The following is a 59,382-nucleotide window of genomic DNA, read 5'->3' on the forward strand; positions in this document are numbered from 1 at the left end:
GCAGTTAAGTGTATCATTGATTTTGTTCCAATTTTAGTATGTGTGTTGCAGAAGCGAGCAGCATTACCGATTTCGGGATAACAGATCCATGTGTGTGTCTCTCTTTGCCCCATTCTCCTTTTAAGAACGTGGAGATATTACACGTGCAATTATTTATTTCAAGTATTTGTTTAGAGCATCACATGCATTTATGTCTGTGTGAGATGATGTAGGAGAGGTCAAAAAAAAAAAAAAAAAAAGGAAAAAACCGTCCCTTCCTAAACGTAGGAGGGTAACAGTAGACTCCTCGGCTTAGTGGACGGCACCTCATGAAGGGTCAGTGAGAGTCCAATCCTTTCCCGCCCACCTTTCCTCCTTAGAAGAGAAAACACGCTCCCGAGGGAGGTGTGGGAGGTGGTATTCTGAGGAACACAGCTGATGGTGTGCCCGCAGAAGGGCCAAAGCTTAAAGCCCCAGTCAGAAGCTGTGAGGAAACCTACTTTTTTCCCTGCCTCCTGGGTGACCCATAAAATGAGAATAAAACCTGTCTTCTGTACAGTAAGCTAGAGACTTTTTATGCTCTAAGAATAAAAAAAGCTACAGAAATGCAAAGCTTTATTTATTACTAATACTCAGCAGCGACTAATTCCCATATGGACATTTTGGGGCCTGAACAACTTGGCAAGGGCTCTTCTGCCTCCCTCCAAGATTAAGCTCCTCATCTCTGGGAACATCAAAATCTGCTATGGTAGCTTGAAGAGTCCTTATCCATCAGGCCCTAAACAATCTACTATCTCTCTTCAGAGGCAAAGAAAAAGCTTTAAAATCTTCTGTGACCTTCCTCTCGTCATGTTTTGCTGAAAATGACAAAATGTTCATTGGGAAGCACAGGCAGGCATATATTCTGCTGGTTGGGTCCAAAAGGAAAAACAGGAGCTGGGATAAATGAAATGTTACAGGAAATCTGGGCCACTTGTGGACTCCTAGAACTATCCTCTAGAAAGTAGCTATAAATACCTTTAGAAATAATTTCCCTTCAAAGGCCCGGGGAAAACAAGCCAACTGAATTTTTACAAATGAAAGGTTGACTTTGTCTGGTAAGAGAAAACCTTTACTTCCAAAGGCTGAAAGGCCTAGGCAGGGCTGGGTAGGTTAGTCTGTGGGCTGACACTGCCACCTGGTGGCTGGCATCCACGATGGCACGAGGCGCTCAGCAACTGGGAAACCACTGTTCAAAGAATAACCAGAGCTATTAATAAAAAAGAAACCGAGTTTCCAGAACAGCCCTTCCTACTGAGAGGCTAATTTTTGTAGAAGTGGCCCCACACATGCAAGGAAAAAATAATTTAAGCTTGGAATTTACTGTGTGATATGAGCAAAAGACTTTGTCTCTCTACTGGATTCTTAGTACCAACTATACTGAAAGATATGATTAAAAAAAACAACACACATTTCGACTGAAGAAAATTCTGAAACATTTTACTTCATATTATATATACTTTTTTTTTTTAAAGGCAGAAACATTTAGAGTAACACCATTGATGCGAAAAAAACCTTGAGCCACAGGATCTTGAAAATCAGTCTTAAAATGTTTTGCTTTACATTGTCTTTTTCATGGCTGCTTGAGTCATGCTGAAGAGATAAGCTTCATAGATGATATTTAAGAAGTTGTCATCATTCTGGAAAACAAAATCAAAAGACCCAAGGGAATGTGATTTGCTTGGCAGAAACCAAAGGAGCTGAACTGTTGTGCTGACACTAGGATGCTCATCTCTACCAGTCTGCTCCAACAGCTGGTAGTTCTTCACTGCATATGGGATTTTTTTTTTTTTTTTTTAAGATTTTATCTTTTCATTTGAACGAGAGAGAGAGAATGAGTGGAGGAGAGCGGCAGAGGGAGATGGAGAAGCAGACTCCCTGCTGAGCCAGGAGCGTGACCTGGGGCTCGATCCCATGAGATCATGAGCTGAAGGCAGACGCTTAACCATCTGAGCCACTGAGGCGCCCTGCATATGTGAGTGTTAACTGCAAATGGAGGCAAGGGCCAGAGTCAGCCGCTGGTTTCCAACGATCAATCTGGGAAGTAGCAAGGGCTCATTACATACAGTCCAGATGGGCGGCCCAGCCACATGGCAGAATGGAATGAGGTTCACTCAAGAAAAGCCTGGGTCTGTTGTGTGAAAAGAAGGCTGGATTAGGAGGCAATGATCCAGATCAAGCATTCTCGAAGTTTGGTTAGGAGATTGCTGGTGCTTCTTAAAGGTCCTCCGAAGTCTCCCACAAAAGTGTATACTTTGCTCTTGGCATTAGTTAAGATTTACTTGCAATATGCCACATTTATCTCATCAAAACCTGCATAATTCTCCCATCAGTTACAGAAAGTTTTCGGTCTTGGCAAGTGGGCAGCCGTGAGACTGGTAGGCTCTGGGTTCCTCTGCCTGGCTAAGGGCTGAGGGAGAATCATGGGTCTAAACAGTGGGGCTCTTGGTTTTTAATTCTAGAGACTTCTCCCTCCCACTCAAATCCTTTAAAGCTTTAGCAATTCACCCACATTTCACATTCCCCCTTCATTCCCTCTTGGCACCCCACGCACAGAGCTAGCATTATTCTCATGCAATGAAACAGAGCAATGTTATCCCAGTTTTTCCTTATCCCACCAAGTCCCTGTGCGTGAGACTGTGTCCTATCGACAGGCGAAAGCTAAAAACAGACTGCGTGAGTGACTTCCAAGAGTTCATCAGGAAGACGATGTCTACAACACGGGGAAAAGTAAAGTGTATGCAGAGAGCGGAGGAAACATAAATGTAATTTTCCACCTAGCAATAGACAGGGCCTGCTCTAGAATTTCAGAGTCTTGGCTCCTGTACAAAGATCTATGGAACCATGTTTTTTAAATGGAATGAACCAGAAAAATGTGAAACTTTTCAATTCAAATTTAAGGTTTTTTTCTTTATTGCTCATGAGAAAAGAAGAAGAAGAAGAAGAAGAAGAAGAAGGAGAAGGAGAAGGAGAAGGAGAAGAAGAAGGAGAAGAAGAAGGGCGCCTGGAAGGAGAAGGAGAAGGAGGAGAAGGAGAAGGAGAAGGAGAAGGAGAAGGAGAAGAAGGAGAAGGGCGCCTGGGTGGCTCAGTGGATTAAGCCGCTGCCTTCAGCTCGGGTCATGATCTCAGGGTCCTGGGATCGAGTCCCGCATCGGGCTCTCTGCTCAGCAGGGAGCCTGCTTCCTCCTCTCTCTCTGCCTGCTTGTGATCTCTCTCTCTGTCAAATAAATAAATAAAATCTTAAAAAAAAAAAAATCCGGTTTAAAAAAAAAAAGAAGAAGAAGCAGCAGCTTAAAGATGTCCTAAGTCCTTACAAACTTAGCAGGAGTGGGCTGACTAGGTGGGAAATACTTTTATCCCAATATTTGTTCGTGGATTAGTATGGCCATTCATGTGTGGTTGATCTTTATCAGACTGCTAGTCTGCTTTCACACTCAGACGCTCGTTTCTAGCCCCCGCACCTTCCCTTCTCTCTAAAATACGTGACCTTTAAATAGTTTTTTAATAACAGAGACCAGTCTTTTCAACTAGAATGAGACAACTGCGAAGTGCTAGGCAGTCCTCCGAAAGTCTGCTAAAGCGTAAGCAAAGTACCACAAAAGGTTTCTTAAAGACTATATCAAAAAGACACCTAACTGTTCACCAAGGGGCCTGAAGTCTGTCTGGGTAAAGGTGCCCCACTTTTCAAGGCCTCGCGTATATTTTCCGGGCATGCTTCACTAGGTGGATGGCTGACCGGCCTCCTCCTGGGGGCCCGCCCCTTCCACCCCTGTCACTACCGCAGCCCCCAGGTTCTGTGCCAGGGAAGGAATATTCTGCAGCCAGACTGGGGTTGAATCCTAGCTCTGCTGTTTACTAGCTGTGACCTCAGGTCCGTCCCTTAGCCTCAGTTTCCTTGTCTCTAAAACAGAAAAAAAAAAAAAAATAGGGTTGTTGTATAAGGATTAAATGCATTAATGTAGGTGAAGCCTGGCACAGAGCTCTCCGAAAGTGTCAGCGGTTACGTGGTGAAGACCTCACCGGGCCGAGCTAGGCACATGGCTCACAGAGAAGTCCCGGCCCTCCATCCTGTCCTCATTAGTAGGTTTTAGAATTATTTGTAAAATATGCCCTTTGGAATCCCAGTCACAACTTGCTGTCCCCCGCCCCCGCACCCTCCTCCTGCAGCAGTCTGTGGGAGCTTGCTCCCGCCCCCTGAAATGCCCACTGCTTGCCCCACATGAATCTGACCTCTACTGCCTGCCTGCTGGCGAGCTGTCTGCGCACCGTGGGTCACCTTGCTCATGACACAGCATGAACTTCTTTCTTTTCTGGCAGGTGACAGTTTGGAGGACTCAGTCAATCCTCCATCCTATGAAATCCTTGATGTTGGGAGATGCCCAAAGCCACGGCCAGTTAACCGGGCACAGAAGCCATGCGGTTTAGGTTGAACTGTCACGTGGTCTCTTTATTCTCAGGGAGGACTAAGCAGGCATTAGCTAACTGACACTTTCTCTCCCAGTGGCAGCCCCCCAATGGGCAGTGCTGGTAACGGAAAGAAGGGAGAGAACGTGGCCCTCCTACCTGAACGAGGTACAGCAGGGCTTCCTGGAGCTGGAGCTTGGTGAGTGGGCTGCTGGTGACCATGGGGGGCTCCGGGGCCGGCAGAGGCAGGAGGAGGCTGGTGGAAGCGGCAGCAGTTTCTTGGCTTCCCAGGGGCAAGAGCCCTGTGTCTCTTTCCTTCGGTGGGGCGCAGGTGGGTTGTGTGAACACCACGGGGGACATGAGCAGAGAAGGAGCCCGTGTGGCGGGGACGCGCGGAGGCGAGGTGGCCTGCTCATGGCAAATAAACACAGAGGGCAGCGGTAAGTAGCTGCTCATCGAGATCAAAGGGAGAGGGAGAGTGCGGTCCCTGGCTGGCAAGCGTGGAGATAAGTGGGTCTCAAGAGTAATCGTTGCCACTCCATCGGGGGCGGGGGGGGGGGCGGTGTGGGCAAAGCCTGCAGGAGCCTGATTCCTGGTCGGGCTCCTTTGTCATCATTACAAAGCAGCTCAGGTGGTCTGTGCTGTGACTGTCGCCCCCGTAACACAGGAATCTCGCCCCCTGAGTGAGATTTTATCTTTCTGGTTTCTTACCATCGCTTGACAGCCTGCATTGAAGTCTGCTGGCCTTTTCCCTGGTTGTCCCTAGTCTGACCTCAAGCTCCGGCAAACCCCGGGGAGTTGCTGCACTGCTGGGGGCACACACACATTTCCTCCACGTGGAGGATGCTTCCCAGCCTCTCCGCCTGCTGGCTGCCTTCTCCCTGGGAGGCAGGCACGCTGACCAGTGTTCACCACTCCTGCGTCCCTTCCTGAGAGGACGTCCCCGCTTGTGGACAGCATACACTACTGGTGTCTCCAGCTCAAGTTTTGGGGACTGGGAGGGCTGGTTGCGCTCGGCACTGCCAGTGACTTGTCTGTCCCTGAGAGCATGTCTACCTCACTTGGCTAAAGATCTAAAACCAAATTTTCCAGTAGCTTTTCCCGTTATGCAAGTGACATTTTGCTCTTCATCTGACTCCTACCGCTAGCTCTCATTTGCTTCTAATGCAGGTGAGAAAAAAGAATGTTACTTATCAGCCTTCTAATGCCCCCAAAAGAACTCACGAGAAGGGGGCCATAAAGGCCCGCAGTCTAGAAGCTGCTGTGATTTCAGCTCCTCGGTATCTTTGTGGGCAGAAAGAAGCTTGGAGGAAGGTAGGTTGCTTGTTTCCTTTAACTGTCCCTATCTGCCATCTGTGCCAGGGAGCTAGAACGGATGCCGCCCCAGCAGGGTCCAGGCACCCACCCTGAGGAAGAGCACATGGTTCACACCTGGGTACTCAAGAGAAATGAGAACTGTGTCCGCAGAAGCCGATGTCAAAGTACTGACCCCAGCTTCCCAGTGTCCCAACTAGTGTCCTAGTTTTCCTAGTGTCCCATCCCGCCAAGAGAAAAAAAGCAGGTATGAAAGAGAGGGGACACCATGCAGCGAAACGAAGATGTGGGCAGCTAACAACTGTTCCTTTGTGACTGTAATAAATAAAGAACAAAAACACTTTGACTTGGGCTCTCACATACACAAAGACTTATGCTACGTGCCCATCATCTTTTTTTTCAAAAAAGTGAAGGCTTGTTGAAGAACTGTTGTAAGCTACTTGCCAAAACATGACAAAAGGACCAAGGACGACATCTGTAATAAGCAGGGAGAATGTCTTAATTATTAAACCCAATGCCTTTTCAATGAATTTGTACCAATCCAAATGGGAAAAAAAAATCAGTCAGATCTCCAAATGTTCCTCACAGGCCATCAAATAGCTGTGGTTTCATTGCTGTTTCAAGTTACTGATACATAGAGAGCCACCTTCCTTGAAGGACAGGGTGTTTCTAGAACTCACTGTATTTCCCCTGACTGGCACTCTGTGTGTTTGTGGTGGTGGTGGGAGGGGGCGGGGGATGAGTTAGATGGCATACTTACTTACCCCTCTCTTGATCTTCATTAAGCTACAGTGGTGATAGAAATAAAAACAACCTGTACCTTTGAGGAGGTGATATGTTTTTCCTGTTGACTTCAAGCACCCCCACCCAGGACCACGTGCCTGCAGAGGGGGTGAGTACGTCAGCCTCATCACAAACGATGAGGTACGTGCCCTCAGGTAGCACAATGCCTGGCATGTAGTAAGTGCTCAGAAATATTTACTGACTAAATAAATAGTAATGATTTTAAAATAATAAGAAGAGGTCAGATGTCTGGCATCTCAAATGATTTCAATGCAGATGGGAAATGTTCACAGTCAAAGATTCGGGCATTTTCTACACGTCTCTGTTGTTTTCCGTGTCTATGTGTTTGTCTCAGACCTTGTAACACTGTGAAGATTTAACTTGACAAAGAAAGTACCTCTTAAGGGAGAGAAGCCCCCAGATGGCTAAGCAAAGAAAGGACTGTCTCTCCAGGAGGAACGTTATGGGGATAATAAGGTGCCAGATGTGGCTTGTGGTGTCCTGTCCTACGCCGAAGCATCCCCAGAGCACTGAGGCTGATTCTAAGTCTCATCGTGTATTTACGAAGCACTAGAGCAGTACAACCCCTGCTCCTCCCCCCGCACCCTCCTGAAGAGATCTACCTGAAAGAGAGGAGTCTGCTTTTCTGTGCCAGCTGTCTTGTCCATCCAGGACTCCAGAGCTTTCCGTGTCCTGGAGCCCTGAGTTACCACAGGAAACTTGGCTGCCAAGGCTGGTCGGTTAGACGTGTGCAGCTGCTGCTCCTGCTGGACAATCTGAAGCTTCTTCAGTAACTCCTGAGGGGAGATCACTCCAGAACTGCTAGTCTGATTGCCAGAGTGGGGAAGCATGGGTCTTGGGTGTGTGGACGGCTCTTTGCCATGAACCTGGTGTCCTAGTGGCTGAGCTGGAAGGGAGCCATTGAAATACCCTGCCTGTGCCTGAGCCTGCCCCTTTATTGGGGCGCCAGGAGCAGCAGTGGGGAGGGTGGTGCTGAGGTTTGGGACAGCTGAGCTGGCAGGGGCTGCTGTGCTAGGCTCATACTTAGTTGCTGGCCTTGGGCCACTCTGAAGCTTCTCCAACAGGCTCTGAGTTCCGGAAGCACTTTGTACCCGCTGAGAAGTTCCAACACTATGTGGAGACCCACGCTGCACAGGTCCCAGAAAAACTTCCCCAGTGGAATGGGTATTGCCATTTCTGCAGGGCCGGTTCTCAGGCAGCTCCGACAACGGGTGGAGGTCTGCACTCCGGACCATGAGTTTCTGAATGGCGGGACACAGCTGCTTCTCGAGGGTGGGCGAGTGTCTTCTGGGTTCCTCGTAGGAGAGGGAGCGTATGACCCCCTGCCTAACGGGAAGTGGCTCCTGTTGCTGCTGCTGCTGGTGGATGGTCGGTGGGGACCCCACGGTTTCCTGGCAGGTGGATTTGTCCTGCTTCCCAAAGAGAGCTGTCAAGGACAAGTGTTGGGGCTCGGGGTCGAAGGTCTGGAAAAAATAAAAATGTCTGAAAATGGGTCTACATACAATTTGTTATGTGGTGGGCTAGGAAACATTACTAACCTGACTGAGGATATCTTTATTTACATAGGATCATTATGGAGAAGGAAAAACTTTATAATTCTAATCAATTTTACAAACGTAAGACCACCTTTCCAGGTAAAAAAATTTTCACAGTCTTCTTCGCTCCCACTCCCCAGAGAGCAGTTGTTTTTAGCACCTGCTCATGGATGAAATAGCCCTTGATGGGCCTGGGGTTCACAGACAGGGGACCATGGTGGTGCAAAGTTCTAGATACTAAAATGGAAATAATCTCTTCAACAGGAAGTCTGCCTAACTCTGCAGAGTATAAGAAGATGTTGAGAACATACAGGAATATGGGGAAGTTAGTAGCCTTTCCAAGAATTAGAGAAATTAAGGATAAGTCGTTTAAACTAACTTTATCCTTTCAGCCATATATCAGTAGCTTTAAAAAAATCATCTTATGCATACATACAACCCTCCCTGGTCTGAGTCAGTCACAAAGCTACCTCCTTCCTGCCCTATAGTCCTTCCTGCTCCTTCTGTTGCTCTCCATGTTGTTGGGCTAAGAAAACATGAGCTTCCTTCTAACATCAACATATTCCAGTTTATTAAAATAAAAAACTTCCATGGAAGGCAAACAATAAAAGCAAGCTAAGAGATAATTAGAAAAGACTTATCTTTTCAAAAATTCAATACAAGACTTTCATTAGCCAGTCTTTATGTCTTTCGGCTCTATGCTCATTTTCAAAATTGATTTAAACGAATTCCTTTAAAAAAAACCCCCAAACCCTCAATGAGGAATAACTATGGGAAGTGGAAATAGCTGTACTACATTGACAATCAATAATAGGACTTGCAGATTAACAATTTTGTTAATGCTGCGCTATTCTGCAAACTATCATAGACTCATACCAAAAAATGCTATCATTTTCATATATTGAGATGCAAATACAATGATAACTCAGCAAGTCTACAGGGGAATTTTATATCACTCCTTAGAACCGGAGTCCCATTCTATACACACAGTGCCCAGCACTGTAGCCAGGACAGAGGAAGTGCTCAGAAATGTGTAACTGACTGTTGTTGCTTTGGCTGTCCTCCTCTCAGTGACCTTGGGAAACCAACCTACCTAGGAAGAATGCAGGTCTGGCAGGTAATACTCCTGTCAGCTCTGACAGTGTTATGAGTTCAATGTTTTTAAAAAATACATTTCCTCTAAGAAGTTCAAGTCCACAAGAGATGAGCACGGAATATGGCAGATGCCAACGTTACAAATATCAACCCCCTTCTAGGAAGAATACATTATTAAAATGAAAACAATCTCCAAGTTGAAATCTCTCTTTCTTGGATTTGCCCTGAAGCACCCCTGGACAGCACCAGGCTCTCCCTTGACTATACTCTGGGGAAAAGTTCTTTTACAATTCAGTAGGGAAACTGCAAATGGAAAGCAGAGGACTTCTTACCTGGCTGGGCCGAGGTATGCGCTGTTGTTGGTTTTCACTGGGCTTCACTGGAATTGGTTTGATGAGATTGGGGTTGTCATAGATGGCGGATGAACTGGTTATCTGTTTTGGCTCAGAACAGGTTTTACACTGAAATGGAAAAAAGCACCTCATTTTTGGTATAAAAGAAGCTCTCATCTTTTTAAAAGAACATAACTTCTTGCTCTTTATTTTATCTAGTTGGTAGCTATTTTTTGATAGACTTTCATGCGAAAAGGAAAATAACAATCTCCTCTGATAGGAGGGATATAAATCAAATTGCAATTTAATTTTTCTTAGTTGCACAATTTTGGTGCCCTAAAACACTACCGACGGCATTAGCCTTAAGACTGAGAGGCTCAGAGATACTTGGATATTTGAAAGGCTAAAGATATGCTTCAGGAGCAATAGTTAAAAAATATCTAGTCTAATGCTTTTCAATGACAAACAGTGATAGAAACAATTCTTTAAATGCCATGTCTGGATTACAGTATGGTTTTATTCACCCATCAGCAGTTGATTTAAAATTGGAGGGTTCATCACCAAATCAACTGACCCGTTTTGTTCTACAAATCAAAAAGTGAAGCTGACTCACACCACTGCCTTAAAAATTACTAACATCCTCTTTATTTAATAGGTGGCTTTTAACATAAACAGAATAATTCATAATAATCTGAATAAAATAACTCTGAGCATTCTGAGCCACTCACTACAAATTAGAACTTCACAAAGAAAGAGATGAGAGACAAGACCCATCATTTCAAATACTGAATCATTATCATACATTAATCTAACCAACCATACAATCGCGAACACAGTAGGATTCATGACACAAAGAACACAGCAATAACGGCAGTATCTATCTTGTTAAAACACCAAATAAAACTGAATATAAAATCACTACCTTCTATTATATACTCTCCATAGCACTGCTAGTTTCAACCGTCAAGGTCTCAGGTAAGAAAATATTTCACATTGTTCCTGACAGGGAATGAGCTATAAACATCTCAACCCCCAGGAACCCAGGGCTTCCAATGTGTTTTACAATTACTGGGTTGTATTTTCTAATTCAAGGATGTAGGAGCATGGGGTCAATCACGACCAAGTTGACTTGGGCTTGTAAAGTTAATTGTACAAAAGACTAATCATTTTCTTCCAAGAATTCTATCAGTAATTTGGATATTTGGCACTAGATGAAGTGGGATGTGAAATCCCTTTATGAGTCATAAAATGTTATTTCTAATTCTTAGATGAATGCTGGTGGTTAATGGTATGGCTACATGAACTAACTGGCCTGGCTTTCCAAGGCAATAACCAACACAAGACAAGAAGAGTCACTTATAAAATTTTAGCATGAAAGCCTTTAATTTCTGCTTGCTATAGAAAAGAAAGTGGATGCTCAGATTACACTCACTGAATGACCCTGTCTGTATGTTTTCTTTTTTTTTTTAATAAGACTTTATTTATTTATTTTATTTACTCACTGAGAGAGAGAGAGAGAGAGAGATAGAGCGCGCAAAGGGCAGGGGAAGAGGAGCAGAGGGAGAGGGAAAGTAGGGGAGAGGAGCAGAGGAAGTGGGACAAGCAGACTGTGCTGAGCATGGAGCCTGATGTGGAGTTAGATCTCATGACCCTGAGATCCCAACCCTGAGATCACAACCTCTCTATGTTAAGAGACCTTGAACTTCAAACAAAGAAAAACAGATTTTTCCCCACCTTCCCTATACACATATTTACACGGGCTGAAAGTCTGCTCTGTCTCTTGCTCTGCATAAGCCCTAGATATCCTTTCTAAGTAAAATTGCTAGAAGCTGTTTTCTAGCACTGAAGCTTTGCTTTCATGTAAAAATTGCTCTCTATCAAATTGCTCAGAATTAAACATCATCTACCTCAATAGTTCATAGCTCATTTTCCAGCTGTTTAATTTTCTATGCTTCTCCTGACCCAAATAACTTTAAGATACTTTGAAAAAAAAAAAACAAAAACACCAGAGTTGGAAAAAGTGTATAATAGATTCTCCATAGAGATCCTGAGGCACTTCTTTAAAGCCTTGAAAACTGTGTCACATGATCCCATTTTCTCACACACAAACACAAACATATGTACTCATGCCAAGAGAAAAGTCTGGAAGAAAATACACTGAGAGCATTAAAAGTAGAAATCTTTGGGTTACAGGATTATGGATATTTTTTATTTCACTTTTCTACTTTTTTGAATTTTCTCACTGAGCATCAAAAGACACTCAGTAATTTCTTTAATTTTATAAATAAGTCACAGTATATTGAAAGAGAACTATTAACTCTTGCCTTAAGCCACAAAACACAAAATAGTCCACTTCTGCATACTCAGAACTTAACTACACGGCCAAAGAGCCTTTCTGGCCCTGGTTCTTTCTCTTACTGCGAGTTGGTGGTTTTACTGTTCATTTGCATCTCAACCACAAGTCTAATAGGGAGGAGGTAAAAGGAGGTGAAGTTCAAATTAACATCATGCTGCCTGATAGCAGATTCACAGAAAATTGTTTCTGTGATAAAATATTGGCCAAAATAAGGTTTTTAAATTATTTTATTAACTTCATGTAACAGTTGCATCTGATGTCACTAGGCTTTACTTTACCAACAACATATACCTCTAGCTGAAATTTTTCCTCCTCTTATTTCTTGGGGTTTTCATAAACTGAAGCATTTTAAAGTTGGGAAGAGCTCAGAAGTCACTGAATTTAATCTGTACTCAGAAAAGTGACATATTTTTTCCCAATACTCCAGTATGTCCTCGTGCAGTCTCTTCCTGAATACTTCCAGTGATGGGAGAGCCACTTCCTTACACGAGAATTCCCAGGGAAATCTCGTCTTCTTCTCTTTTGCCTCTGTCTGTGTTCCCCCTCTCCCATAGCTCAGAGCCATTTTACTCATGATCTCCACATTTTCTGAAATGTCTGTGTGTGGGAGAAGAGGTTACACGAACACGGGGAAATATAAAGCAGGTCTGCACAATGCAGTGGAAGTTCGCGGGGAAGCATATACATCTGGTTGTGCAGATCAGAAATAACAGGATGGGCAAAGCCCATTTGAAATGGGGCCTGAAAGACTGATCATACATTGACAGGTAAAGAAGGAGAGGGGACAGCATGGGAAGAAGGCCATGAGGTCCTTAGAGGAGGCAGCACTGTTACTCCACTCGGCAGGAGTTTCAAATATTTGTAGAGGGACGTGTGAGGAGAAGGTAGAGAGGTTAAGAGAATAACCTGGGGCTAGGTTAATGCAATCCTTGAGGAGTCTGAAAGTCCATATGCTAGGCCATGAGAAACCAAGAAGAATTTAGACCACAGAAGTAACAGGTGCTCCTGGAAGGTTACATCCTCTGGCTCTTAATGGCAGAAGGGATAATTTCTTCTGTTGTTTATCACACAGGTGGAGCAATTAACGTTATGTATATAACATGTATTTGATTTCACAGAAAAGCAAGTCTATATACCGATTAAACATCTGAACTTTATGTCAGCATTATAACAATCAATCTAGGGAAGCATAATGATGAACAGAACATTGCTTCGACCTCAATAAGCTTATGGTGGGAGAAGCTGACTTAACTGTAATAAATGAGGAAGAGCAAAATAAATTCTAAATAGTAACAGACTGGTGAGTTCAGTGGAAAGAATAATTAACCTGAATGAAGAGATCTGGGAAAACTCCGTGTAAAAGGTGGAATTTTAACTGGGCCATGAAAAATATGGAGATTCTGAAGGGCAAAGAAAGTGAGGGGGAAACACGGCAAGTTGCAGGTACAGTTTAAAGTGATGGTTTAATTAAGTCTCCGAAACCACGTACGAGTGTTTCTGTGTGTGTGTGTGTGTGTATGTGTGTGTGTGTTTGTTCTGTGCTCTTTTATGAGACAGTCAGGTGCAGCTAGAGGGGAGACACTGGAGAGGCTCAGGGAACAAATATACTTATAGGTCTTAGCAACAGGAGGCCACATAGGGAAGCCTCAGGATGGGCAGGAGACAGAAAGCAGGGGCTGGGGGGAAGCCAAGACTAGAGCCTCTACTGGGGTTTCTGCACTTTAGGATTGGCTAGTCTGAATAATTTTCAGTATGCTTTAAACTATAGGGTGGTTCCTAGTCCTGTGACCTGAGATGATTAAGGCTGATCAATATTGCCTCCTGAGGTGCCGGGGGCCAAATGAAGAAGGGATGGTTCTGGATAGCTAGTTTGCATGGCAAAGGCAGTCTCTGACTGGGCCCTTTGCTAGCTCTAAGAATTAATTAGTCCAGGGGAAACTGGATGACTCTGTTGGGTAAGCAGTGAGCTCTTTTTTTTTCAAAAAAGATTTTATTTATTTATTTGACAGAGACAGATACCACAAGTAGGCAGAGAGGCGGGCAGAGAGAGAGAGGAGGAAGCAGACTCCCCGCTGAGCAGAGAGCCTGATGCGGGGCTTGATCCAGGACCCTGGGATCATGACCTGAGCCGAAGGCAGAGGCTTTAACCCACTGAGCCACACAGGCACCCCAAACAGCAGTGAGCTCTTGATCTCAGCTTAGGTCTTGATATCAGGGTTCTGAGTTCAGGCCCCGTGCTGGGCTCTAGGCCGGGCATGGAGCCTACTTATTTAAAAAAAAAAAAAAAAAAAAAAATGTCTAGCCCAGGGAGGAGGATTCTGGCCCCAACAAGATGACTTTTAAGATGTCAAACATCATAAAATAAAAATAATACAATGTGTGCGTGTGTGTGTGTGTGTGTGTGTGTGTGTGTGTGTGTGCGCGCGTGCACGCGCTTGGAGGAGGGAGGAAGGAGAAAGAAAGTAATTTTTGTTCAGTATATGCCTTTTTTATTTATTGGCCATTGTTGTGCTGTCCTCACAGAACCTAAGGTCCTGGAGGGCAAAAATGTCACCATTTGAGACTGATTTTTAGGGTGCCTAACATAGTACAATTAGGTAAAGTATAGTTAATTGATAGTTGCCAAGTTATTAGATGTCTTTTAAAACAGCTGCTGAAGAATTAAGCAAAATGGAAAACTAATACAGAAATTGTTGTTACTGACCGCATCTGGGATTGAAGCACTTCTGTCCAGGCCCTCTGATTGAAGGACAATGAAACTGTGATTAATTCATATTCATAGGCATTGAGTCAATCAACAACCATTTATTTAGCACGTATGTGCCAGGAACATTGAAGGAGACTAGGCTTATGAAGATGAATACAGGGTGTTTGTTCTCTGTGCTCAAGGAGCTCACAGTCTACCCATCAAGGGTAAGCCAACCATCAAATCAAAGCCATGCTGGAGAAAACTGGCCAGTTGTCCTTTAACATGTCCCACTTAATTCAGGACTTTTCTGATTGCTTCTTTGTCATGCTGTTTAATTTGTTTTCTGCCTGCCCCCTTCCCTTTCATTTTTAGTAAATTAGTAAGTTTAAGAAAGCTCGCAACGGGGATGGAACTAGAGGGTATTATGCTAAGCAAAATACGTCAGTCAGCGGAAGACAAATACCATATGATCTCACGTGGAATTTAAGAAACAAAACAGATGAACATAGGAGAAGGGAAGGAAAAATAAAATAAGATGAAAACAAAGAGGAAGGCAAACTGTAAGACTCTTAACTCTAGGAAGCAAACTGAGGGTTGCTGGAAGGTAGGATGAGGTAATTGGGTGATGGGTATTAAGGAGGGCACTTGATGTAATGAGCACTTAACTAAATTGAATTTAAATAAAAAATTAAAAGATTCAGGATCAACAATATACATTTCAACGTGGGGCTACAAAGTCCACATTATATCACATTAGGAGACACATGATATCTGATTATGCAACCTTTAATGTGCTGGTCAGTGGGCCATTGGTGGTAGACTGATTTTCATGGTCAAGTTTCCATCAACCTTTCTAATATTTACATTACTAACGATCATCGCTTGAATCACTTATTTTACTAGCATGGTTTTAAGTTCTATCATTTCATCTATACTCAATAGCTGGAATTCTTTGGTAAAGAAGACTTTCCCTCATCAACCGGGATCATGTGGCTCCTCTGAAAATTTGTCTCTCCTGGTCAGACAGGATAAATGTTTAATTCCTTCCCATTAACTACCAATTTTCAAAGGAAGTAACTTGTGGCTTAGTACCTCCAAGAATAACCAATAATTACTTTTTGTTCTGTTTTATATTTTTGGTCTGCTTGCTCACCCATCACCATGAACTCAAAGATTATATGTGCTCAGTGTGTTTCAATCTACTGTAGTCTTTCTTGTTGATGCCATTACTCAGTGGTCTCTTCAACTTGACTGCTGTGCCCCTTTCATATCACCCTGTTTACTTGATTTTCCTAAACTCAGACATGGAATTGGGAATTTCTTTAAAGAGCTCTGCTACCTTTTGCAGGGGAAGGGGAGAATAGTATTTAGAAACAATAATCTGGGGGCGAGAGGTCCTTGCTGCTGCTGAGTTGTCACTTATTTCTAGGTCTCTTCAGGGAAAAAAGTGAGTAACTATATATTTAAGAAACAAAATATGAACTAACTCCTACATTTCAACTTAAAATTTAATGTTATATGGCTTTAACTTACTATTTTTCTTACACTGAAGATTTTGTTCTGACAGCGTAAACATACTCATTTATTATATCCACGACAGCTAAAAAATTACAATGCCAATATTACCGTTAACAGTGAAACCACTGAATGAAGTTTACAATTTCAGTTCTTTGCAGTTCTTTTTGTCTAAGGGTATTCAGTCCAAATATGGGGTTCTGAAGTCACTCCCCAATTTCTTTTCTAAGTAATTATGTCATAATATGGTATTCAGTTATGTAATGCTTATTTCAGCTGGTTTCTAAATTCTAGGTTTTAACTGTCTTTTGTTTTCTTAATTTTCTTTTTTCCCATGTTTCTAGAGAGTGATAATCTTTCAGTTGATTAATTGAGAAATTAATCCTCCTATTTACTTAGGTATAAACATTTCTTTTCACTTTGTGTTTTTTTTAAAACCAGGCAAAACATTTATTTTTTTATTTTTATATAGTTGAGCTAATTGCCTTTGGGTTTTAAGGCTGAGTTTATTAGGAAGACTTCCCCTTTCTAGATTACAAAGAAATCCACACAAATTTTCTTCTGGTGTTTGAATGGTTTTATTTTTAACATTTATATTTCTAATACATTTGGGATTTATCCTGGTATAAATCCAATTTTGTATTTTTCCAAATGACTACCACTTGTCCCAAAATCATTTATTTAAATATCCACTCAAACAGCTGATTTGAGATTTTCATCTTTATCATGTCCTAAATTTCATATACACTGGGGTGTCATTTGGACTTTCCCACCTGTCCTATTGGTCTATCTGGCTGTTTATACATCAGTAACATCAAGACCATACAGTTTTAAGTGCTTACGGTTTAATGCCTTAATATCAGACAGGTAGAGCTTGTTCCCCCTTCTCTCCCATCCAATATTGCTTTAGTTTGTCAAGATTTTTCCCACTACTCTTTCTTATATATTTCTCCATATGAACCTGCTAATCAACTTGTCTGGCTCCAGGAAAGAAGAAACCAGTCTGTATTTGTTTAGAAATCATCTTAAATTTGCAGATTAAATAGAAGTGAGTGCTTTAAGTTTTATCTTCTTATCTAAGATCAGGACATAACCTTCCCATTTGTTCAAATCTATTTTTATGCCTGTCAGGAGTGTTTAAAAGTTTTCTTCATACAGGTTTTGTTCATTTCTTGCTAATTTTATTCTGAAGAATGTTATATTAATAGCTGCTACGGTAAACGGGGTCTTTGAGTAAACCTGATTGGATACGGTTTGTATATAGGAAGGTTGCTGATTTTTTAGTCTACTTTTTAATCCACTTAAAACAAATGGTATTCTTTAGCTTGCTAAAAACAGAGATTTAATTTTTCATTCGGTTTTGTTTGGTGGAAGGAATAACACTAACCCTTCTCCCACAAGCATGTTACCACTGTAGGATTTAAGTATGTTTCACAAAAGAAGACAAAAACTCACCTTGGTGTATTCATCTTTGGCCTTGGTGAGCATTCTTAAGATATCTACTTCCTTGCCCTCTCCTGAATTGAGGATCATTGGGGAGTTTCCTGCTCCACCTCCCTGATGGGCTTTCAACTGTTCATATTGAGTTAGGCTAGAAAAATAGAGGGGAAAATCCACACAAGAAAAACAAACTCAACACAAATGGCTTATAAAACCATCTAATTCCCATCCACGTGTTTTTATTTTTTTTTTTTAAGATTTTATTTATTTGTCAGAGAGAGAGACACACAGAGAGAGAGAGAGCGAGAGAGCGAGAGCACGCACAAGCAGGGGGAATGGGAGAGGGAGAAGCAGGCTCCTGGCTGAGCAAGGAGCCTGAGGCGGGGTTCAATTCCAGAACCTTGGGATCATGACCTGAGCTGAAGGCAGACACTTAACTGACTGAGCCACCCAGGAGTCCCCACTTGTTTTTATCTTGTTATAGTCACAGTAGAAGTAAGACTGCTCAGGAAGTTTAAGAAGGAAAACGAGAGTTGAGGTCCCGAGAACCCAGAGGAGGGGTGTCCAAACTACGTCCTGCAGGCCAAATCCAGCACACCAAGTGTTTTTGTAAAGAAAGTTACCAAGAGCCACACTCACCGGTTTATGTCTCATTTACATCTACTGGTGGCTTTCACACCATGATTGCTGAGTAGTGACAGAGACCTATGGCCTTGCAAGGCCTGAAACACTCACGATCTGCTTTGTTTTGTTCTGGTTTTTTGTTTGTTTGTTTGTTTGGTTTTTGTTTTTGTTTTTGTTTTTTCAGAAAAAGTTTGCCAACTCCTCATTTGGAGCATTTGAAAGGGCTCATTAATTGCTGAGGAAACCCAATTTAGAGTTCTCAAACACTGAGCAAACCCCAGGGCAAATCGAGATCCACTCCCCTTTTTTGTTTCAATGTGCCTTGTACTCAAAAAGCAAAATTGAGGGGCGCCTGGGTGGCTCAGTGGTTTAAGCCTCTGCCTTCAGCTCAGGTCATGATCTCAGGGTCCTGGGATCGAGCCCCGCATCAGGCTCTCTGCTCCGTGGGGAGCCTGCTTCCTCCTCTCTCTCTGCCTGCCTCTCTGCCTACTTGTGATTTCTCTCTGTCAAATAAATAAAATATTAAAAAAAAAAAAAAAAAAAAAAAGCAAAATTGACCTCAGCAACTCAAATCCTATAGTCTTCTGGCAAATTATAAACTGTGAAGATTCCATTCTAGAAGAGGGGGCGTTAAACAAACAAACAAAGAAACAACCCCCGCCCCCCAAAAAAACCAGAGCAATGAAAAGTGTCTTCTGTTTTCCTGAAAACAATACAGGAGGGAGACCAGATCGCTCCTAGATGGTGACAGGTGACATTGAGAAAAATACTTTTTCCTTCTGTGTACTTTTGACTTTCAGCTCAAATTTTTATAATGGCCATGTCATTTATGGTAAAAGACACCTGAGAACTTATGGGAAGATTTAATTCTAACTGACGAAGGGCTCGGAATCTACACTTATCAGCTGCTTATTGCTAGTCAACAATCAATTTCCTGCCCCAGCTGTTACGTAACTACTGCCGAATGCTAACAATTTGAACACGGTCTCTCAGCTGAGCCGCGGGGTATTTTTTTCATCTGTATGAAATCCTGCTATTATGATCTGTTGTACGGTTTACAATAACATGAATGTGTTAGGAACTAGTGGTGATGGGGGTAAATACCAGTTTGATCCCACTTAATCACCATCTGTAACGTGAGCTGGTTACCTACAATTAGCTATCATCGCAGGCTAGATTTTCAGAAGCCTAAATATTTATAAAAAAGTGTTCCCCACATTTCATTTCTGGGGGTCACTTTTTAGTCATTTTATTGCCCCGGGATTTAAAATTGGAAAATGGGTGCCTTCACAGATGGAGATGTTTATCCAATCTGCGTGGACAGCTGCCATATTGTGTGTTTGGTGGAGCCGGGTCACCGGCTAAGATACAGCCTGGGTAGGAAACCGATATTGTTTCAAGGCTCTAAACTATCCCCTTAAAGCAGGGAATTAATTGCCTCTGAGGGAGCAGCCTCGGGGCTCAAGGACTGATCAAAGAGTTGACTAGTCACAGAGAAGACAGCATGCTTACCCGGGGCCTCCCTTTCAGTGCAGTCAGGGAGCCACGAGTAGGACAGCCAGACCCTGATTTAACTTTCCCAAAACGCGGGTAAGACAAACCACAAGGCATCAAGAGATTAAAAGAAAGAGACCAGCAACAAAAAAAGGGACTGCCTACTGATCACTAAACCAATACTGACTCCAATATTTCCAACAAGACTGAAAATAAAGTCTATCCTGAGCACTGACAGCATTTGAGACGTGAGGAAACTCTGAACTCCCACAACCCTGGATATGCAGTTAAAGGAAGGCATTTAGGGCCGGAAGGAAAGATCTTAGAGAAAGTGTATCAGCCTTTAAAATGTTCTGAATGTTCTTTTTACTGTCAGCTATATTGATAACTTTTCAGAGAAAAAAAAACAAAACCCTGCTAATTTACAAATGAAAATACTGAAGAGAATTGCCATCTGGAATATTCATATTATAGGTATTTCCCACAAGCAGAACAAAAATGAGGTGAACTATTCTACATGATAAATCTTACCTAGTGAAAATATGGAGGACATTAGGAGTAGGAAAGGAAAAGTGAAGCGGGGGCAATCGGAGGGGGAGACGAACTATGAGAGACTGTGGACTCCGAGAAACAAACTGAGGGTTTTAGAGGGGCAGGGGTTGGGGGAATGGGTGAGCCCCATGACGGGTATTAAGGAGGGCACGGATTGCATGGAGCCCTGGGTGTCATATGTAAACAATGAATCTTGGAACATTATATCAAAAACTAATGATGTTCTGTATGATGACTAACAATAAACACAATAAAATAAATTAATTAAAAATAAATTTTAAAAAATTAAAAAAAGATGAAACATGTGACTTATGTTTATTTTTCCTTTAAGTAATAGTAAACGTTTTCCTAGCCACAGTGGAAAGGACTGCTGTAAGAGGTACATTCTGCTTAGAGTATAGTGGAGTTACACTGAGAAACACAGACAAAAGCATCAGGTCCAGAAAATACTTAGCCTTTCAGCACCTACTTTTTCATTAGTTCTGCAATTCTTTGGCATTCTTCCTTATCATAAAACCAAATCCCATAAATGGACACTGCAAAAAACATATCAAATAAATTATGAGCACCTTCAAAACTACAAAATGAAACTTGAAGAAAATACGTACTCATGGATAAATGAAACCCACCACTGGAGTTCAAGCTTGAAAACCTAGTGTTGGAATTGTCTAAGTGTTGGAATTGTCTAAGCCCACAGAGAACTCTGAAGTTTGTGTGGTCTTATACATATGCAGGGACACCCCCTACCCCATAAAGTGTGCTGTCCTCAACAATATAGCAACTGAACATAACAGGCATTTGGCAAATGCTTCTTTTTTTTTTTAATATTTTATTTATTTGACAGAGAGAAATCACAGCTAGGCAGAGAAGCAGGCAGAGAGAGAGGAGGAAGCAGGCTCCCTGTGGAGCAGAGAGCCCGATGCGGGGCTCAATCCCAGGACTCTGGGATCATGACCTAAGCCGAAGGCAGAGGCTTTAACCCACTGAGCCACCCAGACGCCCCTGGCAAATGCTTCTTAAATGAATGAATACAGATTGAGGATGAAGTCAGAATTTCTGAAGTCCTGGCTTTGAAACATCAGTGTCCAGACTCCATTTGCACATTTATACACGTATTTCATCTTTACTGTGAAGTATCCAGAAACTTGATGCACGAAATTAGGCCTATAAACCTATCTTCCTCCTCCTCCTCCTCCTCCTCCTCCCAGGAATATGTTCGCCAAGAAACTGGCTCTGTAAGCTCTGAGTTAGGACACAGTGCAGGAAAAAATAAAATTCAGTAACAAATCTCTGACTTCAAAATGCCTGTATGGAAAATTTACAACTGTTGAAAGATGAGATACAACCATAACTTAATCGTTTAGCAATGAAAGAAAAATGTGGTATTATGGCGCTACAGATTCACATAACAATTTTCAGATAAATTGTATACTTTAATATGTGCCTATCTACATCATTTTTATAGCAAAGGCTAAACAGTTCCAAAATACATTTATAAAGATCTAATTGAGGATCTGGTGGTATTAATCATATAAATAATGCATTAGCTACAGATACATTCTCAAATGCTTCATTGAAAACAGCAGCAATGTTATGATAGGGAAACAAAAACCAACAAAATATATTTTTTGAAGGAAAAACCTCTTAAAATTTAAACATTCAAAATATTTAATTTTCTGAATGTTATTTGGTCATTAAAACAGCTGTGATGCTTTGACAACTTCTTTCCCTCCACCTGACCAATGCCTCAGTGTGAGATTTCTGCTTCTTGTCAGTAATGATTCAGATAACAAAAGCTTCAGGAAATGTCTTCCTAGTGCTATTTTAGGCAGGTATGTTTAAAAGGAACCCCGTAAATCTGAATTACTGAGATTATTAGTAATAATAATAACCAAAAGGTGGCAACGGGGTTTTAAACTTTTTGTATGACTAGTGTGCCAGGATTTCTTACCAACCCCCATGTGAAGAGGAAAAAAAAAATGGAAAGAACCCTCCAGCATTTCTAGAATAGGACCATTTTATTATCTTAGAAATACATATACATATTCCTCTTTAATACACTGATACTCTTTTGAAAAAAAGAACATCTGAGTTCTGAAGCCTATGTGCCTTACTATCAAAAAGTAATTCTTCGTTTCAAGATCATTAAATGTGTATCTTAAAACTTTTCATTCAAGGGCGCCTGGGTGGCTCAGTGGGTTAAGCCGCTGCCTTCGGCTCAGGTCATGATCTCGGGGTCCTGGGATCGAGTCCCGCATCGGGCTCTCTGCTCAGCAGGGGCCTGCTTCCCTCTCTCTCTCTCTCTGCCTGCCTATCTACTTGTGATCTCTCTCTGTCAAATAAATAAATAAAAAAAATCTTAAAAAAAAAAAAAAACTTTTCATTCAAGATTGTTAGCAGCCCATCCCCACCAACGTCCTACTCTGTCTGCCCACAGACACTGTGACACACTAACCTGCCATGGCTTGTATCTCTGGCAGCACAAGTACACTGATCACTAACATTCAAAGACAATAAATCTGAATACATTTGTGTCTTATGGTGGTTTTAATCTTAGTGATAAAACTAAAAGCCACATCTGCTTTTTTGGTTCCGGTGATAACTTCCTTTTCTGGGAGATCGGGCTTTCCAAAACTATCAGAAAAGGAAGGTGGTAGGTAGCAGGGGAGAAAACCACAGCATGACTAGGAACCTCCGGGCCCAGTGGCAGCGGGGAACTAGCCATTTGTGCCTAATCTGTAGGATGTATTCGTAGAAATGCTCTGAGTGTCATTTGTTTGTTTGTTTGATGTTACACATTTGGGGCATTTGACATACAGAATCCAGTTTTCATAAGAGCAGGATGCCAAGGCAACTGTTGATACAAGCAGAAAAGAGTCTGACAATGTCATTACCATGAAATAGCTGAAATGTAGATTTAGGGAGGAAAAATGCTATGAAAACATCTTTCAGATGTCAGCACAGAATGAAGGGAAGACCAGGTTTGTAATGACTATTTTAGACATTGTGGCGATTTCCTTAGGGCCTGACCATTTATCTCTAAAACAACATGACTTCACGAGTAAAATGGGCTCATTTTGCAGCATTTTTCATCCCAGTTCATATTTGGTTTGAATGTAAAATGTAACCGTCCGTGGAGAAAAAAACCAGATTTACCAACAGTCCTGGCTACCAAAGGGTAGCACCGAGATAAAACGTCGAACTGGGCCCAAGTTTTTTCTCCTTAAAATAGTTTTGCGACTTGCCCTGCATTCCAGCAGGAGCCGGCCCCAGTTCCATGAACGTGCACATTCCAGCCGAAGTTTTCTGCCTCTTAGGCCCAAGGCCTCCCAACCCCTGGACAAACCTATCAGTCTTCTCGCACAAGAGGGTATATCAAAGCAGCTCGTGGTGATATATAAAAACCAGAGATCATCATGCCTCAGGGAGGTGATGAGCTGACAGGCTGACAGAAACCATTAACTTCACATTTCAATCCCAGTTTTCCTGTAAAAGCCACTGGGTGAGAGGCCCATCCTTCGGGAGGCAGTGAGTACGGCAAGCAAGGAAGAAAAAACTTGGTTGAAAAGAACCCAAAAAGAAGGTGTGGTTTTTCGAATTCTGAGTCTAAAAAAGTAATCACAGTGACCTGAATTTGCAGCGATGGGGACCTGCCATGTGGACCTGTGGGACGCTGAAATGTTCCTCTGGGAATGACCTCTGGGCTTTAAGAAATTACAAGAAGAGAAGCTCGTGGGGAGGATATTTATTTACTTGAAAACAGTGACCTATTAGTACACATCTGGAAGTTCAGCATGCTTCGAGCCTTCAGCCAGCCCACTGCGCCCGCATACCAGCCGCTTCCCAGTCACCGCGCCACTGAAGCAGAGGTGAAGTTTAAGGGCACTTTGGTGCATGAAGCTCAACTCAATTGCTTCTACATCCCTCCCGGAGGTAAGAAACCCAAAAGTGGGGTAAAGAATAGGAAGAACAGGTTGAAGTGTACTCCAAAATATTCTAATGACCTCTAGAATATGTGACCTAAGGACTCATCTTTTTTGGTGGTCCTCTTTGTATTTAATTCAAGACTTTTCAACAACACGGTTGTGAAATTTTGCCTAAAATTGCACTGTTGTGGTCTATCTCATGCTTTGGAAATTCTCAGCCAGAAACAAAACCGGTGTTTGGGGCAACAGGCAAGGTAATATTGCCTTTACATAGCTACTGAAGCATCAGTTTTCCCTCTTCCTTTTAATTCTGCGTGGATCATTAAGGATAGCCAAATCTCTCTATTAGATTTCATGTCTGAATATCATAAGTACACAGAGAAGACAGAACAAACTGACTGTATCTGAGAATGGTATTTTCTTCTTTTTTGATTTCTTCAGCAGAAAAATCTAAAGCTGATAAAATGTTAAGAGGCTAGTTAAGAGGTCGTCAGAGGCAATATCAAAATGTCCTTAAATGCACATTTATTTAGAATTCTTGGATTGTTTTTAGCATGGAGCATGAGTTCATTCTGGCTGTTCTTTGGGAATTAACCTCATCTAGTTTATGCTCCTAACAAGTATTTCTATACAATCTGTTCTTTGAAGGCATTTATCATTTGTTTCATATTTTACCCAGAATATCTTTCAACACCAAATCATGAATGGTAGCTTGCAATCTTTTAACAAGGATTCATGGTAATATTTGTGCAACTTTAAAATATAAGGCATATTCCCATGCAGTTAGGAAGTAGATAATACATAATTACATAGGTAAAGTTTAAATAGGCATGAGAAGGATATCTGATTCGCTAATACTCTCCTTTCTCTCTCTCTCTCTCTCTTTTTTTTTTAAGATTTTATTTATTTATTTGCCAGACAGAGATCAGAAGTAGGCAGAGAGAGAGGAGGAAGCAGGCTCCCCGCCGAGCAGAGGGCCCGATGCGGGGCTCGATCCCAGGACCCTGGGATCGTGACCTGAGCCGAAGGCAGAGGCTTTAGCCCACTGAGCCACCCAGGCGCCCCATTCTCTCTCTTTAATAATAATTTCACTCAAAAGCATAGGGATATATATTTCTTAGTCGGAATGCTGCAAAGAAGGCACTTAAATTCTCTTTTTTCACTAGGAAAACTATGGAAATGCGGCAGTGTAAATTACACACATCTCTTCTGCGCACTTCAGGGTAAACCAAAATTTTAAAATTCCTTCAAACCCCATTTGTCTCATCAAGTCTTTCCCAAACAAGTGGAATAATAATCCCAATGTAAGAACCAAGAACATCTAATCAGACATTTGATGTAAACACTTGTTTTTGAGACTTTGCTCAAATATACTATTTCTTGATTTATGGTACCATTTATCTAGTTTCAGTTTCTGAAACTAGATGGTGGTCGGTAAGACTGACCACACTGATGATGACTGGTTACTGGTATTTAGTAGTAAGCATGCACACACAGCTACGACCCCCCTGAAAGACCACAAGGTGCTTAAGAAATTAGAAAGTTAGAACCGTGAAGTTTCAGAGCTGGAAGGCAGCTGAGACGTGTGTAGTTCAACTGCCTATTTTCACTAAGGAGGAATATGTGGTCTTACAAGGTGAAATGACTTAGCCAAAGACATCTTGACTGGTTCCATCTGTTTGCTCTGAAATACGCTCCTCCCCCAGCCTTACAAATGAAGTAAGTAAGAACAGAAACAAGTTTTATATTTGACTGAATTGTAGACTTGGTTGTAAGAGACAGGAATGAGGCTTTTCTAAAACCAGCTTCATATGGCATCTCAAGAGGAAAAAGGTAAGATGGAAGGGAGGGAGGAAAGGAGTATGGAAGGAAGGAAAGGACAGGGAAGAAAGAGGTATCGGAGATTTCTAGTATTGGCCAGACTTCAGGGCAGTGAGTGCTAGGGCAGCAATCACACTGCCCAAGTCCTGGCAGCCACAGGTGGGAAACACAAGCTATGTTTGGTGGCTCCATGTTAACTCTGTACTTCTAGCCCATTTGGAATGCTTTGCACTAAAAATTATTTTCTTCCTCATGTTCTTCAATGCCTTTAAAGTAATGTTCTTTCATTCATCTTCTGCCTTAGCTCTACTGACCAAACACGGACACAATCTTGTAAAACAATCTTCACTGGCCACAGAGAGTCTACATAGCATTGTTATCTTTGGCCCCTGGTCTGGTTCTTTTCATATGACATAGTTTTACTGCACCTCACAAATCAGTGATCCCATGATCTCAAAATATTGGAGAGTTCGCAGTAGATGAGAAGCAGTTTCTATTTTATGGGTGACTAATCCTCACAAACATTTGGGAGAAACAGTGGAAAATCTAAATAAATACTGTGAAGTATAACAACCTTCTTTCTAAAGAAGTTAGCTTCATTAGAAAGTTAATGCCATAAACAGCAATGACAAAAACAATCTCTCAACTGAAGCGTTATATGAATTTGGATTAAATTAACATGTATCTCCAGCTATAAACTAGTATTTATTATTTTGAAAGAAAAGGATGGATTTATCTTTTAAGACGTTTTTATTTATAACAAAGGCATGTTATGTCATTAGGCCTTCCTAATCTCCACAGAGGTCATTATCCTCCCAAAATGAGACTCCAGAGGTCTGCTGCTGGCCTCAAGTTCATGAAAGGCCAGATGGAATCCTTTTCATGATACACTAACTTCCTGATTTTATTTCAGGGGACAGTTCCTTTTTTTTTTTTTTAAATATTTAATTTATTTATTTGACAGAGAGAGAGGTAACAAGTAGGCAGAGAGGCAGAAACAGGCTCCCCACCGAGCAGAGAGTCCGATGTGGGGCTCGATCCCAGGACCCTGAGATCATGACCTGAGCCGAAGGCAGAGGCTTAAACCACTGAGCCACCCAGTCTAAGAGATTTAACAGAGTAAATAACCATTTAAAAAATTAGGAAGCAGAAAAAGTCATAGGTAATAATAAGTATAAATAGGAACAACTTATTCTGTTTTGTTGGTCATTTAAATTTATATTTTCTTGGGGCACCTGGGTGGCTCAGTGGGTTAAAGCCTCTGCCTTCGGCTCAGGTCACGATCCCAGGGTTCTGGGATGGAGCCCCGCATCGGGGTCTCTGCTCAGCGGGGAGCCGGCTTCCCCCTCTCTCTCTGCCTACTTGTGATCTCTGTCTGTCAAATAAATAAATAAGAATCTTTAAATTTATATTTTCTTTTTGTTCATAACTCTGCTGATTAACTTCAAAATCTCCTAGACCACAAATAACAAACATGGGTTCCCCAAAATGTCTTTCCCCCTCTCTGAGCTAATAGTCCTCCAGAAGACTCAGGTTTTCCCACTCCTCTAGGGATAAACAGCCTCAACTTTTCTGTTATTCCTTTAGTTTTTTTGTATATCCTTGGATCCCTCCCCGGCAAAAAATCCGAGCACATTGTAATTAAGTATTTATACAACTGTTTCCTCCACTAGACTCTGAGCTATGGCATAATGAGTAGAATGTGGTAAATATTCAACAAATATTTGCTGAGTTGAACTGAAATCAGACTTCAAGAGCTTATACTATCAATACTCCTTGTAATACTAGTATTAATAGTTATCACTATTCTGGGCTAATTACACATCACAGACCAGATGTCCTAGATCCTCTGTATTCAATGAACACAATCTCTACCAGGGATTACAGCATAAGGAGTCTCGTCACAGTGCTCCTTTATTTCTCCTTCTAACTGAAGTTTATTTAGCTTTAAACATTTGGTAACCTTAGGCATTAGTAATGTTGATGGGATTTTCTCATTAGGAGATGAGCTCCCTAGGATTGTATATTTCTATTGATCCAGCACTATGTGAGCACTAATGTATTCATTTTATGTGTATTTATTATTACAACAATTCTACCATATACCAGTCTTCCTGATTGAATACCTGTCAGGCCCTGGCAATGAAGAGCTCAAAGAATGCAATTAATCTGCAAAATCACTTGCATTTATAGTCAAAGTATAACTAATAGTACTTCGATCTAACAGAAAAAAAGAATTCAAATTCCAGTCATGTGTGATAATAGTAATCTGAAGCTTAGATATACAAGTACCTAAATTATCTTAAAAACATAAGATTTATATGCAATGTCAATTATTCCAGCAACACACTGAAAACATACTATCTTAAGTGAACTTCAGTGTAGCATATTAAGTGTTATCTCACACAATTGTAGTTTGCAAAAATACATGTTTAACCTAAACATGAAAGTATTTCTACAGGTTAAAACCTGTTTCAATGAAAAGCAGACTTCCTCATACTTGAATCAGATTATTTAAGCAAGTGCTTAATAATTATAGGAATCACTTTGCAAAAAATACCCTACCTATAAAGTATATGATGAATGAAAAATTTTCAAGATTTTATATAGCTGTGGCCTACCGAGAAGAGCCAAATACTACATCTTGATTGAAGGAAAGTGAGCCAGAGTTTCTGTACTTTTTTCCAATTTGACCTTGATCTATAATTATGGATATAGGCAATACTACTTTCTCCAAAGCCCTCTATGTTATACACAGTTCAATCATGTTTTGGTCCCACTTGAATTAAATCGAGCTCTAAGGCTATCCATAGGATAATTCTGACATAAATTCTTGGCCAGAATTGTTTTCTTTCTCCAAAACCCATAGGTACATGCAATTTTTCCTTCTGTAGGGTAAGAAGAAATTTAATCCAATAGTTTCAAATTAATTATTTGAAACTATTTTCTAAATGATTTTGGGACAAAAATCAGTAATATAAAAGACAGACTCTGAAAGAGCAGATAGGAACACTCAGTGTAGCCATAATGAGCACTTACTATATGCAAAGCACTGTGTTAGTGTAGGAAAATGGAAAGACACTTCACACAGAAAGCATTTCAGAATGTGTTTTGGAATCCAGTTTTGCTCTGCCAAGATTTAGACTTCTATCATGCCAAACTGGGCGCTCAGAAACAAAACAGAAAATACAGTCTCTCTCCAAGCCACAAATGTAGCGTATGAATCCAAATAGCATCACTATGCAGATGTTTCTTTGGTAGAAGTCAAGAATCTTTAAAGTGTTTATAGTTCAGGATAAAATAAAAGTGACTTCACTTTAATTTCACGCTCACAGGGTATCTGTGTATCACCTTTGACACACGGGAACTTCATCTAAGCATGCCTGACTGCTAAGTTTAGAAATGCTTATACAGTTTCCCATTAAATTCATGTGACAGTCCTATATCCAGTGAGTCCCCTAATAATCAATGATGAAAGTCTGAAGGCTGCGTAAATTGGGTGGTCAGGGTGAAGAAAAGTATTGTTCATCTACCTCGTGTGTGTGTTTCTAGGAGCTACCACGTACCACAACAGCACACAGTAAAAAACAAGAACGTGAATGTACCACATGGATGTACCACATGGCTAAGGAATGAAGTTTTACTTTACTTGAGGCTTTTCAGAGCCATCTTTAATTGATAGGATGCCAGTTATTTAGATTAATAGTGTCCTTTAGAGTTTAGATCTTTTCCTTTCAGCATGAATTGAGCATTGACAGAACAAAAGAGTAATTCTGGGTTAAGGTCAGAGTGACAAGTTTCATCACTCAAGTCACAGTAGATGTATAACCCCTAATCATATATTAAAACACATTAGCTTTCTGAGCAATGATGCATAATAAATAGATCAATTTTTCAGTTCGAATGGCAAAGGAGACTTAACAGACACAGAGTCAGATTCAGGGACCACATTATAATTTTTAAATTTTGGTGGTCTTTCTTTCTCACTATGAAGGACAGACTTCTAGCCGGTAGAAAGAATCCTTGGTTCTCTAATGCAACCAATGATGCCCTCAGGTATAGCTTAAGAGCAAGACTGTATAGGTTACCTATTCTAATTGCATGTGAAATGTCAAATTCCTTGTCTCCCATTCCATACTGCACATAATTTGAATGAGCTTACTTTAAGGATCTTGTATCACTGGGCAGATCCTTAACAGAACATTCTCTTCTTATTCCTGCAAATACTAATACTCTGCCTAGCACGAGTGTCAAGTATTTTTAGCCATATAATTACTTTAAAGATGTTTCTTGACTCTAGAGGGCTTCAGGAGTTCAATAAAATCCCTAAAGTTGTATGCATACAAAATGATGTACATATATAAAAATAGACATGTTTGGAGGTAGGGAAGTACAAAGCATAGACCCCCTCCCCCAAGGACAATGCCTGTCACATAACAGGCAATTAAAAATTTTGTGGGGGCAGGCAGGAAGGAAATTAATCAGATTCTCAAAGGGATCTGTGACCCAAAGAAGGTTAAGAACTACTATTTGAGGATCAATATACCACTAAACACTTTCGAATGGAAAAATAAACTCTCAATTATCTATGGGCAGAGAATGTGACTTTCATTTTCTTAGTAAAAAATTTACACAGAGTTCACTTTTAACCTTTCAAATTGCTTTTGTAATAACTGCCTGAACTGATTCCAAGGTTAAGAAAACAGATGATAAAGTCTCAACGTCTTAGAATTCGTTAAGTTGTAAGACCTTTTATTCCTTCACAAGGCCTGAAGTCTAGGAGAGGGCTTAAAAAAGAGACTTCATATCCTCAGCCACAGTAAGGGTGAACAACACAGTTCCACTTCTGTTACTGCTTTGTGTCATTAGCTTGAGAGGTGGAATTCCCTCCCCCTCCCTCCCTCCCTTCCTCCCTTCCTTCCTTCTTTCCTTCCTTCAAGTAGGCTCCATGCCCAGTGTGGAGCCCAACCTGGGGCTTGAACCCTGAGATCAAGACTTGAACTGAGATCAAGAGCTGGACACTTAACCTACTGAGCCACTCAGATACCCTGAGAGGTGGGATTTTCGATCTCTACCATGAAATGGCCAACAGGGAGGAATTTCAGAAACCTGAGCAACTTTTTGGCTCTTTCTCAATTATCCCAAGCATAACGTCTTCAAAGCTGGACAAAAACATCAGACATATGTCCATAGAGGACAATTCTAGGATTAATATAAATGATTGGGGAATTTAAGTACATTGTATGTGTCTATTTCTTTTCTAGATCTGTTCATTTTGGTGGTTATTTGGTACCACAGAACAAAATATTAAGATGTAGTCCCTGCCCTCTGTAATTTATTACTCATGCCACTGCTTCCTCAATAGCCTAGATAATCAATAATCAACCAAATTAGTGGCAGTATAGTGAAAGAGAAAACATTTCATAACATGCATTGTATAGTGAGCAATGTTGTTTCCGAATTATGACTTACCTTTGCTTGCAAATTTGGCTTTCTTACTGCTATTATTTATCGTGGCTATGCCCAGGTACATTTCAACTGGAGCTTTGGAAAAAATTAAAGTCCACACCTCACAATATCCTTTCTAGTAGCCATCAAGAAAAATCTTATTAATTGCTTACCATATGTTACTTGTTTACTATATATTTTGTTCCAGGGAAAGGACTACAGGAGAAATGCTAGGGTGTTCCTCTGCCAGAAAACTGACTTCAAAAAAATGATTCTTAAAAGGGAAATGGAAAGTTAATTCCTTTCACTCAGGAAAAAAAGACTACGTTGTACAGGTTTTCACATATTTAGCAAAAAGAAACCTTTCTTCTTTGGTCATGTGGAGAAAATGGATGGCCCAAGCCAGAGGAAAGGGGTCTTCCCAACCATCTGAAATTCCCAACAATCTGAAAACTAGAAATTCAAATTAAACTATTTCCATCACCTCAAATTACTTAGAACTTTCAGTTGAGATTAAATTACATGAAAGGTTTTGGTATTATTTGTTTAAAATCCTGACGATGTGTTTTAGAATAAGGACAGTTCTACAACCAGGTTGAGGAAGCCAAGATACAAACTTGAGAAGAGTTAGTATAGCATTCTAATCAACTTAGAAGAAGAGATCAAAATGAGATGAACCGTGGTTAATAAATGCTAGGATAAAACAGAAAGGCCACCCATTAAATTTAAGTACTCATTTATTTAAGGTCTTCTTTGATCAGGTTCAATTATTTCTACTTTTAAAAATTGAACAATATTTTATATATGATAAAAGGCACAGAACTTAAAATGTTTTGTTTGATGAACTTTGGTAATAATATACTCTCAGGTAATCAACCACCCAAAACAATACCTAAAACACTGTCATCCTCCTTACCAGGCAACAACTATAGCACTTCCACCAACCCAGCAGGCACAATCATTTTCTGCCTTCTATTACCATAGATTGGTTTTGCCTGTTCTTAGACTTCATATAAATGGGATCATACAGTAGATGGCTTTTTTTGCTCAAGTTGTTTTTGAAATTCATCCACGTGTTGAACGATTGGTAGTTCATTCCATTTTATTGCTAAGTAGTATTCCCTTATATGGATATGGATACACGAAATTTGCTTGTCCATTCACTTACTGGTGAATGGACATATGGGTTATTGCCAGGACTTTTTGGGTTTTTTTTTTTTGTAATTATAAATAAAATTGTTATGAACATTTGAGTATAAGTCTTTGTGTGGACATGTTTTCATTTCTTTTAAGTAAATACCTTTAAGTGGAACCAGTTGGATCATATGATAACTATGTTTAAGTTTATAAGAAATTACCAAACCATTCTCCAGTGGTTAACCATATTACCCTCCCACCATCAATGTATGACGGTTTCAGGTGAATGACCACATTCACATTAACACTAGGATAATGTCAGTTTTTAAAATTTTGGCCACTCTACTAAGTTATGTGGTATCCTCATAATTTGCATATCATCCAATATGTGATAAGCATACGAAAAAGTGCTCAATTAGTTATGACAAAATTCAGATTAAAACCACAATAAGATATCACTTTAGAACACCTAGAATACCTCAAGTTAAAAGGAACAATGTTAAGTGTTGACAAAGATATGAAGCAACTGGAACTCTTTCACGTTATTGGAAAGAGAATAAATAGGAACACAACTTAAGAAAACTGTTCAGCATCATCTCTTAAAGCTAAACATCTTTATACTATATATAAAGTGGTTGATAAAAACGCAAAACAAGCGCATATATCTACCTAAAAACCATGGGCCAGAGTCCTCATGGCAACTTTATTCACACTAGTTCATAACTAGAAATAATTCAGATATCCACCAACAGGAGAACAAGATAATAGATTGCCCTATTCTGATGCACTATTCTGTTGCTACACAGCAACAAAAAGGAATAAGCAATTGATACAAACAATAACTTACAAGTTCCTGATGATTATTATTGAGCATCTCTTTATTGGCTATTTATATACCTTCTTTTGTAGAGTGTTAAATATTTTGCCAATTTTTTAAAAAAGATTTATTTATTTATTTTGAGAAAGAGAGACAGAGAATGCAAAGGGAGGGGCAGAGGGAGAGGGAGAGAAACAGACTCCACTGAGCACAGAGTCCGATGTGAGGCTTGGTCTAAGGACCTTGAGACCAAAGACCTGAGCTGAAGTCAAGAGTTGGACACATAACTGACTGAGCCAGGGCCCCAAATATTTTACCAATTTTTAAATTGGGTTGTTTGTCTCCTATTACTGAGTTTTAAAAGTTATATATATAATCTGGATATAAGTACTATGTCAGATATATGAAGTGTGAATATTTTTTCCCCATCTGTGGCTTGCCTTTTCATTTTCTAAAAGATATCTTTAGAAGAAGAGAAGTTTTTGATTTGATGAAATTTTTCCCTTTTGATGGGGTACAACTTATCATTTTTTTTCTTTTATGGTAAATGCTTATAAGATTCAATTTAAATCTAATGTTTGGTAATACCTGTTTTTAACCATTTTTGATAGAGTGTTATTGATTTGGTTGCTTCCATAAACATGAAAAAGGATTGCTTATTTAACTCTCAGATAAAATATCTATAGCATAAACCTTACTGTTCAAGCATATGATTGTGGTTTAACAGGGCCATAAGGCCCTATAGCTCAGGGGTTAACAGGGCCACTGGAAATTAGGAACATAACCTGTTTTCACGTATCATAATTAAAATATCAACTTTGGCATAGTGAATAAATTTAAATATCAAATTAGAATGTCTCAATAAAAGTAAAAAATTTGAAGGAAATATTCTATAAAATGTTTTTTAAAACTTAAATTTTCATAAAGAACTTTCATGTACGATTAAATTAACATTTTCCCACATTATATATCGCTTCCTAGAGTTATTACATTTCTCAAGATGAGGATACCTGAATTCTCACAAACTGCACTTTCTAGGAACTTTTAGGTAAATGCTACTACTATCTATATCAAATCAACCTTAAGGAACAGAGGAATGCTTATGTAAGCTGCTGAAATTGTTTAGTATTTTGAGTTCTATCCAGGAACCACCCAGAGCTTTAAGTTATGTTTAATGTCTGTTTGATAATGCCCTAAAAGAAAAAAGACTGATCAATAGTTGTGAAATTGTTGGTTAGGCTTTATAGGTTGCCTTGAATAAAGCAATCTAATAAAAACAGTTTGGTCTCATTGCAAATATTTAATGGTACACACTTAATGCAAGGAATTGTGTTGCAGAGGAGTAGGCCACTTGGCTTGTAGGAGTTTGCACTCTAATAGAGAAACCAAGACATATAAATATAAGGTAAAATATAAATACTAGTAAATGCCTGTTGTATATTTCCAGCTCAGCATTTAGATTATTTTGAACATTTATGTTTATATATCTGTCTTGTTTGCTAGTGTAGTTTACTCTAGGAGGAAAGAAATGTGTCTTATTCATTTTTGAATTCTCAAAACCCAGCAGAGTTATGAATCAGTATCAAGAGACAAGTACTCAATAAATACTCACAAAAGTCAAGGTAAGAGAGTATATGTTGCAGCAAGAAATCACAGCTAGATAGAGGACTTATAAAAACATTAGGGAGGGGTCCAGTTACAGTTGGGTTTTGAAATATGAGAATTTATATGGTAGAGATTAGTCAGGGTGAGAGATTAGTGAGGGTGAGCATCTTTAAAAGCATGGAGATAAGAAGAGTATTCTGGGAAAGCACTTAGTTGTGCTTAAAAGTAATGGTGGACGTGGCCAGACCGGTGAATTGGGACCTGACTATAGCAAGCTGTAAACACCTGGTAAAAATGTTTACCTGGTAGGCATTTAAGATTTTGAGCAGGAAAGTAACCTGATCAGACCTAACACTCTAAAAAGATAAATCTATAGTGGTTTTGGATGGAGGGGACAAGCCCATTACAAATTATAAAACTAATGCTATATCATCTTTTTTCTATGTTTCTGAGCTCAATTTGCTAGTATTCTGTGTGTGTGCGTGCGTATGTGGTAAAACACAAGTAACATGGAAGTTACTATTTTAACCACATTTAAGTGTACAGTTCAGTGTCTTAAGTACATTCATGATGTGCACCTATCAGTACCATCCATCTCCAGAACTTTTTCCATCATCCCAAACTAAACCTCTGTCCCCATTCAACACTAGCTCTCCATTCCTCCTTTCTCCAGCCCCTGGTAGCCACTATTGTATTTTCTGACACTATGAATTCAACTATTCTAGGTCCTTCATGTGAGAAGAATCATACAATATTTGTCCTTTTGTGTCTGGTTTATTTCACTTAGCATAAAGTCTTCAAAGTTCAGCCATGTTAGAGCATCTATCAGAACTTCATTCTGGTTGAGTAATATTCCAGTGTATGTATATACAACATACTGTTTATCCATTCATACACCACTGAATATTTGGGTTGTTTCCACATTTTGGTTATTGTGAAAAACCTTGCTAAAAACACTATTTTGTTGGTGATTTCTTTTATTTATGTTAATGTGAGATAGCAGTCTATAATTTTCTTTTCTTGGAATGTCTTTGTCTTGTTTTGGTGTCAGGATAATGTTACTCATAAAACAAGCTGGGAAGTATTTCTTCTATGTGCTGGAAGAGATTACTTAAAATTAGTATTATTTCTTTTTTGAATTTTTGGTAGTATTTACCAGTGAAACCATCTGGACCTGGAGTCTTCTTCGTTAGAACATTTTAAACTACAAAGTTAATTTATTTAATAGATAAGGGATTATTTGTGTTATTTACTTCTTTAGTACATTTCAGTGCTTTGTGTTTTTGTAGGAATTAGTCCATTCATTAACTTGTCAAATTAATAGGCATGGAGTAGATCACAGTATTTCCCTTATTATTCCATTAATGTCTGTAGAGACCCCCACTCTTCCATTATTGATACTGTGCTTTTGTGTCTCCTTTCTTTTTTTCCACCCCCGCCTCTGCCCCCGTTGAGTCTGACTGTGGTTTTACCGACTCTTTTCAAAGAACCAGTTTTTTATTTCACTGATTTTTTTCTATTGTTTTTGTTTTTGTTTCATTGATTTCTGGGCTTATTTTTATTTTTTCCTTTCTTCTGCTTCCTTTGGGTTTAGTTTGTTCCTCTCTTCAAATTTCTTAAAGTGAAAGCATGAAGTATTCATCTGAGAGCTTTCTTCTTTTTTAACCTAAGTATTTGATGCCATAAATTTTCCTCTAAGCCCAACCTCAGATACATCTGATATATTTTCATTTTTATTCAGCTCATTTATTTTCTAATTTGTATCCCTCTTTGACACATGAGTTATTTTGAAGTGTGTTGTTTAATTTCCAATCATTTGGGGATGTTCCACATATCTCTCTATTACTAATTTGAGTTCAAATGCTTTGTTGTCAGAGAGTGTACTTTGTATGATTTCAATTTCTTCAAAAATTTTAAGGTTTGCTTTATGACACATGATGAAGTTTATCTTGGGGTATGTTCCATGTGCACTTGAGAAGAATGTGCACTTGTTGGATGGAATGTTCTTAAATGTCAATTACATCAAGTGAGTTGACAGTGTTGTTTGGGTTTCTATATTGTTGTTTTCTGTCCATATGTTCTATCAAGTATAGAAAGTAGAGTACTGAAGTTTCCAAGTATAATTGCAGGTTTTATTTCTCCTTTTATTTCTATTACTTTTTGGTTCACATTTTTGGAAGCTCTGTTATTAAGTGTATACTAATGATTGTTATGTATTTTGGATAAACTAACCTTTTTTTCATTATGTCATGTCCCTCTTTATTGCTGGCAGTTTTCTTTGCTCTAATGTTTTCTTTGTCTGATATTAATAAAGTCACTTCAGCTTTTAATTAGTATTTTCATGGTATATATTTCTCCATCCCTTTACCTTTTTAACCTATCTATATAATTACATTTAAAGTGGGTTTTTAAATAAACAGCATATTGTTGGGTCATGATTTTTTTAGTCCAATCTGACAATCTGTCTTTTAATTGGTATGTTTAGACCATTTACATTTAATGTCTCTAATATGGTTAGATTTAAATCTAATGTTTTGTTTGTCTTTCCTAAGTTTGGCTCTGCTGTTCTCTCATTTCTTGCCTACTTCTGTATTTTTGAAATGTTTTTAATATTCTAATTTATCTATTGGTATCTATCATTTCCTTGTATTTTCTTTTTTTAGTAGTTGCTCTAGGAATCACAATACCTAACTTTTCACAATCTACTACAGTTTCATTTTACTATTTCAAGTAAATGTAAAGGCTTTACACCTATAGAGGTCCCCTTACCCTCCATCTTTTATTACAGTTGTCACAAATATCACATCTACATACATTAACTCACCTCCTGAGAACATTACAACTTTTGCTTTCAGTAATCCTGTGCATTTTAAACATCCTCAAAGGAGGGTAACAAGTATTTTATTTATCTATATTTTTACTGTTTATGTGGCTCTTCCTAAGGCTTCCTGCAGTTCCAGCATCCCCTTTGTTATCCTTTCCCTTCAGTCTGAAGAGTTTCTTTTAGCATTTATTTTAGAGCAGTTTAGCTGATAAAGAATTCTTTGAACTTTTCCTTCTTTGAGGATGTCTTTAATTTCCCCTTCATTCTTGAGGGGTATTTTCACTGGAAATAGAATTCTAGTTGGCAGTTCTTTTATTTCAGCACTTTGAAATGTTGTCCCATTGTCTTTCAGGCTTTATGGTTTCTGAAGAGAAATCTGTGGTTATTCAAAACATTGTTCCTCCATATGTATCATTTTCCTCTGATTGATTTCATGATTTTTTAAAAAAATTTGTTTTTTGGCAGTTTATGATGTTTAAGAAGCATGGTTTTCTTTGCGTTTATCCTGTTTGGGGTTCATGGAGTTTCTTGATTCCATATATTTGTGTCTCACCAAGTTTGGAAAGTTTTCAGTCATTATTTCTTCAAAAATTTTCTAACCAAGACTTTTTCTCCTTTTGTTGTACTCCAGTGACACAAACTCAGACCTTTTGATATTGTCCTACAGGTTTCTGAGGCCCTGTTTTTGTTTGTTCTGTTTTGTTTTGATTGGTTTCCTCTATATTCTGCAGGTTGGATAATTTCTACTGATCTGTCTTCGAATTTGCTGACTCTTCATTCCTCTGTCATCTCTATTCTGCTATTAAGGGTCCAGTGAATACTGTATTATTCAGTTTCAAATTATCCACTTGGTTCTTTTCATACCTATTTCTCTGCTGAGAATTTCTCTTTACATTCATTTTAAGAGTATTCAGTTTTACCTCATGGAGCATAGTTATAATAACTATCTTAAAGCCACTGTCTTATAGTTCCAACACCTAGATCATCTCAGGGTAGTGAATACTGACTGGCTTTTCCTTGAGAGTTGATCAGATTTTCCTGGTTCTTTGCAAGATTAGAAATTTTGGACTGTACCAAATGTCCAACATTTTGGTTACATTTTGAGATTCCAAGTACTCTTAAAATTCTCCAAAGATTTTTTTGTTTTGAGAAGGTGTCCAATTCATTTAGATTTAGATAGGAAGTTCTCTCTTGCCTTTTAAGGGAAAGGGTTCCCATGTCAGTTCCATTTCAAAGCTGTGTCTGCCATATATATATATATATATGCCACTTATGATGGTGGTTTATATGTTAGGTGAGTTCTCAAAGTCTTTGCTATGTCTGTCTTTGTTACATGTAAGTGAACCTCACAGGTGAGATCAGGACTTGTGTCAGTTCATAATCAGAATCAGGAGATCTTATTCAGCTTTCTCCTCTAGAATCTGCCCAACTCTCCAGCTCTTAGGGGCCCCTTTCCCCAGACCTCTAGCTATAAAGTCAAGATGTCTCTGAGTTTTGGCTTATCAGTCAGGCAGTCTGCATAGTTTGGGATGCTCACAGGGTGAAGCAAAAGAAAGATAAAAATATACAGTGGGAACCCCCTGCTACCCCTACAAGTCTTTAGATCACAGGGGTGGTGGTTTCCAGTTACTGTGGCAGAAACAGGGCAGTTCTTGGGATCTTCAGGTGACCATGCCACAACCATCATTGCCACAGTGACAGTTCAGCTTTGCACTGCAACTGGCTTCAGGGTAGGGCTAGGAGAGAAAAAAGGAAGAAAGAGGGAGACTCTTTTCATACTTTGTAGCTTACAGGAGTCCATTTCTCCAATTCCCAAACTAAAAAGAGGGGTTTCTTTTAGTTTTTGTTGTTCTTGTCCGTAGTTCTGCAACTTGGCCCACTCCTGAGTCACCATCAGGAGATAAGAAAAGAATAAAATGCAGAAATTTACCACCATACTGATTGTTCTTCAGATTTTGATTTCCCTTCCCAATAGGCCTGTTGCTTACTTTCAGAATCTTCACTTAGTTGCTTTTTGTATTTAGAACTCTTCGCTCTGAACAGTGAGAGAGATGTCTGATAGTGAACTTACTGTATTTTGGCTGGTGCTGGAAGCTAAATCCCTTTTTGTTATAAGGTGTTATGAAATACCTCCAAGTAACAGGTAATGAAAAGCCTGAACTGGAAAGAATGTGGGAAGGGAAAAGAGGAGAAAGCCGCAGAACCACTACTGAACTAGGACTTAGCAACTGTCTGAGAAAACTTCAGTTAACTTTACTATTACCAAACATGCTAAAATATAATTCATATGAATATTAGCCTTACAAATAATCTGTTACTACAAATGAGCACTATAGGACTTCAGCCCTGCAGCTAAGGAAGTTATACTTTTGGGGATATACATAAGTTTTACTCTTGAGTTAATTTTCCTACAGAAATAATGCTATACATGCTAGTGCTGTATTTCATATATGCATCATTATAATGTTACTGTGCAACTCTTCAGTATGTGCACAATGGGCTTAAAAAACGCTTGTAAGTGACTCAGAAACCTAACCACCAATTAAAATATTGTTTCTATGAATGTTATTCTGCTATCCAATTTTTAAAATTTGATAATTATCAAAATAATACATGTACATAATTTAAAGTCATATACTATTTATATAATTATTATAATCTGCAGAGCCATATAGTATACTATAATTAAGTTTTTCTTTCTTCTACAATATTTTGTATTCCTAGGAATTAAGAATTGACTCCTTTTGTTGTATTTTTCCCTCCCTCTCTCCAATGTTTCTAATGTTTCTATAGCATCACCAAACTTTCTTAACAAGAAACTATAAATGTCCCAACAGACTCAAAGTATTAGTTGTAAAGTTTTTCTTGGACACCCTTCCTGAAGCCCTTTATCCTTATACTTTAATTTTGACTGACTGGTCTTCTGTTGCACAGGGGTCATTTTGGGATTCCTCTTGATCATTGTTCTCAGAATTCTTTTACCTCTGTTCAGTGTTTGGATCCCCTGTTTCCTGGATGGCTTATGTATCCATCATAACAGGCCCAATTATGTTCAGTAACAGATGACCCCCCAAATCTCAATGACTTTCAGTAATAAAGATTTATTTTTTGTACACATTACATGTCCATCATGGCTCACTTTACCTCTGTGCCATGTTATCTTCATTCTAGGACCCAGGCTGACAGAGTAGCCTCTGCCTAGAACATTGCTGGTCATCATAGCAGAAGGAAAAGAGACATGGTGAATCATGAATTAGTTCTTCAAGTATCTACTCAGAACGACACAAACTACTTCTACACACATTTTACTGGCCAAAGCAATTCACATAGCCATACTTGAGTTCAACCCTCCTGGAGGGTGGATCAGTGGCGGGGGCTGGGGGGCAAATCATGTAGTCAAGTCTGACACAACAGAACAGGGATATATAATCTTCTGCGGGGAGGCAAAGTTAATACATTATGAATAATAAAACTATCACAGCATGCCTTCCTCTTTCTTGTTTCTTCCATCTTTTTCATGAAATGCATCCTCCACCCTTGTAGGTTTATGTCTCTTTTTATTCCTTTATTGTCATTTCAACAGTTTTAGGAGAACCACAGGAATGTATTCAATATGCCATGTTTTACCAAAGTCCAGCAATTACTTTAAAAGAGAACTATAGGACATGGCCTATTTGAAAGAGGACTGTCTGTAATTATCATTTTCATTTAGCATACCATATTCCATTGTTTATAACAGTTTTTCCTAGAGCCTACAAATGTCAATAAAGGATTTAAACTGTATTTCTTTCTGAAGACAAAACTGCCCAATATGGTAAATTCACTTTAAAACTGAGGCAGAGTTTCTAAAACAAGTTTGATCTTAAATATCTTGATTTTGCCTTTTATCATTTCCTCCAAGCTGCAGGTTTGTCTGCAATGAAATCAAGCAGCTTAAAAGAATTTCATTTGACTCCTATAGCCACAGACAATGGTATATTCAACATGTTGGTCTAACTCTGAAATCTACCTGCCTCTGCTATCTGTACTATCTTAAATCTTATGATATATTTGGGAAAATACAATCTTGTTTAACTATGAAATGGAAAATACAGGAAATGGTTGCTAAAGGGCTATAACAGAAAAGAAATGGTCAAATTCAGCTTCTCATTACATTAGTTTTTATTTGATATTCTCCTCTCTAATAACTAAAATATAAGAGATTCTCAATTTAAAGAAAAACAAAGTTGTTTTTTAAACTTTGGAGTGTGCAATAAAAAGATTAAGTATTTCTTAAAAGGTAAATCTTGCTCAAATGTGTCATTCATATGCATTAGTACTTTCACTGGTTGGGCCTGGGCTTTTAAAGAAAGACTTTCTCGGGGTGCCTGGATGGCTCAGTCGATTAAGCATCTGCCTTCGGCTTAGGTCATGATCTCAGGGTCCTGGGATGGAGCCCAGCACGGGGCGTGGGCTGCTCAGTGGGGAGTCGCCTTTTTCCTCTCTCCTTGACCTTCCCCCTGTCATTCATGTTCTCTGTCTCTCTCTCTCAAATAAATAAATAAAATCTTAAAGAAAATAAAATAAATAAAGTTAGGCTTTCTCAGTTCAAATGCTACTTCCATCTCAAAATTGTCATGGACCCTGATAAATGATTTAAACCTCCTTAATCTTAGTTTCCTCCTTTATAAAACAAGAATAACAGCATTTCCAAGAAAAAGTTACAAGAGTTAAATAACCCATATAAAGCCTTGACGTAGTGGCTGGTGGACAGTAAATGCTTAATAAATATTTGTTGAATAAATGAATTTGTCTTTAATTAACATCTACCTTACATATAAGTTTATATAAGCCAAACCCAATTATAACCAAGCTTAAAAACCATAAATCCTTTAATGTAATAAAACCACGTATTTTGTTTGGTCAAATTCAAGGTTACTTATTTATCAAACATCCTTTTTTTACTTTTTTTTAAAAAGATTTTATTTATTTATTTGACAGATGGAGATCACAAGCAGGCAGAGAAGCAGGCAGAGAGAGAAAGAAGCAGGCTCCCTGCTGAGCAGAGAGCCTGATCCAGGGCTCAATCCCAGGACCCTGGGATCATGACCTGAGCCGAAGGCAGAGGCTTTAACCCACTGAGCTACCCAGGTGCCCCTAAACATCCTTTTTTTAATTAAATGAAGAAATTTTAAGATTTTTACTCCTTGATTTTGATCTTCTAAGTTCATCTAATCCAAGACAGGGATAATTGTCTCCCTAGGTATTAATTTTTTTTTAACTTAGTCAATCTAAAACAGTCCATGAGAAAACTCACCACAAACCTAAATCAACTCTACCTGGTAACATATGGCCTATGACATACCTAGGCCAAGGTGAAATGCCAACACTTGACAGAGAAATTCTTGATTATATAGATCTTGAGGGGTATAGAGTGTTAAAAACCTTTTTTTTTTTTTTCCAGATTTTATTTATTTATTTGATGCAGAGAAAGAGACAGCAAGAGAGGGAACACAAGCAGGGGTGGAGGGAGAAGATAAGCAGGCTTCCTGCAGAGCAGGGAGCCCTATGTAGGGCTAGATCCCAGGACCCTGGGATCACGACCTGAGCCAACGGCAGATGCTTAACAACTGAGTCACACAGGTACCCCTTAAAAACCATTCTTGAGTGAAGCTGGCTTCATTGTTCAAAGGATGATCTATATGTTATTAAAGAATATAGGATTATAACATAAAGTATTTGAATTCTTTAGAAACATTTGAGAGGTATCAGACTTTGAAAGCAACCTGGGGTAAACACTCCTGTGAACCTTTGATGGCAGAGACTGAAAAGACTTTTACAAGTAACTAAACTAAAGACTATGGCTGCAAAGGCAATTAGTACCAGATATTAAGGAGAAAATAAAAAGCAAATAAACCCAGAAAGGCAAATAGATCCATTCCCTTCCATTCTTTGCTCTTCAACTGATTTCATTCCTTTCTTATGGAAATTCATTAGAAATATTTTGTTATGCATCCAGAAGGCTGCCTTCAATTTGCATTCATGTTTAATAGTGCAGAGAACAATACAGATGATGTAGAAAAGTGGAAAAAAAAGCACAGAATTTACAGGTTTCTGTCAGGTCTGTCATCTCATTGAGCCTCACCTTTGTCATATGCAAAATGACAATGAAAATGTCTGCCCTACAAAGTTGTGATTATGAAATATGGTACAATAAATGAAAATGCCTAGAACAGTGCTGTTCAACGGAAATATAAGGTGAACCACAAATGTGAGCCACACATGTAATTTTAAATAAAAAAATTAAAAGCAGGTGAAATTAATTTTAACAATATATTTTATTTAACTCAATAGATTCAAAATACTATCATTTCAACAGATAAATCAATATAAAATTATTAATGAGACTTTTTTTAACATTCTTTTTTGGTACTAAGTCTTCGCAAATCAGTGCGTATTGTACACTCACAGCCACAGCTCAATTCAGATTGGCCACACGTCCAGTGCTCCATGGCCACTCGCAGCTGGAGGCTACCATATTAGATAGGAGAGGCCTGGAGCCAAGGTGAGGCTTGATACATTTATTACACCCCAACTCTATTTCCTACCAGATAAACTGTGTGGGGCTTAGGAAAGGTATTTTTTAAAAATCAACCACATTAAAGAAAGTTTGTATTTTTATATTTTTGATACAGTATGTGATATGATATATAATCTGTAATATGGTGATAAGAATTTAAAATAAAATACTATCTATACTGACTAGACCATGTATTTATCCAAAACAAGAACAACCAAAAATGATTATTGTAAGTCACTGATATTCATTTATTTTATATTTATTTTTGTGATTATTTGATACAGTCTAATAATCTAAAAAAAAATAAACCTGACATAACTACAAACATACAAATAATTCAAATAACTATAAACTACAATTGATTTAACTTCATTTTTAAGTATGCTCTTGTTTTCTGTGTATGGAGATGCTCCTGCAGTTCATGTATTTTTCATCAAATTTTCTCTGGGTTGCCCAATAGTCCAACACAAGTGGTCAGACAATCACAAGAGTAAAATGGAGAGAGACTACTGAACAGGTGATTGCTACACCATGTATCAAATCAGACAAGGACCATTTAGTTACCTAATATAACTTCAATATTACAAAGTTTACAAAATTCGTAATGACCAAAACTCTTTGGATTTTGGTTTTTCATTTACTAGGTGTTCAAAAGATGGCAATCTAGAATATGGCCCTCTTTTTCCAATAACCTATCAGGATGTTCAGTCAGAAGTGATACACAAGGAAATAGTGCCACTAGCTAAATCATCAATTCTGTGCCTGAAGCACCGCCTATGTGTCTGTCCCTCTGCAGTATCCTGACCAAGAATTTGTCTCATTCAGCCATACTCAGGTTTAAAATCTCTGATGGGTTCACACTACAAACAAGTCTAGCTGCAGAAGACAGGGTTCAAATACTTACATCATCCTATTCACATTGTTTTCACTGAAACTTTCGTGAGGTAGGAGCAATTCCCTTAACTGGACTTGCGTATTTCCTAAGTTAACTGATGCTGACACAAACACAAAGACATCTACTGTACAATTTTAAACACTTGGCCAAACTGCAGAAATGAAACCACCCAATGCATTAAGAAAGACTCACATCTGGCATTTCTGTAGAGAAGGAAAGGATCCTGGAGCTGGAAATCCAGGTCTTTAGTAATGGGTTCTGTCCTGTTTTCCATGCTCAACCTATTCATAATGGTGAACCCATGCTTTGGAGAAGCAGACCTAAAAATCGCAAGGGGTGGGGATGATATCAAAAGACGAATTATTCCACAGAAGTATACTTCAGTAGAACTACTATTTGAATATGCCTCTCAATCTTTTTGTATGTATATACAGCTTTGTGCAGACTGTACACATAAAAACTAATGATTCTTTACTATTGGCAAACAGTACTAATGTACTAATTCATGTACTACTTCATATGTAATATATCCAGTGTGACTGCCCTTGCTGTCCCTTTGGCAAAAGCAAGTCCTACTTATTTAGCTATGTGTATATAGGTATCTTGCTTCCCTCTCCAGGTTGTAAATTCCTAGGCAGAAATATTAACCACTTAAAAAAATTACTAACAGATACTTTCAAAGAATCTTGAGTGCACATCACAATCCTACGAAGATATATTTCATAGAAAATGTTAGTGTTGGTTTGAAATTGAAGCTGTAAAATCTCTTAAAGAAATGATGCCCTTCTGGGTCAACGAACCCGTAATGAGATACAGTATAATTAAAAGATCATAGAATTTAATTCAAGAAGCAGCTATTTTGTCTTCCTCATAAAGGAAAACACTTTATAGATAAACTACTATAAAAGTTTTTCTCCATAACAGCGTGTCATTTAGTGACTTTTTATTTTTCGTTTCAGTGAATAAACCTTCAGTGCCTACTCTCTGTCAGGCAGAACCCAAATTACACAGAGTGTAACTCTAACAACTACATGTGCATTTGTCTACTCTTGGGTGACAGCCATATAGTAATCCAACTGTGCAACTTCTGGTGACAAATGAAACACCAAATGCTTCTACGCTGAAACTGAAGCAAGCAGAATTCATTTATTTACTTTAAACTAGGGCAGCAGGGTAACCAACCCACAGAAATGTTCTGAGTGATAGGAAGAAAAGGTGTTGTGTTTCAGTTTTATTTCAAATTAGCCATTTGATACTACTAACGAAGTAAAATACAGCTACAGTACTACTACAGAATTTTGAGACCTCCAAATTTAAACTTGATGGAAGCCAATCCTTGCCTAACTTATTTTACAAAAAGGTAAAGCAGTGGTGGGCATATGATCAATATTAGAAAGAATCACGATAATCATTTCAACTTAAATTCCAAGGAAGAAGGAAAGAGTTCCCAAGATCTCTCGTGGAGAGGGTCCTCTGGAAGTGTCAAGTTCAAAAATCACCAGTGGGTGTCTCTATGAACTCTCTATTACAGAAAGCAAGCCATAGGAGGAAATAAAGAAAAAAAATTTTTAATGGGATTAGGTACTTTTATACAGAATCAGAATTTGATTCTTCAGGTATTTCATTATCACAACAGGACCTCACCTCTCTAATGGTATGGTTACTATACCATCTCATAATTTATAAAATAGGCTCGGGGGATGAATGTGCCAGTTCCTCCAAAGCAATATCCATAACAGAAGTCAGAATATTATCACCAGCAGCTCCATTACCTGTACTAAAAACTCCCTTCTGACTTTTATGAGCTTTCTGTCATTCTCTACTGAGGAAAGACCTCAACATGTTAGAATCTGGAATCTATCTGATGGTGGGGGGTGGGTTGGCCCACCCCCGGGGCAAGAGGGGAGATGGGGAAAGCTCCCATTCTTGAGGAGTTAGATTTGGGGAAGAGATTAAGGAACAGGGAAAGAGTTGTTTCTCTACCTAATGGTTGAACCGACAGTTCCATTTGAAACTCAGAGTATATTAAGAAATACCGGAAAATGCAAACCTACATTTGGTTTGGGTACAAAAGAGAAAATACTTGTATAATTTGTTAATCTTCTGCAATCAAAAGAGAGAGAGAGAGAGAGAAAGAGCACCTACTAAAAATCCCTAAAATAAATCATTAGCATATATTAATACATCTTTTCTTTCACTTCTCAAAAGAGTAATACATGTATGAAATGAATGAGAAATGCACTGTGTGTGTGTGCTTGGTATAAGTCAGTTTATCCGTTTGGTTTTCTTTTCACACTTGAGAATTCTCAAGAGTAGTCTATACTCACTCAGTGGTATGCTCTGGTGTTTCAGAATGTTTTAGAACATAATGTAAACCAAAGTAGCCAATGGCTCTTAGGCACTCCCACCACTTTTCTAATAAACCAACCTCCTCTACCTACTCCAATGGTCTTGCCCATCTGTTCCTTTCTTTCCACTCCCACTGTGGCTTCCGCCTCCAATGACACACTCTTCTGCCATCCTTGCACTGGACCTGCAACCCCCCTCTCTGCAACATTCTCATTTTGCTTGCGTCTGTATGGCTGACTCTTCTCTGTATCCCTGGTCCTGAAAACTCAACCACTAGCCCTCATCACTTTCTTCTCCTTCAGAGAACACTTGTACTCTCATGACTTCAATGACCAGTTTAAGGCAGGTGACTCGAAGCTCTGTATCCCCATCCCTAACCTGGCCTGTGGAACCTGGCAGCTCATTCAAATGCCCTGCTATTACACCAAAATCATTATTTCAAAATAAAATTATCTTTAAACCAGATTCTCCACCTCCTAGCTTCCTATTCTGCTTATGGTTCTGTCATTCTTTGTCTTCTATTTCAAAATCTTAGTTTTTTTTTTTTAAATTTCATCATTCCCTCTATATGTGCAATCTTTCAAGAAATCTGTTCAGTCTCAGCTTCTACCATTCTAGTCCATACTCTCATCATCTCACATCTACTCCACTGCAATAATCTTCTCATTGTTCTAACTTCTAGAACCAGTGCATCCTCATAATGCTAATACACTGACTCTCCCCACACATTTTGCCATAACTCTGTTATTTCCCTGTTCATAAACCTTCAGTGACTCCCTACTGCTAAGAAAATAAATTGCAAAATCCCTGGTCTGACATTCCAAGCCAGCAAAATCTCTTTACCTTTACTGTCTTCTAACTGATATAAACCAGGATAAATTCTCTGCAGCCAAAAGTCATTTTCCTTACTGTCCCTTCACCACACTAGGTCCTATGCCTCAGCTTTCTCCAACCTTCCTGTTGAGACAGCCCTTCCCTCTCTTCTGTGCAAGTGCTACCTTATTCCTGAGGCCTACTTGAGATGCACCAATTCAATAAAGCCTTCCATAATCACAGCAGCCCATTCATTCCTTATAACCTATCAACTGGAGCTGAGAATAGGCTATCTATTGGGACTTATCTTGATTTTTTGGTTATTTTTATTTATTCTTGGGAGGGGTGGTTTACCTTTAAATGTAAATGTGTAAAAAAAAGTGTGTGTGCGTGCACACACATGCATTTTCTGTCTCCCCAATGAAGCTGTTAGCTCTAGAAGGGTTTGTATTAGCCCTTTGTATTTTATCTTTGTCCTCCCACTGACAATGATGGACAGTTTACGTGAATGTTTATATGAATAAAACGTTGAACTATTATGACAATATGCATACTATGCAATATTAACAATTTCTGATACAAATGACAAAAAACATGAATTTATCAAATTTATCCTGAAATATACTCTATTAACTATAGAATAGAGGACTCAAAGACATCTTTAATTTTGGAGCACACTTCTTTAAAGAATCAATGATGGGGGGGAGTGACCAATAAAACCTTTTTGCAAATAGTAATTAAAATATCTAATATTCTTAATAGTGTACTTCTAGCTTCTTGCCAATGCATTATATTCAAGGACTCTGTACTACTCATTTGAATTAAAGGATAAATATTTAATACTATTTTAAAAAGAACACACATTTAAGTTCTTCAATACTGGAGTTTAAATTACATTCTGAAATTAGTATTCCTCATACTATACAAGGTGACATTACTCAGTATTCCCTTCCTTATCACTAATAACTTCAAACCAAGATTCAGGTTTTTTCACTTCTCTGTGAAATAAAACTACGTTTGAAGAGCAGCACAACTGAATTAAAATATTCTTCCAAAGACTGTCAGTTTCTTCATAAAAGCAAAATACTCTTACCTTGTGTAAACAAATAAGGTTCCTTCCACATCAGTCTTTTCCTAAAAAAACAAAACAGCAAAATGTGTATATTCTCTTCATTAATAGGCACTTTCACAGAAGTTAGAGAATAGTCAGTTTTAAGTAAAGCCAAATCCATTTAAGAGGAGGGTTTATTCTTAGGGAAAGGAGAAAGGCAGGTTTTCAGCCAGGTTGTGGCTCTGCTCATTAGGCAGCAGGAAGCAGCCCTTCTACTTTTGTCATTCACGAAATAAACCATCATTCTCTCTCTTTACCAAAGACAGGGACAGCAATACACCACCAGCTAAAGCAATATAAAAATAAATACTAGTGTCTGCATTTCATTATCCCCCTCTTTATTTTCTCGGTTCATCTTCTATGGCCATATCCTGTCACCAAGGAGAACAGATCTTCTGTCAATAACCCGACTTTGACTATAGCACAGAAGAGAGCAACGATGCTGTAGTTTTCAGACAAATTAATCACCAAGGTGGTGTGGAATATTTAGAATCTCTATCGGATCTTTGAAATCAAGTTAGAAACATTGCTAAGCTCGGACTTAAGAAATCTGCCTGAGAGAAACTGGTTAAGTGGTAAAGTGAAAGTGATGAACTATCATTTCAGTTCATTTGGAAAGGCTCTCTTCCATCTCTCCGAAGACAGGAGCCCAGGCCCTGGTGAAAATGTTCATTAGTACAACGCATACTTTAAAAAAAAGTTTCGTTTTAACTGACTCATTATATTATTATGATGCAGAATTTAAAAGGCACATTTGCTACTTACATGGCTTACTTTCCCCATTCTATCTAACCTCCTAATATTTAATTATTAATCTCTATTATGAAAATTATTCAAAATTTAAGTACCCTGTAGTTTTGGGGGGAAATGCACTCTTTAAGAACAAGGGTATATACAATACTAAATGATAACTTTTTAAAGGCACATAAAACATTGGAAGCATGATCCTCTCACATGCTCAAGTAATTTCGGCAATTCTCTTGGTCACCTTACTCCAGTGGGTCTTAATGTATAGACCCCACATCAGCAGTATCAGCATCACTTGGGAACTTGATGGAAATGCAAATTATTGGGCTATTCCCCAGACCTACAGACTCAGAGTACAGGGGTGATGCCCATCAACCTCATGTTCGTTAAGCTGTCAGGTGATTCTGATGTACGCTATGTGAAAACAGCTGCCTTAGTTAAGTAACATTCTCTGCCCAAAGAACTGTACTAGGAGTCCTGAAATCAAAATCCATGATGTCCCAAATTGTGCCAAATATCACCAAACACTTTTTTTTAAATCAATTCTTTTTTTAAGATTTTATTTATTTATTTTACAGAGAGAGATCACGAGCAGGCAGAGAGGCAGGCAAAGAGAGAGGGGGAAGCAGGCGTCCTGCTGAGCAGAGAGCCCAATGTGGGCCTCCATCCCAGGACCAGGACCCTGAGATCATGACCTAGGCTGAAGGCAGAGGCTCAACCCACTGAGCCACCCAGGCACCCCACCAAACACTATTGTTTAAGAGCAAATGGATATTAAGAGTAAATTACTTAGCAATAAGAATCTTACTCCTCATAATAGAATATGTAATTAGAAATAAAGAATTTATAACAGTTAAAACAATTTTAGTCAATCTTTTCTCTAATACACATTGGTAAGAAAACTAGAGTTCATCCTTAAAATGGACTTATTATAAAGTTTGTATAAATCACTTCAGAGTCCTGTGAAAATATCCTTACTTCTCAAGTGTGGCCCTTTTCCACTATGCTTTGAAAAATATGGAGTTGAAATGAAAAAAAAAAAAAAAAGATACAGAAACATTTTGACTTACCTTTCCTTGTGTACACAAACGTGGTTAATTCTTATCTGTTGAGAAATCTATATGCTGGGTGCACTTTAAGTGCTAAGAATTACCTAAACTACCACAATATTAATCACTGAGAAAATGGCCTCTATAGAATAATAAATACTACCCAAACAGTCTAAAAATTCGTAGGCATTCCTGAAGTTCAACTAGTACAGTTGGCAAGTATTTACAGTCCACAGAACCTTCAAGAATAAATGTGTAGGGGCGCCTGGTGGCTGAGTGGGTTAGGCCTCTGCCTTCAGCTCAGGTCATGATCTCGGGGTCCTGGGATCGAGCCCCGCGTCGGGCTCTCTGCTCAGCAGGGAGCCTGCTTCGTCCTCTCTCTCTGCCTGCCTCTCTGCCTACTTGTGATCTCTCTCTCTGTCAAATAAATAAATAAAATCTTTAAAAAAAAAAGAATAAATGTGTAAAAATTAAATATCCAGTATTATTTGCTACATTGATAAGAAGCTGAAACAGAGATACAGGTTAAGGAACATGCATCACGAGGACCACTCGCTACAAGGCCAAACACTTCGGTTCTTCCAGTATTTGACCTCAGACTGTTTCATCATAAAGCTAATAGCTTTTGACTTGCTTCCCTTCCTCCTGAAGCAGCAATAGAAACTACCATTTCTTAAAAAAAGAAAGAAAAGAGGACTTAATGCCCAATTTTAGTTTTGAAAAATCCAGAATCAGAAATGTAAAAGGCATGTTCTAAAATTGTCCTCCCAACTTGCCACAAGCAATTTTTTTATTCCACATATTAGTGAAATCAAACAATATCGGTACCTTTCTCTGACTTATTTCACTTAGCATAGTGCCCTCAAGGTAATGGACCCCACCTCTTCATTCAAAGTGTTAAAGAATTTGTGGCCTCCTTCAACTGCAACAGGTTCCTGAAAAGTTTGAAATTCCCCCACTGGCTCGGGGCAGACTCCCACAGCCCAATACCACAGGCCTGGTCTCCCTGTAGAATAAACATCAAGCAACAGCTTTCCAGAGTTTTCCTTGGGATCCAAACGCATAACTAGGAAAGTCTGCACCAAACAAAATCCACTGTGTACTTTGCCCACCAGGAGCATTGTCAGCAGCACTAACGTGTACAGGGGATTTCTTAAATCTTGATTATGAAAACTTGGAGTGGGATTCTTGCCAGGTCACATGGGGCTAACCAATTTATTATTCCATGTCTCCGTTTCTTCACTGAAAAGAGATAACTAGCCTGTACCACTCAGATCTTTTGATTAAAAAACATATTTTCAGTGCTCTATTATACCTGGATAAAAGGGGCTTTGAAAATGTAAATTATGATCCATCAAGGTTGAAACAGCTCAAACTGATGCATTTTCCTGGCCCTCAGGTGTTATCAAAGGGTAACCAGATTTTTTTTTTCCCCTTTCAGGACAAAGCTTAGGTTTGGGGTTTTGGAGTTAGTTAGAAAAGATTTTATTAGATCCTCCAGGCAAGGAGGACTTCTATGTTAAATTATTAGTTTATAGTCCTGGGGAATTTTATCTAGAATTTTAAAAGTACAATTTAATGATTTAATATTACACTCTATTATAAAATCTAACATGTATTAAAAAATTAAGCAGATCAAAATTTAAAATAGTAAGATGGAATATAAAATTGTGTTAGTTGGCAAATTATTGGGACTCGGCACAGCATTTGACACTTTTGAAACAACCCAAAGCAATCTCTATATTACTAATTATCTATGTTAATACAATCAAAAAGTAGGCCTCCATTTATACCCATACACCTCTCTCAATCATGCACATAGCCTGTAAGTTGCCTATGAAGTCTTTAACAGAGCAATGCCTGGACTTCACATCCTGAGATACTGATCTGGCAAGTTACACTTTTTTTTTTTTTAATTTATTTATTTTTTCAGCGTAACACTATTCATTGTTTTTGCACCACACCCAGTGCTCCATGCAATACGTGCGCTCCCTATTACTCACCACCTGGTTCCCCCAACCTCCCACCCCGCCCCTTCAAAACCCTCAGGTTGTTTTTCAGAGTCCATAGTCTCTTATGCGTTATGGTTAGCCTCCTCTTCCACTTTCCCTCAACTTCCTTCTCCTCTCCATCTCCCAATGTCCTCCATGTCATTTGTTATGCTCCACAAATAAGTGGCAAGTTACACTCTTTAAACCCCCAAGTGATTTCGATACACAGGAAACTTAAAAACACTAGCTATAAACAGGACAACAGTCACACTAAGGCAGTTTCTCAAGCTCAGCACTTCTGACATTTGGGGCCAGATAAATTTTTGTCATGGCGGCTCGTCCTGCGTAAAGGATATGTAGCAGCAGCCCCGACCTCCATCCTTTGGATGCCAGTAGTATGTTCCCTCTTAGTGTGACAACCAAAAATTCTGGTCACTGTGCCAAATGTTCCCTGGAAACAAAAGCAAAACTAGCTACAAACCACTGCTCTAAGGACTGAGAGGTGAAAATCTATTCTTCAAATGACATGTAGGTACTTGGGGGGAGCAGTCTTTCCAGATTATGAATGGGAAGTAGTTCTGTTAAATTCCTATTCCAGGCATGACATAATCTTTCTTAATCCTTCCTTCAAACACCTCATTTTCTGTCTACCCTTCATTCCTAATACCTCCTGCTCTGAATGCCTGAAGTCATTCTTCATCTATTTCAGTGTAGTAAGAACTCCCCTTCTTTACCTCCCATCTGCTTTCTTGCATATACTTTCACTTCCAATCTCAAGAATGTTCTTTCTGCTTTCAGTAGGTTTATGTTCAAAAAGCTCCCATCCAGAGGCCCTGAGTGATGGCATATGGAGTCAGGGTGACAAACTGTTCACCCTCAGCAACTGCTCTGCATCTGAACTAGGTCTCTTTTTTTCTAGCTACCACAACCTTGAAGATTAGTACTTTGAAAGAATGACCTTTTACTGAATGAATTATGCCCTGTCTGAAGGCAACAAGTCCAGGAAGCAGGAAAACATAACTCCTGTAAATAATGCATTGTGACACTTCTACCTTTTGATGAGGCTTTAGAAGGACTTCACTGGCTATCTAATAAACCTCTAACTATCTGAACAGGTATCTATCACAGAGATCCTGTCAAAAGCCTATAGGAGACAACTGTTTGCCAAGAGGAATGCTGTCCCCTACATGTTAACAACTTCTCAGTTGTTCCTCAGACTCTAATCCCACTGTCAAGTAGGCTCACATTACTGTACATCCGACTCTTTTTATCTCCCACAAAATTACCTTGACAGAATTAACACAGTATACCTTTTGGCATCTTCTTATAGAGCAGTATAATAGCAATGCAATATGTAGAGTATCTTTGTATTTTTTTCTAAATTGCCATTGATGAAATCACCCAGTACATTGCTCTATGTCCCTTACATAAAGACCCAGGTGACAAGTTCCCATGAAAATGAGGAGGAAATAAGTAGTATCTCTGCTGACCAAGTGTTACAGACTGGTGAATATTAAAGACGTCTCCCCATTTTCCTTTTCTGCTTGACAACTAGAACAGACCTAAATTCCTTGCTCTGTTCCAACAAAATTCCTAACTTAAGAACTTGGGGTAATGGGGCGCTTGGGTGGCTCTGTCCTTAAGTGTCTGCCTTTGGCTCAGGTCATGATCCTAGGGTCCTGGAATCCACGCCTGCACCAGGTTCCCTGCTAAACAGGGAGCCTGCTTCTCCCTCTCCCACTCCCCTTGTTCCCTCCTTGCTGTCTCTCTGTCAAATAAATAAATAAAATCTTAAAAAAAAAAAAAAGAACTTAGGGTAAAACTATTTTCAGCTCTCCCATTCTATGGCCTCTTTTCAAAATCTTTTTACTTCTCTTAATTATTTTCAGGTGAGTTTTTAAATTACACAGTGGTCAAGGTCCACACTAGAGAGAAGTGGGCTATATAAATGAATGCAAATGTTAAAAAAAATATGAATTTGTTCAATATGCATGTTTTCCTTGATTGAATTTCGATGTCTTAGAGAATACATTTAAAAAATCACCTGAAATCCATTCATCCTGGCCCAGTTTTTTATACTGTTTTCCAACTTACTTTAAAATGATGGATGGTTATGTAATGGATGGATTATTATTTGGGACAAAAATTATTATGAGGTAAAGAAAAATTACATTTCCCTCCATTCAAGTGGGTTGTTACAAAATCAAACGCAGTAATTCCTGCAAAGGACTCAAGTGTCTTATGCTCCTACCCCATTGTAATTGTGAGGAAAATTAAATTTCATCCCATTGCTATTTATTGGGTTTCTACTTTGAGAAGTGCACTAAATAATTTGGCTCCCAAACGGACTCAAATTTCAAACTCATTCTGGTCTTGGTAGGCTGTGGTGTAACGGTATCTCCAAGAGCAGCAGCCTCCTTCGAAGTGTTAGACCCAGCCCCCATTTTGTCCTCTATTTCCCGATGTTTGCTCTTTTCTCGGTTTTATTTCCTGAGTTCACAAGTTCAATTTCTCCCCTCTGCCAAGGTCTGACTCCTCTTCGTCCCATCTAAGACTGATGTTCCAGAACCAGAACTCGGCTTTTTCCTTCGTCCCCTACCCTTGCCTCCCCTACAGCCACGTTTCACTGTGACAGAATCCTGCTTTACTTTCTCAGACAGCAGTCTTCCGCCCTCAAGGCATTAGGTCCCCCTCCTTCCTTCAGCTCCGGGTCCCGTCCCTGATCCGTCTGGTCTCCCCACGTGAGGTGTCGTAGATATTTTAAGTCTTTTCCCCAACTTCAGGTGGCTTCTCAGAGCGGCCTCCCTCTCCCCTAAAAGCCCCGGCCTAGGGGTCCAGTTGCCACAACTTCGGCCTCAGGCCGCGATCACCACCATCCACCTCCATCCACCTCCAGAGCGTCAACGTCTCCTCCCCCTCACTGGGTTCTGGAGCCCCGAGTCTGACGACCCCGTCCCCACCCTCGCCCTGCCTGAACGGCCCCGTCGCGTCCGCACGCACCCACTCGTTGGCCCGATGGCCGAAAGTGTACAGAGCCACCTGGCTGGCCACGTCCACGATGCGGTTGATATAGGGGTCGTGGCGCTGCAGGGCCGCCAGGCTGATGTCGCGCCCCTTTCCCACCAAGCCGCCCGCCGCCACGGCCGCCATCTTCCCTCCCTCCCCGACATCAACCCAGGGTTGTCGGAAGCCACTCTCAATAGATCGCAGAATGAGCGAGCCGCCTCGCAACCGAAAACACGCGGCGACCGCAGGGCCCGGGAGGCCTTCCTTCTCCAGCCATGCCCCCGCCCCCACCTCCGGTGACGGATGCAAGACATTACTAATCGATGGCTGCGCTCCCGCCCCCGACGATCGTTGCCGCGGGCAACCGCAAGCCCGGCTAGAGGTCTGAACCAGGGTCCGCTTCCCCAAGCGCTGTTTTCTTCTTACGTGAGCCTTGGAGCTGCACGCGCGGTTGGGTCTATCGCTTGGATGTGTTCGACGCCTTGGAGTGTCTTTTCTTTTTTCTTTTCTTTTTTTTTTTAAAGATTTTATTTATTTATTTGACAGATAGAGATCACAAGTAGGGAGAGAGGCAGGCAGAGAGAGAGAGAGGAGGAAGTAGGCTCCCTGCCAAGCAGATAGCCCAATGCGGGGCTCGATCCCAGGACCCACTGAGCCACCCAGGCGCCCCTGGAGTGTCTTTTCTTTGGCGCTCAGTGATCAAACCTATAATAATAAATAAACGTCAAAAACTAGTAACTGAAGAGAAAGGGAACTGTGATTTCTGTATGTACAAACACCCAGTGGTTCTCAAAGTACGGAATTCCCCCGGGAATTCCAGAGACCCTTTCAGGGGTCTGCCATGTGGAAACTATTTCTTAGCCTCTTTCACTGTGTTGACATTTGCACCAATGGTGCAAAAACAATGGGGAGTAAAAAGTCAGGCGTCTTAGAGTGATTCAAGGCGGGGCACCACGGCAAAGGCCAGTGTCGGTTGAGGGTGTTCCTCATAAAGCGTAAAAATTATTAATTTTATTAGAGTTTAGCTTTTTGCTTCATTTTTTAAAGATTTGTTTTTTGAGAGCGAGAGAGCGAACGGTGTGCGCGTGGAGGAGGGGCAGAGGGTGAGAATCTGAAGCCTGACTCCCCGCTGAGCCCTGATTTCCCCGACCGGAACATCCCCTTCGTCTCCCCACGGTGAGATCAGGACCTCAGCTAAAAAAAAACCAAGAGCCGCTGGCTCAACCAAATGAGCTTCCCAGGCGCTCCACACGTTTTAAATTCTGTGTCAAAAAATAAGAAGTATGTGCAAAGTACCTGTGCTGAATACAGAGGTACCACATACTCGTCCCTAGGAAACCACTTCTGTGCTTGAGTTGAAAGCTGAATTAATATTTTTATTTTCACGGGACACTATTTTTACTTGAAAGAAAGATGGACTAACTATGGTTATTTAGACAGGTATTCGGTAGGCATTTTTTCGAAAATAAATCATGTGCCTCTGTCACGTCCAGGAAAACAAGGACCGTTATTGTTACCAGTGATAATTTTTGAGCTTTCAACTGAGAAATGTATCTACTACCAGGAGTTGGACAGCTTCTAAGTACTTCAAGTCTTTTCTGATGAGATCAGTGGGCATTTAGAAAGTCTGTGATGAGGGATTTGGTCTTTAAACTTTGGGAGTTGGCAATATTGTCAGTCTGATACAGGCATAACTGGTTGTACCATTTTGTTAAAATCTTTTAGCAAGTGTTGAACATTTCTTTTGTAAAGGAATTTACCTTTGAGCCTTGGGGCCTATGAGCAAAGTCTAGATTTCCCAATAACTCAGGGAGTATAAATACACCCTAGTTGGCTCCCAAGTAGTTGGTCCAGTGCTTTGTGAATAAAAATTTAGTAAATGCTTATTCTATTGCACTACACCACGAGTTAGTTGCATTTACTCATTTAATGGTTTGTTGTTTTTTTTTTTTTTTTTTTTCATTTTAAGAGTGCATGACTTATAGAATACTGAAATCCACGTTGGGATAAAAAAGCATACAATAGTAAGTCCTGATCTTTCAGAGTTTACTCAAGAAGATAGGAAAAAATAGGAAGTTTTTGTTTTTTAACTTTCTATATTGTAAGGAAAAAAAAAGAAAAGGGAAAACCCTTGAGGATTAGAAGTCATGCAGAAAACGAAGATACATAACATCGCAATGACTTCAGCATTGCCATATCGTTCATCTCCTGGCCCACGGAGCTTTGTTCTCTTTTTTAAAAATGATTTTTCCCCAAATTCTTAAAGCTCCATCCTTCTAGAATGACAACAGACTTCTGCCTCCTTTCTTCTTGAATAACCTGTGTAAAAACAAGGTCATTATTACTTACCCAAACATACTAAGTTGCAGGCTCGATGTTAGCAAAAGACCATTTATAATTGGCTAATTCTTATTTAATCCACATAACATTAACTTCCATTGGTTTCCACAGTGCTGGCACACTTCCACCGTGTTTCTGGAAGTCTCATTATAATACCTCGAATAGCTATTCATGACTTTGGGTTTTCATGATGATTTTATAATTGTCATTACGAGATAAAACGTGTGTTAACACTTGGTATTTAAAATTGTATACCAGAATTTAATACAAATTTGTAGTATGAAAAAAAAATAATGTCCAGGTCTATGATTTTTTATACCATTGCAATGATTAAGATAAAATTCACCACGCAATCCACCAAGATAATTGTGGGAACATAGTATACTTCAGTTATTTGAAAATAGGGGGAGGCTGGGTGGCTCAGTTGGTTGAGCGGCTGCCTTCGGCTCGGGTCATGATCACGGAGTCCCGGGATCGAGTCCCACATCGGGCTTCCTGCTCCACGGGAGGTCTGCTTCTCCCTCTAACCTTCTCCCCTCTTATGCTCTCTCACTCTCTCAAATAAATAAATAAAATCTTTTAAAAAAAAAAAGAAAATAGGGATATAATCATCGAAACATTGAAAAATGTTCGGTTTTGTAGCTATATGTGCTTGTATACAAATATAAACTGACTTCTTATGGCATAATAATCTGAAACATAAATATACAGTCTGCTTTACTACTCTTTTCTTTGTTGTGTAAATGTCCCCTAAGTTTTGCATTTCCTACTC

The 59,382-nt window shown here is 39.4% G+C and overlaps 1 protein-coding gene across 1 annotated transcript; it reads right to left on the reverse strand.

Moving 5' to 3' along the window:
- Positions 1-1,427: 1,427 nt before the first annotated feature.
- Positions 1,428-56,471, reverse strand: DCP1B (decapping mRNA 1B). The gene is made up of 9 exons (XM_046012081.1): positions 56,265-56,471; positions 49,460-49,500; positions 45,397-45,524; positions 20,642-20,708; positions 17,518-17,653; positions 9,503-9,631; positions 7,143-8,003; positions 4,582-4,830; positions 1,428-1,658 (listed from the first exon to the last, which is right to left on the reverse strand). Exons 1-9 carry the CDS (start codon positions 56,412-56,414, stop codon positions 1,578-1,580), a joined length of 1,842 nt encoding a protein of 613 aa, XP_045868037.1. The 5' UTR covers positions 56,415-56,471; the 3' UTR covers positions 1,428-1,577.
- Positions 56,472-59,382: the final 2,911 nt, after the last annotated feature.

This window comes from Meles meles, chromosome 7, assembly GCF_922984935.1.
Source record: "Meles meles chromosome 7, mMelMel3.1 paternal haplotype, whole genome shotgun sequence".
NCBI classification, from domain to species: Eukaryota; Metazoa; Chordata; class Mammalia; order Carnivora; family Mustelidae; genus Meles; species Meles meles.

What these genes read in the sequence shown, in the direction of transcription:
- DCP1B (XM_046012081.1), bottom strand. Translation starts at nt 56,414, where the DNA reads ATGGCGGCCGTGGCGGCGGGCGGCTTGGTGGGAAAGGGGCGCGACATC. An exon ending in ATTGCAGAACTAATGAAAAA is followed by an intron (nt 17,654 to 20,641) that starts GTAGGTGCTGAA and finishes CTATTTTTCTAG; the next exon opens with CCTAACTCAATATGAACAGT. An exon ending in GCATACCTCGGCCCAGCCAG is followed by an intron (nt 8,004 to 9,502) that starts GTAAGAAGTCCT and finishes TATTTTTTCCAG; the next exon opens with ACCTTCGACCCCGAGCCCCA.